Source organism: Melanerpes formicivorus, unplaced genomic scaffold (genome assembly GCF_026170545.1).
Source record: "Melanerpes formicivorus ecotype bairdi unplaced genomic scaffold, bMelFor1.0.p_v2 SCAF_7, whole genome shotgun sequence".
NCBI lineage: Eukaryota > Metazoa > Chordata > Aves > Piciformes > Picidae > Melanerpes > Melanerpes formicivorus.
Genome location: NW_027142359.1, coordinates 24946176 through 25014586, shown reverse-complemented (window position 1 = coordinate 25014586; position 68411 = coordinate 24946176). Strand labels below are relative to the sequence as shown.

General features: G+C 50.6%; 4 protein-coding genes across 4 annotated transcripts in view; 2 read left to right on the top strand and 2 right to left on the bottom strand.

The window, feature by feature from the left end:
- MGST3 (microsomal glutathione S-transferase 3) overlaps positions 1–5925 on the top strand; it is a 7685-nt gene extending 1760 nt beyond the window's left edge. Inside the window, exons 2-6 of the mRNA XM_068141504.1 lie at positions 1137–1260; positions 2384–2457; positions 3747–3804; positions 5233–5305; positions 5656–5925. Coding sequence (XP_067997605.1) covers positions 1144–1260; positions 2384–2457; positions 3747–3804; positions 5233–5305; positions 5656–5780 — 447 coding nt within the window. The 5' untranslated portion in view covers positions 1137–1143 and the 3' untranslated portion in view covers positions 5781–5925. The remainder of the gene's footprint in view (positions 1–1136; positions 1261–2383; positions 2458–3746; positions 3805–5232; positions 5306–5655) is intronic.
- Positions 5926–6101: 176 nt separating this feature from the next.
- On the bottom strand, positions 6102–16873 carry ALDH9A1 (aldehyde dehydrogenase 9 family member A1). Its single transcript, XM_068141503.1, has 11 exons — positions 16568–16873; positions 15490–15635; positions 13917–14046; positions 13473–13607; positions 12816–13012; positions 11873–12013; positions 10974–11162; positions 8207–8294; positions 7717–7858; positions 7093–7205; positions 6102–6992 (listed from the first exon to the last, which is right to left on the bottom strand). Exons 1-11 carry the CDS (start codon positions 16746–16748, stop codon positions 6898–6900), a joined length of 1557 nt encoding a protein of 518 aa, XP_067997604.1. The 5' UTR covers positions 16749–16873; the 3' UTR covers positions 6102–6897.
- A 2456-nt stretch (positions 16874–19329) lies between these two features.
- TMCO1 (transmembrane and coiled-coil domains 1) lies at positions 19330–42850 on the bottom strand. Its single transcript, XM_068141502.1, has 7 exons — positions 42707–42850; positions 41148–41225; positions 37800–37859; positions 31832–31878; positions 31167–31234; positions 27261–27405; positions 19330–19676 (listed from the first exon to the last, which is right to left on the bottom strand). Exons 1-7 carry the CDS (start codon positions 42774–42776, stop codon positions 19578–19580), a joined length of 567 nt encoding a protein of 188 aa, XP_067997603.1. The 5' UTR covers positions 42777–42850; the 3' UTR covers positions 19330–19577.
- A 5145-nt stretch (positions 42851–47995) lies between these two features.
- Positions 47996–67966, top strand: UCK2 (uridine-cytidine kinase 2). Its single transcript, XM_068141501.1, has 7 exons — positions 47996–48338; positions 58520–58679; positions 59602–59698; positions 60553–60695; positions 64536–64633; positions 66626–66674; positions 67518–67966. Exons 1-7 carry the CDS (start codon positions 48240–48242, stop codon positions 67655–67657), a joined length of 786 nt encoding a protein of 261 aa, XP_067997602.1. The 5' UTR covers positions 47996–48239; the 3' UTR covers positions 67658–67966.
- The last annotated feature ends 445 nt before the right edge of the window (positions 67967–68411 follow it).

The window sequence follows — 68411 nt, the reverse complement described above, 5'->3', positions numbered from 1 at the left end:
AAGCTGTGAGCATTGTTCACCTTGCCAACTCCTCTTTGCTAAAAAGGTTTGGTTATTATTGCTCTTGTGGTAGCTTTCATTATAATTATTTTATGTAAGGAGGACCTCAGTGGTATAAACTAACCATTCATGTAGCTCAGCTCCTTTCAGCTCAGGATTTCTGAGCCAGTTCACATTTGGTTGTATTACAAGTCCTACCTTGCCTCTCATTCCCAGAATCTGCCCAGTTTCCCAGGAGCTAATAAAAGCTACCTGCATTGGCAGCATCCCTTGGCAGGGAGTTCCACAGCTGTTTCCTGCTGCATGAAGGAGCACCTCCTTTGGTTTCTCCTGAATCTGTTTCCTTGCTTCATTTGGTGGACTGTAGCTCTGGTCTTGGAGCTCTTGCATTGGAGCTCTTGGTGAAGGAGCAGTTTTTATCCATCTCCCCAGAGTGTCCCTGCAGGCACAGCACTGTGTCAGTGAGGTCGTGGGACTTAGACGCAGCCAAGCTGATGGGACCTACTGTTGTTGGCTGTAGTCCTGCTCTGAGCTGGAGGCTGGACCAGGGCCCTCCAGACACCACCTCCCACCAGCACTGAAATGATTTTAAGTGTTGCTTGACAGGAACTGAGCAGAGAGCCCTTGATTTGTACTGCCCAATGCCCAGCAGGCACCAAGAGGTGAAAATTCCCCAACTCATTGCTTCATAGAATCTTATGTAGAATGATTTGGATTGGAAGGGACCTCCAAAGGTCATCTTGTCCAACCTCCCTGCAGTAAGCAGGAACATCCTCCACAGGATCAGATTGTCCAGAGCCTTGAAAATCTGCAAGGATAGAGCCTCAACTACCTCCCTGAGCAGTTTCACTGCCCTCATGGTAAAGAACTTCCTCCTAACATCCAGCTTAAATCTGCTCTTCTCTAATTTCAAACCACTGCCCCTTGTCCTGTCACTGCAGGCCCTTCTAAACAGTCCCTTTCCAGCCTTCTTGTAGGCTCTCTTCAGGCACTGGAAGGCCTCTTTTCCTTCACCCAGTCCCCATGCTGGCAGGTCTTGGGGTCTGTGCTCAGTAGCTCTTTCACCCATGCCTGTAGTGAGCTGCCACTTCTCCAGTCACACCCTGAGACAGTAATGGGCTCTCTTTGTCCAACAGCAGCAAGATGGTTGTTCTCTCAAAGGAGTATGGCTATGTCATGCTGACAGGAGCTGCCAGCTTTGTCTTGGTCGGGCACCTCGCGGTCAAAGTGGCCAAGGCCCGCAAGAAGTACAACGTGGAGGTGAGTGCTTGGGCTGAGGGATGGGGAGGTTGGAGCTGGGCTGTGAGGGATGGTGCAGCTGACATCTTTTTTGGGGTTTTTTGGAGTGTCTTGCTGACATTTCCTGCCCTGCCACATGGATGCAGGAGGGATGGAGCTGCCATTCTGGCTTTCCAGACTGGAGCAGACAGCATGACAAAGCTCAGAGTTTGGGATATCAGGCACTTGGCATCAGGCCAAGGCAGCTGAGGGTGCCAGGCTTTGAACCTGGGAGCACTGATGTGCAGGAAACCTCCCTGCAAAGAAGGCTGGTGCAGCACTGGGGGAAAAGGGGTTCAAGTGGAACAAAAGTGACAGAGGGGGTTCAGTAGCTCAGAGGGAGCACACAAGCCCTATCACAAGAGTCTTTCAAAGTGACCTTCCCTCATCTGTTGAGCTGCCCATAAACTGGGCAGGGCTGTGTGCTGGGTGGGGGCAAGCCCACATGACTCATGGCAAGTCCATGAGTCAGGGCAGTGGCAGGCAGTGCTTGCTGTACCATTTGGCTCCAAGCACAAATGCTCCTTTGCTCTTTCCTCGTGTCACTTGGGGAAGTGACAAGCAGGGGTGGGTGCAAGGTGCCACAGGCCCTAGGTGCTTGTTGGGGTGGCTCCAGTCCTGCATGGTGCAGCAAAAATGCCCAGTGTGGTGCACAGGACACTGTATTTCAGGGTTGGGGAAGCCTCTACAGCCAGGCTGCAACCCTGTGCTGAGGAAGACAGCATCCTCCCAGCCTGCTCCTGGGTGATGGGCTGCTGACAGTTCTCCACGGGACACATTGGGGCATGTTCTCTGTAACCCTGCTTCTCTCCCTCCCAGAAAGATGTGATTTGATAGGGAGGTCTCCTTGTGCCTGGCTATCTTCTCTTCGAAGAAGGGCCAGCTCCAGGGAGTAGCCAGGCCCTTAGGGATTTCAGGAAGTGGCCTGAAGCAAGAGCCGTTTCAACTAAGCATTTGTGGAGCACAGGCAGGAAACACTGACTACATTTTAAATCTGGGCTCCCTGGGGAGGGGTGCTGCAGGCCACACTCCTCACTGCAGAACAGGCTCTCCAGCCCAGAGTGCAGTTGCTGACAGGCTGCTGGTGGTTTGTGTTTTCTGGCAGTATCCAACCATGTACAGCACAGACCCCGAGCATGGGCGAGTGTTCAACTGCATCCAGCGCGCACACCAGAACACGTAAGTACCGGCCTGAGTGTGGGCTGAGAGCACACCAGGCTCTGGAGCAGGCCTACAGCTAGAGACTCACTGCTGCCAGCTGCTTGGCTTCAGGCTCAAAGCTTGAGGACAACACATGGCCATGCAGTGCTTAGCAGAAGGCCCTGCTGGCCCCTTACCATGCCTTAAACCATGAGATGGGGCTGTGAAGCAGCCTCCTCCTCCCCAGTGCCTGGCCCTTTGCCTTAAGGCACTAGAAATCTTGTTTCCAAAGGAACCTGTCTGGGGGCTGCTGATCTGCTGTATTATAGTATCATAGTATCAGCCAGGGTTGGAAGGGACCACAAGGATCATCTAGTTCCATCCCCCCTGCCATGGGCAGGGACACCCCACACTAGATCAGGCTGGTCAGAGCCTCATCCAGCCTGGGCTTAAACACCTCCAGGGATGGGGCCTCAACCACCTCCCTGGACAACCCATTCCAGGGCTTCACCACTCTCATGGTGAAGAACTTCCTCCTCACATCCAGCCTGAATCTCCCCACCTCCAGCTTCATTCCATTCCCCCTAGTCCTATCACTACCTGAGATCCTGAGAAGTCCCTCCCCAGCCTTCTTGTAGGCTCCCTTCAGATACTGGAAGGCCACAATTAGGTCACCTTGGAGCCTTCTCTTCTGTAGACTGAACAGCCCCAACTCCTTCAGTCTGTCCTCATAGGAGAGGTGCTCCAGCCCTCTGATCATCCTCATGGCCCTCCTCTGGACACGTTCCAGCACATCCATATCCCTCTTGTAATAGGGGCTCCAGAACTGGACACAGTACTCCAGGTGGGGTCTCACCAGAGCTGAGTAGAGGGGGAGAATCACCTCCCTGGACCTGCTGGCCACACTTCTCCTGATGCAGCCCAGGATCTGATTGGCTTTCCAGGCTGTTGTGCTGCCCAGGTCTCCCTGGGAAGAGGCCTGAATCCACTCAGCTACTGTGGACCTGGTCAGAGGAGTGCTGGGAGGAACCACTCCTGGGCTAGCTGATGGTAAGGAGGGTTTAGCAGTGGCTTGGGGCACAAAATGGAAAAGCTGAGTGGATAGCTTTGAATAGAGTTAGGGACGTGGGGAGAAGTCCTTAAAGTCTGGCATGCTCAGATTCCCTCTTTCCTCCTTCTGTGGCCAACAGTACTGAGTATGGAACTTGTAATAGCCAGGCCCAACAGAGACCTTGGCAGGTAACGCTCACAGCTGTCTGTGTTTCTGGAGTTTCCTCTTTGTAAGCAGCATGGGCACAAACACAGCCTCTCTTGGCTTTTCTTTTCAGACTGGAAGTCTACCCTGCCTTCCTGTTCTTTTTAGCCACTGGTGGACTCTACCACCCGGTAAGTGACGCTGCGGTGCAGGTCTGCATGACTGAACTCTGCTCTTGCTCCCTGACTTGGGGAGGGTGGAGAGCAGGAGGCCAAGCTTGCCCTTCTGGAGGCAGCAGGTTCCTTCACTAGCTTCAAGGCTGTGTCCCTTCTGAAAAGTGCAGCTGCAGAAGATCTTGTGCAGGGGAATCACAAGTATTCAGTAACCTCATCACTGCTGCCACAGCTATTAATTAGATGCCTTTCCTTTCCCTCAGGCTGCTTTGTTGGACAAACAGAAGCATTCACAGCCTCCAGTCCATGAGTGGGAAGGGCTGGTTGTGTGAACAGAAACCTCTTCCCCCCCACTTCTAAAGATCTAACTCTATTTTGATGAGGAGTTTCTGATGAGAATAGACAGGGTACATGGTGATCTTCCCACTCACTTCTGCTACCAAAGGAGGTGCACAAAGGAGCAGAAAAAGCCTGGATTATTTCATCTGAGAGATGTAGACAGCTCCTAAGGAGGCAGGTGTGGGAGAGGCCAAAACCAGTAGCTGTTTCTTTGCCACCAATAGACAAATCAGGTCCTCCTTGAGTACTCTTTTTGAGAGACAGAAGGAAGCAGCAGAGACAAATGTGGTCAACTGGAGCCACCTTGCAGCAAGCTCCAAATTAAGAGGCAAGGTGGAAGTTTGTAATACCTGTAACAGGAAAACCCTTGTAACTGCTGGAGACTGCAGACTAGGGCTGGGGGCAACAGCTGCCCCCAGGATCCCGGTGTTTGGTCTAGCTCACTGACTGGGCAGGTGAGATTTGACACCTGCTGCCTGTGTGACAACCACTACTTGCTTGGGAAGAACTGTGCTGCATAAGAGCAAGGTTCTGCAGCACATCACATCCTCTCTCCCCATAAGTGTAATGAAAAGAGTAGCTCTTGCACAAAACCCACCCCAGCACCCTGCACATCAGTCACCTGCTTCCCCAGTGCTGACCCCCAGGTGTCCTAGCAAGGTCAGGACCAGGCTGTAGTTGGTGATCACTTTTAGCAGGTCTTATGAGGAGCAGCTGAGGGAACTGGGGTTCCTCAAGAACCCAGCCTCAAGAAAAGGAGGCTGAGGGGAGACCTCATTGCTTTCTACAACTGCCTGCAAGGAGGTTGGAGCAAGGTGGGGGGGTCAGTCTCTTCTCCCCAGTAATAAATGATAGGAGGAGAGGAAATGGCTTCAAGTTGCACCAGGGGAGGTTTAGGCTGGCTATTCCTGGAGGTGTTTAGAGGAGGCAGAGATGTGGTGCTGAGGGGCATGGGTTAGCACCAGGCTTGGTAGAGTTAGATAATGGCTGGACTCAATGATCAACTGAAACAGTTCTATGGTTCTTTGAAGCAGAGCTGCTCTAACAGCTCAGAACACAACAGCAACAAGTCTCCAAAACCTTTTAATGCTTCTCCTTTCTCTCTAGCGGGTTGCCACAGGGCTTGGCATGACCTGGATCCTTGGGAGAATCCTCTATGCCTATGGCTACTACACAGGAGGTAAGGGCTTTACCCTGCAGCACACAGCAGGGCCTTGGAAACTCAGTTCTCCTCCAGTGGCTTCAGGGCTCTTTGCTCCAGCTCACATCAAGGAGGCAGCATAGAGCTTCCAGTGAGGGTGCAGAGAAAAGGGGGCAGGTCCTCAGGCTGCTGACCCTGCATCACACTTTGCTGCTGGTGGGAAGGGCTCTCCTCTAATGGCAGCATAGATGGAGGGTGGGTACACGGCCTGAGCTGGGGCCTGCCATAAGATTGAGCTTTGCTCCCTGCTCCCTCTTTAACTTTCCGGGTGGGTGAGCCTGTCAGTGGTAGGCTGCAGAACTGACTAAACATGCCTGTCTTGTTTCCAGACCCCAAAAATCGAAGGAGAGGGGCCATTGGTTCACTTGCACTCCTTGGGCTGGTGGGCACAGGCATCTTCTCAGCCTGCCAGCACCTTGGCTGGATCGCCCAGGGTCGCTGCAGATCTTTATGATGCAGATCACTGTGAGGACCAGCCTGATGCCTGCTTGGGAAACTGAAGGGATTTGTGTTTGGTTTCTTCTAGAACATTTCATTTCCTGGTTGGTTTGTTTGGTTTCTTTCTTCTCATTCAATAAAATGAAGTTGTCAGTTCTGTATTTCCATTCTAAAGTTGGAGGGCTTTTGCAGAGGGCTAGAATGACTCTGGGTTTTGTGGGTCTACAGAAGTCTGCCTGCCAGGCAGAGGTGTTCTGAGGGAAAAAGCCATCTTGCAACCTGTTCAACCCATACAACAGCATTTCTGGATGCTTCAGTTCACATCACTGCAGTGAGATGTTGCAAACAGAGGTAAAGTTTATTTGACTACTGAAAAACCAAAAAAGACATTTAAAGTTGTTGCTTCATCCTGGTTAGAAAGAAGAGTAGGCCTATAGGAAGGAAGCCAAATAGCTTTCACTTAAGAGCAGCAGCACTCTGTGCTGTGCTGGAGCTTGCTACTGCTCTGCTTGTCTTCCTTACTGTGTATGGACATGATCCTTAGGGTCATGCCTGTCATGCATCAGCCAACCTTCCCCACAGTATCTTGTCCCACCTTGGAAGTGAGGCACAGATAGGAAAAACAAAAGTTGTGTTTACAAGGGGGCTAGAAGGAATCAACAATCCTACCTTCAAGGCTTGTGTGTAGTCAGAGCTTATGGCTACATGATATCCATGTACTAAGAGCTCCTATGTGCACTGAGTAGGCTCATACATGCTAAGAGGTCATGATCCAAGCTGACTGAAGGTGGAAGGCAGTGGGGTTCAAGGCAGGCAGCAGGATGGACCAGGCCTCTGCCACTAACAAGCCCCTATTAAGACCTACATAGCTGTTTAAGCTGCTGCTGAAAGCCATGCTGCTGCCTCTGACACTAAGGTTTCCACTTTCTTCCAGACAGGACAGAGCAGGCCCACAGCCCAAGCCCTTTGTGCACATTTCCCTTGGCAGGAGCAGGGTGGCTAAATGCTGCTCCAGCACCGTTTCCCCCCAGGCACTTACAATTTTAGAGCACTTTACTGCTGTGTAAATGATCCACACCTCTGGCTGACAGGCAGGGACTGGCTGATGCTCCCTTGAGTGAGACCCAGAGCCACTAAAACACAGACTCCACATTGCCCATCTCCACGCAGACAGTCTTCAGCTGTGTGTAGTGCTCCATGGCTGCCCGCCCGTTCTCTCTGCCAAACCCTGCAGGGATGAGCCAGAAATGAGGACACAGCTCCAAGCACCACTCACACTCCCCTCCACTGGCATGTTCTCATACCAGGGAAGGTCAGACAGAGCTCACCTGATTGCTTGTATCCTCCAAAAGGCAGCTCCACAGGGCTGACGTTGTAGTTGTTAATGAAGCACATCCCAGCCTTGAGAGCAGCCACTACCCTGTGAGCCTTCTGGATATCCCTGCAGGAAAAGGGCAATTCAGCTGGATCCCTTCCCACTCCCTGCCAGATAACAACCCATAGAGAAAGACCAGCAGGTCACAGTGGATTTTGGAGCCCAACCTGCCCTACTGGGCCTGCTCAGAGGATGTAGCCCCTATTCCCAAGGACACTCAACAGTGCATTTGATTTGAGAGGGCAGGACAAGGACACCAGCAGAGCAGACTACGGCAAGCAGCCAACAGCCATCTTTGTGAGCTTGCAGCAGCATGGCAGGCTCCTGGTGATGCAGGCAGAGAGGCAGCAGGCCAAGCAGAGGCTGGAAGGAACTTGAAGGACAGCTGGGCCCACCTAACCCTTCAGGAAAAACTGGGAGAAGTGCAGTTCCCTTTTGGCAGTCCCTTGCTCCAGCTTTTCTGGGAGAGGACATCTATGCCTGTGCCAGGCACCACAGGAAGAGCAGCAAGTTGCTGCAGTATTTCCCTTCTCCTCCCCTTGCTAGACTGCTTCCACACCGTGCTACCCAGTCATACCTGGTGAAGACACCACCTGCCAGGCCAAATTTGGTGTTGTTGGCTCTCTCCAGGACCTCCTCCTCAGTGTCAAATGGCAGAATGGACATGACAGGCCCAAAGATCTCTTCCTTCACGCATGTCATGTCATCCTTGCATTTCCCTGGAAGCAAGGCAGAGCACAGGTGCTTCAGGAGGAAGAGCTAGAGGCACAGCCTGTGCATTCAGCAGTCCACAGCCTTGGAGACAGCACTCAGCACTGCACAGCACCCCCAGACCTGGCTAGCAGAGGAGCAAGTCCCATCCAGCTTCCTAAGGCAGCAAGGGCACTATCTGTGCCCTGCCAAACCTTCCAACAGCAGACACTTCTCTGGACACAGTTCTTGGGGGCCTGAGCTCTCTAGCCAGTCCACACCACAGACATTCACACAGACAGGTTGTGCTGTGCATGGCTTCCTCCAGAAGAAGCTCCCTAGCATCCCCCCAGAACACCACAGTACCATGATCATACCTAGCACGCAGGGTCGCATGTAGTAGCCATTCTTCAGCTTTGGGTCATCTGGCACATACAGGTCCCCACCACACAGTACCTCTGCTCCCTGAAAAAGAGCCAAGCAGAAGGTAAGGCAGGCACATCCAGGAGCATCTCACCCAGCTGCTGCAGCTCTGGCAGGTCAATACTCCCTGCTGGGTTTACAGTCCTATCAGACAAACAGTGCCCGTGCTCCCCTGGTGTTTTTCCAAGCCATGAATGCTGACACAGCATCACTGATGGATCAGGGTCCAGGGTGAGACCTAAAGTCCAAACAGCACTAGTTTGGGGGTGCAAGCACCACTAGAGCCAGTGTAGGCTGGAGGGAAGCAATTAAAACTCGAAGCAGATTCTCAGCTGGCATTGCATTAATCTCCACATCTTCCCCCAGTGTGGATCAGGGAGTGCAGTGATAGGACGAGGGGTAACAGTTTTAAACTGAAAGAGGGCAGATTTAGACTGGATGGTAGAAAGAGACTCTTTACTGTGAGGTTGGCAAGACACTGGCACAGGATGCCCATAGACACTGTAGATGCCACCTCCCTGGAGGTGTTCAAGGCCAGGTTGGATGGGGCTTTGAGCAACCTTGTCTAGTGGATGGTGTTCCTGCCCATGGCAGGGGGGTGGAACTAGATGAGCTATGAGGTCCCTTCAAACTCAAACCATTCAATGAATCTAAGAATTCCCTTGTCAGCAAGTCAAGCAGCCCCTTCACACTCCACCTGGCAAGAAACACCTACCTCCATCAAATGCCCTGCTTCAGAGATGGGGACTTCCCCTCTCATTCCCCACATCCCTCTTCCTGTTGCCAAATCAGTCTAGCCCTCCTGGCTTTCACTCATAGTTCCCCTTCTCCAGCCCATCCTTACATTACCTACCCCCAACCACACACCTCGTGCTGACATTTCAAACATCTCTACACCTTCCACTAAAACCTGGAGAAAAGCCAAAAGGGCCTGGGTAGATGATCTTACTGCTCTTACGGAGATTGTTTCCAGCAGGTGGTCAGTTTGGCTTTCTGAACCTTAGGAAACTCTTCGGCCAACCAACAAAACTGGAACCCAAGTGAGGTGACATCCAAGCATGCAAAATGTCACCACAACTTAGGAACAGCCCAAACATGAAGGATTGTTCCATTTTATACACTTCCATGCTGGGCATCTCACAACCTCTAAAACTTGGCAGTATCAGGATATGAAAAGCTCTGTCACCTTCAGGGCTCGTTCAGAGACGTGCACTGGGGGACTCTTGATAGAATCATAGAATCAATAAGGTTGGAAAAGACCTCAAAGATCATCAAGTCCAACCTGTCACCCAAGACCTCATGACTAATGTGCCACTCTTGCAGAGGAGTAGGTCACCACACTGGTGCTCTGCTTGGAAGCTTCCACCAGGTACTGTTCACAGGGTGATGAAAGGCTGACCCCAACAGTTTTACTGAGGTCAGTCTTCAGGATGTGTCTATCTGTCTCTCCAGGCACCAGCAATGGCCACTTCAAGGGGAGAAGACCTTGCTCCTCTAGAACAGTCAACATATTTTTCAGTGTTTGCTTTTCAGCCTTGACTTTAAGCTCACAGAACACAAGCACTACTCCTTCCTGACATCATCAGACAACAGGGTCTGCAGATAAAACTGGCCAGCTTTTCGTCACAAGTACAAAGAACACATTACAAGTTCCCTTCATATTTCAATTTTTCATGGGGAGAGGTGCAGAAAAAGAGACACACCAAAAAAGTCTTGAAATGAATGAGGATAAGCTGCTAGGAAAGGAAAAGGAGAGGAACAATAGAATAATAAACCAAGTTGGAAGAGACCTTCAAGATCATCGTGTCCAACCCATCAACAAATCCAACCCACCCAAACAACTAAACCATGGCACCAAGCACCCCAGCAAGTCTCCTCCTAAACACCTCCAATGATGGTGACTCCACCACCTCCCCAGGCAGCCCATTCCAATGGGCAATCACTCTCTCTGTATAGAACTTCTTCCTAACATCCAACCTAAACCTCCCCTGGCACAGCCTGAGACTGTGTCCTCTTGTTCTGGTGCTGGCTGCCTGGGAGAAGAGACCAACATCCACCTGTCTACAACTTCCCTTCAGGTAGTTGTAGAGAGCAATAAGGTCACCCCTGAGTCCTCTCCAGGCTGAGCAACCCCAGCTCCCTCAGCCTCTCCTCATAGGGCTTGTGATCCAAACCCTAAGAGTACTCCAAACTGCACTGCTTAAATCCAAGGGAAAAAAAAACCCCAATCATCTAATTCTCCTTTCTGATAGCCTAATATTGTTTTCTGACTAATTCTCTGTATGTAAATGAAGTCACTAAAATCCCCTGTTCTTTGACATTAGCCTTTTTCTAATAAGCCAAGCCTTGGAAAGGGGGAAGTATAAGAGAAGATTGATATCATAGTATCATTCAGGGTTGGAAGGGACCACAAGGATCATCTAGTTCCAACCCCCCTGCCATGGGCAGGGACACCCCACACTAGATCAGGCTGGCCAGAGCCTCATCCAGCCTGGTCTTAAACACCTCCAGGGCTGGGGCCTCGACCACCTCCCTGGACAACCCATTCCAGGGCTTCACCACTCTCATGGTGAAGAACCTCCTCCTATCAACTAACTCAAGCACAACAGAAAAAGCAGCTTCACTGGGAAGGCAGGAAAGGGGCAGGAAAGCAGCTGCTGGCCTGTTTGTCTGGCAAGGCAGAACTTGCAGGGCAGCCACCAGGCAGCATCACCAGCTCACCTGCTCCTTCGCCTGCTTGATAAAGCCCTGGACCCGGTCCAGGTGGGGCCGGTTGATGAGGGCTCCCATCCGTGTGTCTTCCAGAAGAGGGTCTCCAATTTTAATCTTCTGAGTGCGTTTCACCACCTCCTTTGTGAAGGCATCCAGGATCTTCCTCTCCACAAACACCCTCGTGCCATTGCAGCACACCTGGGATACAGGACAGGATGATCAGGACAGGACGCTCAGGACAGGACACACGGCGCTCCACAGCCCTTCCCTGCTTGGGCCCTTCCTCAGAGGCTCTCAGAAAAGCCTCCCCACGGCTGCTAAAACATCCAGCTTGTCCTTGGGGACAAAGAGGACTGGATTACTTTGTTGCTAATGACTGCACCCCACAGGCCATGCTGGGCCTGATGCCACCAGGTGGCAAAAAAACGTCTCCGGCAGAAGTGAACTTGAGTTGACCTTCCAGTTCCCAGGGATGACCCTGGAAAGCCAATTTGCCAGCAGAAAAACCTGCAGCACGTGTGGAGATCCCAAATTCAGGATGGACAGGGCTGCAGCTGAGCAAACCTGACTGGATCCTGCTCCAGAGGACATCAGCACAGCTTCTGATCTCTGTGTGCCAGACTGGAGCCCAGGGCACAGAAGCAGCTGCTCTGAGCTGGGTAGTGGATGTCAGGCTTCGCTTTTAAGAGCAGGGCATCAGTCATTGCACACTCTGCTATGGTGCTCTACACAGGCTACTGCCAGGGCATCCCTTCCTGATCCCTTGTCACACTGCACAGGGAAATGTGTGACAGGATGGGAACTTCAGGGAACCCCTCACTACCGAAGGCCACAGGCTGGCTCTGCTGCCCCATCTCAAACCATCCCAACTCACTGGGGAGGGCCCCTCCTGCTCCACAGACACACACCTCGCCCTGTGTAAGGAAGTTGGCCATGAGGGCTCCATTTATGGCATTCTCCATGTCACAGTCTGAAAAGATGATCAGGGGGGATTTGCCCCCCAGCTCCAGGGTGACTGGTTTGATCCCTTTGGCTGCCATCTCCATGATCTGAGGGAAGCAAGGATAGAAGAGACAAGTGACCCACTGGCAAAGGGAGGCTAGTGGAGGCAGGCCAAGAGTCACCCAAAGGGAGAGTTCCTGCAGGGCCCTTCACCAGCAACAGAGGCAGCATGAAGGGCAAGCTGTGTTTCCCAGGAGAATTTAGTTCAGACTAGGGATAGTCTCAGGGGGTTTGGGGTTTGTTTTGATGAAAACAAAAGCAACAAATCCTGAGGAGTCACTTGCAGGAAGTCCCATGGTCAATATAAGCTGAGGGTGGCTGCATTTGTGGCACTGCACCCCACAGGTACACATGTTGGGAGTGTTCAAAGGGCAACACTTCAAATCAGAATTTATTTCTAAAAGTCTTTTCAGGGACTCTTAATTTTCTGAAGAATAAATTGAGGGTAAGAAGTTGACAGCAAGTAACCTCTTGCTTTAAGCCAGTAGGCTGTATGCAGCTAAACTGAACTGTTGCTGCTGGAAAAGCTCAGAGGCTTTCCTGGTGCTGCTCTGGTTTACACACCCTCCTCTCCACACAGAGATACTTGCTTTAGCAGCTCAGAGACTTCACTGCAACCAGGGGATAAACAAGTGGAGGTGACAAAGGGACTCCTCTGGAAAGTCAGAGTGCCCAAGCCCAAGCAGGCACACTGGAGCCTCAGTGTAACCCTGTACATGCAAGCTCCTTGGCTCAGGCCCCAAAATGCCAACTTGCACACCATCTTTACAAGCCTCATACATGAAAGCTCAAGGAAGCACCAGAAGGGCTATAGACCTCTCATGTTCCCCAGCATGAAGGTGCCTTTACCTTGCTGCCAGTTGGCACACTGCCAGTGAAAGAGATTTTGGCCACATCTGGGTGATGACAGAGCAACTGGCCTGTGGCTGCTCCACCCTGCACCACATTGAAGAGCCCCTTGGGCACACCAGCCTCTGTGAAGATCTCTGCCAACCTCACCACTGTAAGAGGCGTGAAGGGAGAAGGCTTGAAGACCATGGCATTGCCTAGAGGAATGCAGAGGCAAGGTGGGGTTAGGGAAAAGAACAAACAAACAAGACCCCACCCCACAAAATGAGTTTGTCTCAACAGATGCCAGAAGATTCCCCCAAGAGAAGAGGAAAGTTGCAGCTGAACACTACAACCAGAGAAAGGGAAGAACTGCACCTTGCTGCTGAGAATGGCTAGAGGGGACCCATGGGGCTGCTGGTCCCGCACTGAAGGCCTCTCCAGAGACCTCCCTTGGTAAAGGCCAGGCAATCAGCTTTTCCCTGATGCACTCCCACCCTCTTGGCATCTGCTGTGCTCTCACTTCCATTTCCTTCCCCTTCCTGCCAGGGTAACAGCCTGAAGGTTCTGATAATCCTTCAACACCTCCTCCCAGGTAATCCTAGACTTCATTGCCCAAATCACTCTCCCTCACAGGCTCTGAGGAAGAGAAGCTTGTGTGGGCAGAGACTCCCTTACCGCAAGCCAAGGCCGGGGCACACTTCCAGCAGGCAGTCTGGAAAGGGTAATTCCAGGCTCCTATCCCAGCACACACCCCAAGAGGCTCTCTCCGAGTATACCCAAAGGATCCCCCAGGAAGCTGGATGTGTTCACCTGCAAAGAGAAACAGCCAGAAGGTAGAGGAGAGCAGAGCCTCTTCCTGTCTCATCAGAGCCTCGGGGGCCAGAACTGGCTTTGACTGGTAACAAGAGACACGTGGCTCTTGTTGAGCCCACCAAGCTCCCCGAAGGTGCATAAGCACCCATAGAGCATGGCAGTATTGGGCAGAGAGCTCTGAAAATCCTTCCAAGCTCTTCAGCAAAAGCAGTAGTCCATCTCTTAGAGAAATCAGGAGCAATGGAATTTACCAAGGAATGCAAGTGGCAGGACAGAGTAAAGGGCAAGCTCCAGTGCCATTCTCACCAGCCAGAGATCCTGCCAGCCCTGCGTAGTACTCCAGGCACTGCCAGGATATGTCAATGTCCACTCTGGCTTCAAAGATGGATTTCCCATTGTTGATGGTTTCCAAGGTGGCAATTTCATCTCTCTGCTCCTGTAAGAGGCAAGGGACAGTGACAATGTGTTATAGAAGCCTGCAGTAGAACTCCACAAGGAGAAATCTGCTTCTCAAGTGCTAAACAAGGCTCTGCCCCAACAAACTGACATCTCTGAAGGGCAGAGTCCCAACTGCCAATTATCAGTTCCCCAGCACAGGGGAACATCAAAGAGGCAGCTGCTGGGGTTCAGTGCTAGTCCCACCTTGTTTGACATCCCTGCTTATCTAAAAGATGAGCAAACTTGAACCGAGAAGGCGGCAGGCAAACAGAGATTAAATTCACAGAACTAAGCTGGGAGGAAAAGCAAACAGTGAGAGCAGAATGGAAGCAGAACACTCAGTGAAGGACAGACAAAGCAATGCAACTGGGAAGCATCCCTTAACAGACCATCTTCCAGGCAGGACTATTGCCCTGCTGCACGAGTCTGGCAGAAAAGGAAAAAAAAAGTCAGAATAGAATTAACCAGGTTGGAAAAGACCTTTGAGATCATCAAGTCCAACCTATCAACCAACACTATCTAGTCAACTAAACCATGGCACCAAGTGCCCCATCCAGTCTCTTCCTAAACACCTCCAGGGATGGTGACTCCACCACCTCTCTGGGCAGCCCATTCCAATGGCCAATCACACTTTCTGTGAAGAACTTCTTCCTAACCTCCAGCCTAAACCTCCTCTGGCACAGCTTGAGACTGTGTCCTCTTGTTCTGGTGCTGGTTGCCTGGAAGAAGAGACCAACCCCCACCTGGCTACAACCTCCCTTCAGGGAGTTGTAGACAGCAATAAGGTCTCCTCTGAGCCTCCTCTTCTCCAGGCTAAGCAACCCCAGCTCCCTCAGCCTCTCCTCATAGGGCCTGTGCTCCAGAAGGTTTGGCTTCTTACAGATCTGTGCCTCCATGGGGATTAACTTTCATGTCCAAGAACACACTATCTCACAGAGCAGTCTGGGATAGAGCAGCTTGTTTGTATCCTCTGCTGTGTATATTATCTGGTGTCTTTTTCCTTTTTTTATGGCTCAAACAAGATACATCCCAGGCATATTGGCAACAGTGTCCAAAGAGCTGCGAGTTCAACAATGTGCCAGTTATGCAACTTCAGCTTTGAAACTGCCTGCAGGGGAAATGCAAACTTTGGACTTGGGAAAAGAAGAACAGGACCCACAAGATCTGGACTGGATAGCTTCAGGTTTATGTCTTCTAACAAAATCAAGCAGAGACAGCACACAGTGGCCTTGAATGGAGTGATAAGATCGAAGCCCTGCCCAAGACAACCTACTGTCTCTTCAGGTCAAAGGTGGGGATTTAACTCCTGATGCCTGCCTGCCTGCCTTCTTCCAGGAGGCCTCAAAGTTCTGCTGGAAGCCCCCAGCCGCTACATTAACCCTCAGGGAAGTTCAGAGATTGAACGAGCCCTCTCCAAAAGAGGCAAGCTCCTGCAACATACCCGGATGATCCTGGCAGCCTCCAGCAGCACCCTGCTGCGCTCCATGCCAGACATCTGGCTCCATATTTTAAAGGCAGCCTTTGCACTCTGCACAGCCAGGTCCACCTCCTTCTCCCCAGAGCTGAGCAGCTTGCAGATCACACGACCTGGGCACATTTTAAACAGGAAACCTCAGAAAAGGGGCACAGAATGTGGCTTATCTTGCACCACAACCCAAAGATTGCAGTCCACCCTCCTACACCAAGCTACAGAACTTGGTGCTGTGTTTCCCAGCAACTTATCATTGGCTATAGAAGAGGTGCTGCAACTCAGCTGGTGTGACTTACAAAGATCTGCCATTCTCCACAGCCATGATCTAGTTACTAATTAGCTCCAATTGTTACAAAATTCCTCCATTTCCCATTGGAGTTTGTTATATTTCTACCACCCGCTTCAGGTCTCTGTTACACATTCCTCAGCACAGTTAAACAGTCTTTCTTAAAGTCATTCTGCTGAAACCTAGGTGTCTCCAGTTAAAAAAATGTCAGTAATTGTAGGAATGTTTCAAGCATGGCCTTTGCCAAGCTCAGGCACCACTCTTGCTTGCTTTCTTTCCTTTTCCATGGAATAGCAGGTTGGAAAGGACCTCCAGGACCACCTGGTCCACTCTTTCTTGGCAAAACCACGGTCCAGAGAAGATGGCCCAGCACTCTGTCCAGCTCAACATTAAAAGTGGCCAACGCTGGGGACTCCATCGCTTCCCTGGGGAGATGATTCCAATGAGCGTTCTCACTGGGGAAAATGTGCCTCTTGTGCCTAAGTGGAACCGCCCCAGGAGCATCCGCTACCCCTTTATCTTCTCCATGTAAACCCTCGTTAAAACGGAATCAGAGCTGACCGCGTGCCAGAGCGGCTTTCTGCTAAGGAGTCTGGCGATGGGGCTGCACCGCAGGAGGCAAAACGCAGCCTCCAAACACCTGCGGGCAGCCAGCTGAAGCCGAGCCCGGAGGGTGCTGCAGGGAGGCAGCTCCCGGGTACCGTCCCCGCGCCTCGGCCCGGCTCTGACCTCCCCAACCCCGCGCTGCCGGCGGGGCAGTACCTGTGGCCGGCTCAAACACCTCCTCGGCCTGGCCGCCGTCCACGGGCTGAACGCGGGCGCCCGCCCGGTAGTTGAGGGGCTGGGCGCTGGTGAAGGTGCCGGTAACGCTGCTCATGGCGAGGCTGGGGCGGAGGGAGCAGAGACGGGGTAGGAGGTTCGGCAGCTGGGATCGAGCCAGCATCGGCTGGGCTGTCGCTGGTGCGCAAATGCCCACGGGAGAGCGCAGCCCGTGGGGACGATGCGAGGCGTCAGCCCGGGGAGAGACGGCCTCCACCGGGCGCCTTTTACCTCCGGGCCGTGGCCCGCCCCGCCCCGCCAGGCACCGGACCCGCGCCCTGCCCAGAGCTCGGACGCCCCCTGGCGGCACGGAGGTACTATGTCCTGCCCAAGGGCGCCGCGGAGTGTCCGTGGTCACGGCTGCTTTTCACTCTCACCTACGAAGATCCTGAGGGCACTGGAGCATCTCTGAGGAGGAAAGGCTGAGAGATCTGGGGCTGGTTTATCTCGAGACGAGCAGCTTGAGAGGGGATCTGATCAATGTTTAAAGAGTAGCGGGCAAGAGGATGGAGCTAAGCTTTTTTCAGTGCTTCCTAGTGACAGGTGAAGGGGCACAAACTGGAACCCAGGAGGTTCCACCTGAACATTAGGAAACACCTTCTTATCAGGGTGCTGGAGCACTGGACCAGGCTCTCCAAAGAGGTTGTGAAGTCTCCTTCTCTGGAGAGATTCAAAACCTACCTAAATGTGACCCTACTTTAGCAGAGAGGATGGACTTGATGTCCAGTAGTCCCTTCCCACTCCCACCATTCTAGGATTCTTGTAATTCAGTCCCCTCGCTGTCTGAGCTTCAGAAAGCTGTTCTCAGGTCTTTATGATGACTAACAACCCCCAGGGAACTACTGTATCAAAGAAATGACAGCAGAAAGCAACCAGAATGTAGCAACAGATCAGTAATTTTCAGGTAACCTTTAGAGGTACAAATACTTCTCTCCCCAGGTGCCAAAGCCTGGTGTGATGTAACCACACTGGCAGAGGGCAGAATTTCTGACAGCAGGAGGGAAGATTACTGAAGCACACATCACATCTGAAGACATTAAGGTGCAGCTTGCTGTTAAGCTTGATCAGATGTGGCTGTCTTGGAGAATCACAGAATTGTTTTGGTTGGAAGAGACCTCCACCCCTGAGTCCAACTACCTGCTTAACACCACTCTGCCCATTAAACTCTATCACAAAGGCCCACATCCACTCATTTCTTGAACACCTCCAGGGACAGTGACTCCACAACCTCCCTGGGCAGCCTGTTCCAATGCCTGACTACTCTGACTACTACATAGAAAGAATTCCTATGCCTAATATTCAACCTAAAGCTCCCCTGGCACAATTTCAGGCCATTTCTTCTAGTATCAGGTGACAGAGAGAAGAAACTGATCCCCACCCACAACCTCTTTTCAGGTAGTTGTAGAAAACAATGAGGTTCCGCCAGCTGCTCCTCATAAGACTTGTTCTCTAGACCCTTCACCAGCTTTGTCTTGGCTCAATCCTGTTGGACCCAGCAGCCATGTGCAGCAGGACAAACTAGTGCAGAAAGGCTGATCAATGGTGCTGATCCATGCAGGCTAGGGTGTTTCTGGGTTTTCTGTGGGATCAGACCCTTCAGAGGCTACACAGGGAAGCAGGAATTATCCTACAGGGGCTGCTCCCCATGGAAGGTTGTAGCTACAATCAGACACAGCAGTAAGTAAAAAAAAAAATGCATCAGATGCTTTCCTTTACCTGCCAAATACTCATTTCAGAGAGGTGGAGCATTGAAGAGAGGTTCTACACTCCTGATTTATCTTTAAATAAGACCATAAAGGTGCCACATAATTGTTAGTGAGAACTAATCCACCACGGAGTGTTTAATAGGGCACTGCACCTGCTCCATGCTGACATCAGGTGTTTCACATTTATCCCTTTGCCATGCACCTAGTCAAAACGACCACATGATAAACCTCTGGTCACAGAAGGAAGGAATCAATATCCCCTCAGGGTGCTGCCTGCTTCAGGAAGTCTGCCAGCCTCTGTGAGTGGCAGCAGGAGTTATTCACCCCTCCTAAACAAGGCAAGTAGGTTCCAGCCAGCAAGGCTGGTGCAGACAGTTGGTGAAGCAGAAGACAGTGTAAGGAGCTTCCTGGCCCAAGGAGGAAGCTCTTTAAGAGGCATACTGATACTGCCTGCTCAGCAGTAAAGTGAGAAGCATGAACAGAAATGCTGCTGTCACAACCACACAAACAACAGAGGGTTCAGCAGCAGTGAAGGGTACTGAGATAATTTCACAGTTCACTCACATTTGAAAGCCAGGCTTGTTCCTGTAAGTGTGCAGATTCTGCTTAAGCAAGCAACTTTTACAGAAGCTGTATAATGCCATAAAAAAACCTCTGTGGCTTGGTGCTCTGCCAGGAAGCCACAGGCAGACAGTAAGTACACACAGAAACATTTGCCACCTCCTAGGACAGCCTGGCACGGGGGCAGATTCTTGCAGTCACCTGAGGCAACAAAAAAACCTCACCCTCCATGCTGGAAGTTCTGCAAAGGGAGAACTAAGCACACCTACTTGCCTGGCTGCCTGCTTCACAGCATGATTGGTCTGCATTTTCCCAACTGCCTGCTTAGCAGATCTCACACTTGCTCTCCCGAGTTCACCTCTGTGCTGCACACTAAATCAACTGCACTACATCAATGCATTTCTACTTGTCCCACAGCACAATTAAGAGACATCCAAATGAACATGCCCATGCCATTTATTTCTCAGAAACAAGAAAGTCAAGTTATCTTCTGAGACCTTTCTTGGTTTGATGAGCAAACGACTGCTGCTAGAATGCTTCATACGGAAGATGTCTCCAGGACCGCGGCCAACACTGCATCGGCTGGTTTGGGACGTGCAGAGCCTGGTGCAGAATCTCATCTTGTTACCTCCCAAAGGCAGTCTTGTGCACTGGTCAGATCTTTCAAAGAAGGCTGTAATTGTGCTTTAGGAGAACTTCCCTGCCTGAGGAGGTGGTCCGAGGAAGCCCCCTGCTTGCTTGGTGGCAGCCCGGGAAGGAGCAAGACCAAGCATCTTCTGGATGTTCTGCAAAAACAAGAACAGAAAGGTAGGGTAGTGTCAGACTGTGACAAAGGAGACAAAGAACAAGTACAAGTACAACCTCCCCTCTCATTGCAACAGATTCTCACCTACATAGCCTTACCTGCTATACACCAGACCTCTGTCCCTATTCATACCTTTAGCACAGAGCCAGGCCACCCTCCATAATGGCTACAGTTCAAGCTGGGCCACTCATATCCTCAACAAGTGCCTTATGATCATTAAATCCACATTTTGGTTGAAGGTTCTTCACCTCTGGCTATACACCACAGTCAGCTGGCAGGTACCTCAACATCTCTCCACACAACAGCTCCCTTTGCATTTTCACTGCAGAGCACAGTCAGGAGTAGGTTCTTGACATATGCTCATGGGCAGCACCAAAGCAGCCCTGGGGGTTCACAAGTTCCAGAAACCACTGTTGGTGGTGGCCATCAGAGCCTGAGGGTCTGCAAGCTGGCAAGGAAGGCTCTCTCCTAATGCAGCTGGAATTTGGGTCAGCAAGATGGCAAGCAGAGCGTGTGCCAAGTTCAAGCCAGGAGCTTAGGCACAGAATGAACATGAAAGCTGGTGATGCAGACAGAACAATGCTTCGGTGGAGAAATGCACTCTAACAGGACACATGCAGCAAAAGCCCCAAACTGACTGTTGGGATGACCTCATCTGCATCTGAGCAGGGTGTTTCAGTGGAAAACAACAAACAAGGAAAGAAGTAAGCAGCAGAGCCAGGCACTAGCCAAGAATCACAGAATCACCAAGGCTGGAAGAGACCTCAAAGATCGAGTTCAACCTGTCACCACAGACCTCATGACTAAACCATGGCACCAAGTGCCACGTCCCAGCCCCACTTTAACACCTCCAGGGATGGTGACTCCACCACCTCCCTGGGCAGCCCATTCCAATGGCTAACAACTCTCTCAGTGAGAACTTTCTCCTTACCTCCAGCCTAAACCTCCCCTGGCACAGCTTGAGACTGTGTCCTCTTGTTCTGGTGCTGGTTGCCTGGGAGAAGAGACCAACCCCCTCTTGGCTTCAACCTCCCTTCAGGTAGTTGTAGACAGCAAGAAGGTCTCACAGTGGAATTTTTATATTTGATGCTTTTCATGATTTTTGTGTGAAATTCCTTTTAATTTCTGCAACAGTGCAACTACAAAGAGACAGCAGCTCTTCCAGCTTCATCCTTCACTGCAAGCAACTACAGCTCAAGATGCTGCTCCTGCTGTGCTAGCAAAACAGAGACAACTGATGCAGAGGAAAGAAAAAAACCCAAAACACCAAAAAAAACCCCACCCCACCCCTGTGTCCTCCTCATGTCACCAGCTGTGTCCTGGCTATTGAGACAACAAAAAGAGGAAGGAGAATTCTCTTAAATCTGAGTGTCCTCTCCAGAATAACGGTCAGGATAGATCAGACAACAAGGTCATAATGATCTTAACTTTTAGATCATGGAAGGAAGACAAACTGAAGGGGGAAAGCCAAAAAGGCAGGCAGAGCTTCAGAATTCCACAAGAGCTAAATTTAAAAGAAATGGGAATCATACCAGGTGGAGACTATGGAAAGCTGTGTGGTGCAGCAGACACGCTGGAGGGAAGGGAGGCCATCCAGCGGGACCTTGACAGGCTGGAGAGGTGGGCACAGGCCAACCTCATGAAGTTCAATAAGAGCAAGTGCAGGGTCCTGCATCTGGGTCGAGGCAATCCCAGGCACAAATACAGGCTGGGCAGTGACTGGCTGGAGGGTAGCCCTGAGGAGAGAGACTTGGGGGTGCTGGTGGACAAAAAGCTCAACATGAGCTCTCAGTGTGCACTTGCAGCCCGCAAAGCCAATCAGATCCTGGGCTGCATCAGGAGAAGTGTGGCTAGCAGGTCGAGGGAGGTGATCCTCCCCCTCTACTCAGCCCTGGTGAGACCCCACCTGGAGTACTGTGTCCAGTTCTGGAGCCCCTATTACAAGAGGGATCTGGAGGTGCTGGAACGTGTCCAGAGAAGGGCCACGAGGATGATCAGAGGGCTGGAGCACCTCTCCTATGAGGACAGACTGAAGGAGTTGGGGCTGTTCAGTCTGCAGAAGAGAAGGCTCCGAGGAGACCTAATTGTCGCCTTCCAGTATCTGAAGGGGGCCTACAGGAAGGCTGGGGAAGGACTTCTCAGGATCTCAGGTAGTGATAGGACTAGGGGGAATGGAATGAAGCTGGAGGTGGGGAGATTCAGGCTGGATGTGAGGAGGAGGTTCTTCACCATGAGAGTGGTGAAGCCCTGGAATGGGTTGTCCAGGGAGGTGGTCGAGGCCCCGTCCCTGGGGGTGTTTAAGAGCAGGCTGGATGAGGCTCTGTCCAGCCTGATCTAGTGTGGGGTGTCCCTGCCCATGGCAGGGGGGTTGGAACTAGATGATCCTTGTGGTCCCTTCCAACCCTGAATGAAACTATGAAACTATGAAAGAGCAAGTTTCAATCCACACACAAACATGAAAGTAGAGCAGGGGAACACTTCAAAAGGAACTGCATCAGATTTAGTCCATGGTCCACATAAATTAGCCACTGGTTGACAGCAACTAAATAAGAGCATTTCAGTGTGGGATACTCCTTTGAGTGGTTCCTCTTCTCAGAGCATCCTCAGTTGAAATAGAGAAACAAGAGAAGCAGCTAAGGAACAAAGTCAGCAACACCAGAGGGTGCTGCAGAGTCAGCAGCAAGCAGGACCAGGATCCTACCAGCGTTGTGCTGGTTCACTCCTGTTCGAGATCCTAGCACAGCATCCATGGATGCAAGGAAGAATGCACTGCCTCCTGCCTGGTCCTTTAAGTATTAAGAAAGCAGAGAACTGTGGTGCTGAAGTCTCCACCTGCCTGATCAGTCCCAAGAGGAAGACAGAAGGCAGCTTCTCTGTTTGTGGATTCAAGACTTCAGTCACTTTTAGCATTATCATCATAGAATCATTTAGGGTGGAGAAGAACTTAAGATCATGGAGTCCAGCTTCCCACAGCAGCTCCCTCCCTGCTATGGAAGGCAGGCAGCCTCCTGCACTAGCTGTAAAATATGTTATGCTGGACAGCAATCCTGAAGTCTACATAGTTGGGAACACCAGGCATGGGCAAGGTCCAGAAGAAATCTCTCCTGTCCGCTGTGGGCTGCACTGCACAAGGAAGCTTGTAGAGTCTACCTCCAACACAAACAGGATAACCACCTTCAGGAGCAGGAAGGGAAGCGACTAAGGATCCAAATTTCTCATCTGAGGTGTCCTGAGTTTTCCTTAAATGTCTGCAGGAAGGACAGGAGCTGCTTCTGCTTTTGTCTTCAAACCCAAAAAGGGCAACATGCATACAAGGCAACGAGTGGCTCCAAGCCCAGGCTGCGTGGGAAAGTGCACTCCTGGAAGCAGGGATAATTGTTGGCTCCCCTTCCCACTGGGAAGACATTCCAGAGAGGAGCAGCCTAATCTACAGCTCAGACGTGTGAAAGGGAAGTGAAGATCAGCACAGATTCCTCTTCACAAACAGCACAGGTGAAGGCTGGGAGCTCCGAGACAGGAGCAGGGACAAAGGATGTAACCCTGACATTATGCCTCCCACCCAGCCCAGCAGCAGACTTTCCCAGCTGAAACCCAGCATCTCAAGGACCCTTGGAAGGCCTCTCCCAGCAACCCTCCTCCCTCCAAACAGGAAGGCAGGAGGAACTAGGAGACAGGATTTACGTGCCAGGGAGAGCTGGGAACAGCGCAAAGGAAGTTACTCACGGCGAGCTGACTATTTTGGGAGATGCTGGCCAGGTCACAGGCAGCAAGCTTCCCAGTCACTGTTTGAAGAGTTTATCACCCTCACATGCCTGAGGACCACATGAAGAGACTGCCTGATGCTGCTGTTACCCATCCCGCTAATGTCAGTTTAATCACCATCCAGTCAGTCTCCCCCACCCTCACACACTCCCCTGCATTTCCCTCCAGGTCACTCTTTTCACACACAGGAGTTCCTCTACAGGGACATCTCTCTTCCCTGCCTTTGATCCCTTTGCAGGCAGCTCTGGGATTTAAGGGAAGGCTGATGCATATATGGTCATCTTAGCCTGTTTGCAACCTGTTCCCTGACTTTTGATACATCTCCACTCTTTCTCCTCTTGTGTCAGCAGCAGCAAACCAGACACCAGCTCCCACATCAGCTCTCCTGCTTTGGGCTCACAGCTGTTTTGAAGCTGACTTGGTGAGATTTCCCCTTGTGCACACATAAAACACCAAGGGTCAGGAAGCTTTCACCTCCTCACTGAAAGCACCAAAAGCAAGTCTTTGGCACCATTTTTAAGCCCTTAATTACTTTCTTCCCCTCTCCCAGCAGGCCTCTCACAGCCCTTCAGAGTCCTCTCTCCCATGCTGTTATCACCCAAGTTCTTTCAAACAGTAACAAAGGCAAGAGGCAGGATGCCAGCTATCACAATTTCAGCTCCCAGTTTTCCAAACACTAATGTGGATGGTCTCTACCCTTCCCTTCATGCAGCAAGGAGGAAGAAACTGAGCTGCCTAACAGCTGGAGATCAGCAGGTACACTTAATCACATAGATAAGGCAGCACTATGAAGACTGCAACCTGACACTTCAGAGCAAATCCACCCTTCCCCAAAGCAATAAGGTCATTTCTGCCTCTGCAGGGCCATGAGCATGATCTCTCAAGCACAAGGGCAATCCATTGTTCCCCAGAATTTCTCTTGAAAGCCCAACTCACTACAAGCAGCTCAGCATTTCTGCCCAGAACCAGCCTGGACCATCACTCAGTTCATCCTGTCTACTTATTTCACAACAGGAACCATCAGGAAATGCCCACAAGTAGAACTAACCACAGGAATTCTATTTTGGGACAAAAACAAATGAATCTAGGGGGGGATTTTTCAGCAAGGGAGTTCCCCCAGCAAGCCAATGGCTGCAAAAAAATCCTGCTGACAGTGCTTTCTAGTTACTAGAAAGAAGGGACTTTTCATCTAACAGGTGAGTAACACAGAGCAGAGCCAGGTAAAGTTGCCTGAAGGAACAGCATCAGACCACAGTACCCCAGGAATTCAGGAAGATGATCCTAAGAGCTAGAAGAGTCTCACCTACAAGTGTTTCAATATCAGGCTGGATTGAGGCTTTATGTAACCTGGTCCAGTGGGAGGTCCCTGCCCACAGAAGGGGAATTGGAACCAGATGATCTTTAAGGTCCCTTCCAACCTCAACCATTTTGTGATTCCTTTAAGGTGCTAAACACCGCTTCAGTTACTGAGAAGTGAAACAAGAATTGTCTTGCAGCAAAGAGAATAAGGAAGCCCCTGATCTTTGGTACTCTGAACCTAGCCCTGCCTGGAGTGAACAGTGGGCCAAATGACCTCCAGGTGACCCTTTCAACATGACATTCTACAATTCATGATCTGCTTTCACACAGATCAGACACAGATCCATTTCAATGCAAGGACCCAATACAGAAGGCTATAGAGAATTTGATTCACTAGGTGTGGACTCTGTGACTAAAGGAATGCTCTAACATTAAGCTGCTGCCATCAGCTCATCCAAACTTCTGACAGCAGCTGGCACAACACACCACTTCCCTTTGCTGATCTACTTTAAGCTTTTCTATGTCCCTCAGCACCCCTGAGGAAAAGCAAAAAGCCAGTCAAGGAGAAAAGCATCAAGAATCCAGGAAGTGAATCAAAGAAAAAGGGAATGTAAACGCAGATAAGTTGCAGCTAGTTGCACCAGCACTCAGCCAACCCCCAGAGTCTATTAACTTATCCCCAGCACCCTCTGGGGAAATTTGGCAAAGTAGACTTCTGGTTGCACTGAGAAGGTCCACTTGTCTTCACTAGCCATTCTGCCACTTAAGCTGCTAGTGATTCTCTCTGAACAGGCACTTCTTTCCCTATCCTCACTGGTTCTGCTCTCATCCAAAAGATGTGACCAACCAGCTTTGCTGGGGAGCTACTCTTGACATCATAGCAGATCCCCATTTTATGTCAATCCCTCACACTGGAAGAGACTCAACACTAAAGGTGAAGTTCTTCAGACTGACAAAAATCAGGCAGTCAGTAAAACCAGGAAGGGCAAAGTCAAAAGAACAGGTTTAACCCTTTCCTCATTTTCTTGCAGAACTTCAAGCCACTGAGGAAGCTTCCCCTGAAAATGCTATACTTCCTTCTCCTATTACTGCAAAAGTCACAATTACTAAGAGGCAAGACTGAGCCCAGAGAGTGGTGGTGAATGGTGCCACATCCAGCTGGCGGCCAGTCACCAGTGGTGTGCCCCAAGGATCAGTGCTGGGCCCTGTGCTCTTTAACATCTTTATTGATGATCTGGATGAGGGCATTGAGTCCATCATCAGTAAGTGTGCAGATGACACCAAGCTGGGCGCAAGAGTTGATCTGCTTGAGGGTAGAGAGGCTTTGCAGAGAGACCTCGACAGGCTGGACAGATGGGCAGAACCCAACGGCATGAGATTGAACACATCCAAGTGCTGGGTTCTGCACATTGGCCACAACAACCCCATGCAGTGCTACAGGCTGGGGTCAGAGTGGCTGGAGAGCAGCCAGGCAGAGAGGGACCTGGGGGTACTGGTCGATGGTAGGCTTAACATGAGCCTGCAGTGTGCTCAGGCAGCCAAGAGGGCCAGTGGCATCCTGGCCTGCATCAGGAACAGTGTGGCCAGCAGGAGCAGGGAGGTCATTCTGCCCCTGTACACTGCACTGGTTAGGCCACACCTCGAGTACTGTGTCCAGTTCTGGGCCCCTCAGTTTAGGAAGGATGTTGACTTGCTGGAACGAGTCCAGAGAAGAGCAACAAAGTTGGTGAGGGGTTTGGAACACAAGCCCTGTGAGGAGAGGCTGAGGGAGCTGGGGTTGCTCAGCCTGGAGGAGACTCAGGGGTGACCTTATCACTCTCTACAACTACCTGAAGGGAGGTTGTAGACAGGCTGATGATGGTCTCTTCTCCCAGGCAGCCAGTACCAGAACAAGAGGACACAGTCTCAGGCTGCGCCAGGGGAGGTTCAGGTCGGATGTTAGGAAGAAGATCTATACAGAGAGAGTGATTGCCCATTGGAATGGGCTGCCCGGGGAGGTGGTGGAGTCGCCGTCATTGAAGGTGTTCAGAAGGAGACTTGCTGGGGTGCTTGGTGCCATGGGTTAGCTGTTTGGGTGGGTTGGATTGGTTGATGGGTTGGACACGATCTTGAAGGTCTCTTCCAACCTGGTTTGGTTTATTCTAATAAAGGTTTATTCTAATAAAGACTTAGAAACTGGCTTCTGATAGAGGCAGTCTCTTGGTATGGCAATCCACAAGGCTATCAGACATGCACACCTAAAGAATGAGCCCTCTTCTGCTAATTCTGTCCAAGCACCCTGGTGCAAGTCTCTGGTCAAAGTCTTCCACACTGGTTCAGGCCAGTGGCTGCTTCTATGATCCCCATCTAGAGCTGCTTTGAATCTGAAGCACAGGAGTGAAGGCAAACACAGAAACCACAAACAGACAAAGTTTGTATGCAAGAAACTGGACAGCTGTAATAGGCTCTTCTTGGAGATGTGCTTTCCCTGCTGGAGGCACGCAAGACACAGCAAGGTACTCACCTGTCTGATAGACATGGTGCAGAGAATGTAGAGGAAGATGAAGGAGCAGTCAGTGTAATCCTCACCCAGAAGGTTGCGGTGGGAGATACCTTGGATGTATGAGAGGGGGATAAATGGAAGCTTTGCTACCACTCGGCCATCAAATCTGGAAGAGAGCAGAAAGAGAGATCACAACTTGGGACAGTAAGAGTGTTTGGCTACAGAAAGAACAAGTGAGCATCTTCAACAGGCCACTGGAGCAGACAAGATCACACACAAGCCTAAAAAGCTATGCTGCCTTCTCCAGCCCACCTGAATATATATTAAGCCTCCCTCCTCTCACAAAACCCTCCATCCAGTCATCCACAGGGTATGTGGCTGCCCTCAGTATCAGGTTTAGCATAGTCAGAGACAGTGTTTCATGGTGTTTGAACTGAACACCCAGACAAGCTGTCAGTTCATAAAAATCTTGGTGTTTTGCAGTTTACTGAAAAGTCAAATTTTGCAGATCACTTCCCAGAACACAGTCAGCACACGAACAAAAGATGGATGACTACTGCCCTGCTGGACTGCACTAACTGCAAGCAGATGGGCTCTGCTTTAAACAAAAGAGCATTTTTACTTTAAGCAGAACATGAATCTTTTCTGGAGCAGCAATACTTTTCAGCACAAGAAGGATGCACAAGAGAGCCATCCACAGAATGGCCTTTGACAGCCTTCTCTGCCTTAGCTCTGAAGACAAAGGCAGCGCAGGGGCGGGATGAGACCGCATATTCCAAATGAGCTATTCTGCTTCTGGAACTCCTCCAGGTTCACATTCCAGGGCATCAAGCAGAGTGTGAATTCTGGACAGTTTGCAAAGATTTCTCCCAAGCCAGACAGTTGACCTGATCTTTTGAAGTGAGCGTGTACGACGCCTCATCAGCATGTGCATATCTGGATGTTATTTTCTCTGCGTGTGCTGATTTTCTAGCAGGTGTTTCTTGTTTCAAGAGCTCCTCAACGAGCGTCCTTTCCTGTGGAGATGCATTCACACAGCCACAGCTCAAACACACGCCAACTTTGTTTACATCTCACAGGCAGTTTGGCAAAAGAGCTAGGAACGGATGTTTATCCCCCTGTAACATCCCCCAGCGGCTTAAAATGCTGCGTTATTCCTGCTGTGACAATGACAAGTACTTCAGCAGTAGGACCCCGAGGTAGCTGCTTTTAACTCCAGCAGGTTTTTGTAGCTGTCATGAGGAGGCACTGAAATGCATGGCTCTGAGCAAGGCTGAGAATTCACTGTGTTAATAAGTTCATGACAAGAGACAAACTGAGACACACAGAAGCTTGATTTCTCCCCCAGGAGAAATCCCATCTGCTTGGAGGCCACCGCCGCTACGCCTCTCACCGCCCTAAGTTTACCTTCTGAGACACAACAGTCATTCAGCTGCTCATCTTCAGCACAGCATTTTGCAAGGATGGTTAAGAACCAGCCTTCTTGACACATGTCGTTCCAGCATGATCCACCCTGCTGCCCCATTACCGCTGACGGCGCGAGAGCGTGCCGGTCAACACAGGAATTTCCATTTTGGCTAAGCTGGCACTTGGCAGAGGTGCCCAGCCACAAAGCAGCTGTGTATGCATAGTTACTTGTCCAAAGGTCAGCACATCATGCTACTTCCATGCAATTCCTGCTCCTTTTGACCTCCAGAGCAATGAACTCATTCAAGAACAGGAAAGGCGAGCAAATGAGGCTACAGCCACTGCAGGTGTGAGCCACCCTTTTCCTCCCACACCCACATGGAAGCCCTGCCAGTAGCAGCTTCCCGGAGAGAGCCTAAGAGCCTCCTGAATTCACAACTGTAGAATAGAATAGGAATAGAATAGGAATAGAATACCAGACCTTCAAGATCATTGCATCCAACCTATCATCCAATACCACCTAATCAACTAAACCATGGCACCAAGCACCCTATCAAGTCTCCTCCTAAACACCTCCAATGATGGTGACTCCACCACCTCCCCAGGCAGCCCATTCCAATGGGAAATCACTCTCTCTCTGTAGAATTTCTTCCTAACCTCCAGCCTAAACCTCTCCTGGCACAGCATGAGACTGTGTCCTCTTGTTCTGGTGCTGATTGCCTGGGAGAAGAGACCAATCTCCACCTGAAACAAGCAGCTGCTCTTTATGCCATGGCAAAAGAATGACAGTATGTAAGTGAGAACTACATCAAATCCAGCAGCTTCAGGCAGTGCAGGTTCAACCCACCAAGCTGCTGTCCATATATAAGTGCACCTGTTACCTTCTACTGAGACCAGGAGCAAAAAATTAACTATCTAGCCCCAAAGGGCAGACAAGCAAATCTATAGATTTTAATTCAGTAGCTGCAGCTATTAGCAAGAAAGCAATTTCCTTTAGAATTCTCATTGAGCTCTCTGGATACTCCTGCTGTTCATATTCCCTCTAGGGAAAGGGGCAGTTAAAGGAAAGATATGCCCAAAAGCTTCCTGTCAACTCTGTCTAGTAGTGGGGCCTCTGTGGGCAGGAACCCTCAACACAGGAACAAGACAAGTAAACTTGGTGGCCTTAGAGAAGAAGAAACCAATAAACTGGGGTTTTTTTAGGTTAATATCTATGGAAGGAAGAGCCACATAGGATTATACCAAAATCAATTCCTTCCTAAAAGCTCTTAACGAACTTACAGTCCTGTAAAACCTATGAGTCACAGCCTACTCTGAACTGCCTTTTCTCATGCCAGGAAAGCGGGCAGAGAAAGGTGGGATTTTTCTGGGGGCTGAGTTTTTATAAGGGGCAGGGTTCTTTGTTGTGGTTTTGGCTTTTGTTTTTCTAGTCTGATTGAGGGGCAGAGGTGGTGGTGTTTGTATTGCACCCAAACAGCTAGGCAAGCACTTCAAGGCCTCAGGTGCAGCACTATAAATCATCCACAGACACCGTGTGGCTGGGCACATGACTCATGATTGCACTTCATCCCTGCTCAGGGCTGCAGTGACAGGAGACATTAGTGACTCAAGATTGCACCCAAATTTGAAAGTTCTTCAGCACTGTGCTCCTCTGCTCAGTGTCACAGCATTCCAGAGAATGCTAGATGCTGAAGTCTGACTAAGCTGAATGAATAGTCCACACAGTGGCACTTCTGTTATTCGCAATTTATCCGCCCACAAATCTGCAGTAAAATAACAACTGACAGTATCCTAGGGACTGCCAGCACACAGGCCAGAGGTTTTGGTGCTCAAGAATGCAAATTCCTGTTTGCAGGACAAATACATTGCCCAGATACAAAGCAGTCCCCCAAAGATTACACCAAGCCATACTCCAGGAAGCTCACATTTGAAAGACTGAGTCAAGTGTTGAAAGTCAAGCAGAGCCTTGCAGTTTTGCTATCTGTAACCATGCAAACCAGCTGGCTTTATTTTGTCTCTTTAAAACTGAACCTATCCCAGATGTGGGTTTTTTTAAAGCAAAGGAATATTAGAGTCCATGCCTGGCCCTGTTAGTATCTACCTTAAGTAGAACAACAACAAATTCTGCAGTCATAGCTCATTTCTACGGGCAAAAGAGCTGACCCAGTTTTGCTTGCAGGAGCATTCTTTGGCCACGCTATTATAGCCCAGCCAAAAAAAGCTGAAGAATGTTGCTGCTTGCCTGACATCTACCAAACTTGCCCTAATAAAGATGTTCCCAAGAAGAAAGGGTAGTAGAGATTAAATGAAAATGGTTTAATTGGACTGCATTCAGCATGCAGCATTCCCCCATGAGCAGAACAAGTGTGTGGTCACCAAACAACAATTATCTTTGTATGAAATACTGATCTGTTTTATACAGGTTAGTGATGGTTCTTGGAAGGACTCTGTCACTGTAACACTTCAGGAGAATATATTCACAATGAAAATTTATGCAAGATGCAGGAAGTTGATACTTACATGGAGTTAAACATTCCCATCAAGGCGGTGAAGCAGAAACCAATGGCAAGCATGGATTTCATCCGAACCTGCAAGTAGAAAGACCAGAGACAATCAAGACAACAGGCCTGCTCTGAAGCATTATGAGATCACACCTTTAAGAGCAGGCTTTATACAGCATCACTGGAGAAGGAAAGAAAGATACCCAAAAGGCCCAAGGAGTTGGAAAAGTGACTGGAGAAGTCCCCCCAAAGAGGAAGTTAATCAACAGCTGGGTACAAAGACTGCCAGAGTGGACCACTGATGTGAAGAGCTGCTTCAAGGCAAAGAAAAAGTGCTCAAGAATTGTCCTGTTACCTCCCACAGGTTGTTTTTCACTTTAAACCTATGCAACCCATCAGCAGGAGATCGCTAGGAAGACATAATTTAGCAGGGGAAGTCAGGCAAATTAACTCTACTTTGAAAACATCATGGAAGACCAAAAGATGAAAATAGCTACGGCTGGGCATGAGACGAGGCAGTGACTGATGGAGAACTCTGTGGCTCATTCTGAAGTCTGTAGCTGCTACAGACAATTCTGAAAGGCTTATCAGTAGAAAAGCTGCTACATCTGCCAACTGAACAGTCTTTCTGCTGGAAAGCTGAGTGAAATCTTCAGCAGTCAGGACTGCCTTTAATTTTCTCACCATTGACAAGTCTCTGTTGTTATTCTTCAGTTTCTCTTCTTGCCTCTCTGTAAATACCAAAACAAGAACAGTTATAATCAGTTATTACCAACCTAGAAATCAGAGTGTTTTCATTTCCAGGAAGGCTTAACCTCCTTGGCTCTCCACACAAACAACACTTCCAAAACCAACTCCAGCTTTCTCTGCCAGACAGTACAAAGTGAAAAAGTGTACACAGTCAACGACTTCTCCATCACAGCAACATGCAGCAAAGCAGACACAAAAGAGGAGGAGGCTAGAACCACACAATCAGCACTTTGGAAAGAAACATACAGAATGCCAAATCTGCTGACTCAACCAACTGACACAGTGCCACAGCCACACTGCCACAAAACAATGGCAGTGCCTCTATCCCACCCCTCTGAAAGACAGCAGTCCCAATTTGCTGCACACCAGGCTCATCATTAGAAATACATTCTATCAGGATTTCACCTGGGAGGTGGCAGAAGGGACTCCAAAACACAGAGCTGAGAGCTGTAACTCAGCCAGGTTAACATCCTGCTGGTCTTGGTAATAAATCTGGGACCCTTGTCACACCTCAAACATTCTCCAAAGAGGAAAGATGGTTTCTACATCAGCAATGTGTTACTATGCTGTGGATATAATACTTTAAAGATACTACCTTGGAAATGTGATCTGTTCAAGTCACCACAAACTTCCAGTTTTCTGAGAGTGCATTTTCCATGCCCCTCACTACAGGGCTACTCTAGTGTGATCTTATCTCATTAGCTGAAGGTCAGCTGAGCACAGAAAGAGACACAGCCGTCCAGGCGGACTGAAACAGACTGACACACAAACTCAACTAAAGTTGCATTCCCACTGATCTACCAATAAAATTCGTTTAGAACCATCTTTTCTTTCCCTTTTCACACCAAAACATTCAGCCAGAGTGTTTCACTAACTGTCCCTTTCTTAAAGGTGTAGCCTAAAACGGTCACATCTGGTCTCAAGTGTTATCCACCACCTGCCACCGTTCCTGTCCCATGTCCCCATTATCCCTTGGACACTGTACTGCTCTCAGACTGAGAATCCAGAGGGGCAGCCACTGCTTGGAATCAACACCTAGCTGAGGTAAGGATGTGAACAATGAAGCAATGTAAAAACAGTGCAGGGTCCTGCATCTGGGTCGAGGCAATCCCAGGCACAAATACAGGCTGGGCAGTTACTGGCTGGAAAGCAGCCCTGAGGAGAGAGACTTGGGGCTGCTGGTGGAGAAAAAGCTCAACATGAGCTCTCAGTGTGCACTTGCAGCTCGCAAAGCCAATCAGATCCCGGGCTGCATCAGGAGAAGTGTGGCCAGCAGGTCGAGGGAGGTGATCCTCCCCCTCTACTCAGCTCTGGTGAGACCCCACCTGGAGTACTGTATCCAGTTCTGGAGCCCCTATTACACATGTCTAGAGAAGGGCCACAAGGATGATCAGAGGGCTGGAGCACCTCTCCTATGAGGACAGACTGAAGGAGTTGGGGCTGTTCAGTCTGCAGAAGAGAAGGCTCCGAGGTGACCTCATTGTGGCCTTCCAGTATCTGAAGGGAGCCTACAGGAAGGCTGGGGAAGGACTTCTCAGGATCTCAGGTAGTGATAGGACTAGGGGAAATGGAATGAAGCTGGAGGTGGGGAGATTCAGGCTGGATGTGAGGAGGAGGTTCTTCACCATGAGAGTGGTGAAACCCTGGAATGGGTTGTCCAGGGAGGTGGTCGAGGCCCCGTCCCTGGGGGTGTTTAAGCCCAGGCTGGACGAGGCTCTGGCCAGCCTGATCTAGTGTGGGGTGTCCCTGCCCATCGCAGGGGGGTTGGAACTAGATGATCCTTGTGGTCCCTTCCAACCCTGAATGAAACTATGATACAACAGTGTGAGTGAAGAGAGGGGTGATGCAGAAGGACTACCAAGGGCTATCCACCATGTGAGTTGCCCAGTGGGTCCCTGCTGAAGTTTAAGTACAGGCGGCCCACAGCACAGAAGCTGAACAGTTATCTTTCAAGGCCCTGCTAAATACAGGAACTTGTGGTGTTATGAAAAGCAAGAGCAACATCCCAAACCAGTTTCTGAAGAGCCCTCATTGCTATTTACAGTTGCTTCTAACTACAAACCACCCCCCAGCAGGAACTTTCCACACACCTGCTTCCTGACCCAGGTGAAGAGTTTTGTTCTGGGAAATTTCATTAGCCACAGGCCAGCTCTTTAGGAATCCCATTTGGCACAAATAGTTGTTTTTTCCCCTCTGCTGCATACCTAACCATCTATTTAGATGGGTAAAGGTCACACTGGGATAAAGAATACAGCCCTGATCCCCTGATACACCTGACCTCCTTCTCACCCATTTCTACAAATTCAAAACAAAGGGGCTCTGGTTGTCCTCTCACCTTACATAAGTGCTGTGCTCCTGCTCAAGTCAGACATAAGCAGCATTTAGGTACTTTGCTATACAGCTAGGTAGAGGCACAGAGGACAAGCACCACCCTGGAGTCCAAAATCATCATCATCATCTGCTCATGGGAACACAAACCACAAGGACACAGCAATGATATCTGCCAGCACTGGGTTTGGTTGGTTGGGGTTTTTTTGTGTGATTTTGGTTTGCTGCCTACCTAGCACTCATGTGGACTCCAGGGAATGCCACTGTCTCTCCTTCTAGGAGCACACAGATGCAGAAAGCAGTAGCAAAGTTTCATCCAACAGTCACATTCCTTAAGCTGAAATGCCACAAGGGTGCACCGTGATGTTGGAGGTGTTCTACTTCAACAGTGTGGAAGGCGATTTAGAATCTCTATGAATGAAGCTGATTCACTTCACACTTAAAAGTTTGATAAGCAGTCAACAGCAAATTAAGCTTTCCCAGGCAACTTTCACCCTACCTTCTTGTGCATGTGCATAAGGGAAGTCATTGTGCCCCTGTACTCTGCATTGGTTAGGCCGCACCTTGAGTCCTGTGTCCAGTTCTGGGCCCCTCAGTTTAGGAAGGACATCGAAATACTTGAACGTGTGCAGAGAAGGGCAACAAGGCTGGGGAGAGGCCTTGAGCACAAGCCCTGTGAGGAGAGGCTGAGGGAGCTAGGATTGTTTAGCCTGGAGAAGAGGAGGCTCAGGGGTGACCTCATTGCTCTCTACAACTACCTGAAAGGTGGTTGTAGCCAGGAAGGGTTTCTTGTCTTCCCCCAGACAACCAGCACCAGAACAAGGGGACACAGTCTCAAGCTGCACCAGGGGAAGTTTAGGCTCGAGGTGAGGAGAAAGTTCTTCACAGAGAGAGTTGTTAGCCATTGGAATGTGCTGCCCAGGGAGGTGGTTGAGTCATCGTCCCTGGAGGGGTTCAAGAGGGGATTGGACGTGGCACTTGGTGCCATGGTCTAGTCATGAGGTCTTGGGTGACAGGTTGGACTCGATGATCTTTGAGGTCTCTTCCAACCTTGGTGATACTGTGATAAATCACTCCCTAACACAACCAAGTAATGTCATGCACACAGCCCTTGCCTTATTCTTTGCACAAAACAGATGGAAACTGAGGCAGGTCTGTACCACAGCTGTGACTTATCTTTAAAGCCTCAGTTCACTCTAATTTGGTTTTCTTTTAACAGAATGGCAAGACTTAAAGGAAACCCATCTCAAACAAATTGGCTGTTACCACAATGCTACATCTTGCAGAATGATTCAACATCCAGCAAATTACTGGAATCAGAGATTTCAAAAGCACTTAACAGCTGTAAGTCATTTTTCTGGGGGTCCAGCTTGACATTTAGGGACTGATTTTTCACCACTAAGAATTCAGCTTTGCCTGAAAACAAATGAGATACTGAAAATATGCAGCATTTGCAAGAAAAAAGAAAACACAACCAAACCAAACCCTCAACAGCAACAAAAAAAAAAGAAACCCCACTCTCAGTATCTTACTCTTGGCCAGCAAGCACCAGAGCAAACAAAATCAGTGGTCATTTCCTTCGTTCTGTTCTTAGTCCCTTTGTGCTTTGTTGATTCATTTGCAAAACAAGATTATTTCAGTGTGTAAAAAACACCCTGGTGGAGCATCTGAATTCCTCAGATTCTACTGTTTATTAGTTTAGTCCAAACACAAGTAAAATATTCCCTGCTAGGGGACACAGCTTGGGTGATGCCCTGCAAAAAAAACCCAAGTCACTGCCACGCTCTTAAGAGTGGACCGTGTGTGACAGCAACAGGCAACATTAAAATGCAGCCTTATTCCTCCCCCTTCCCCAAGCAGCATTTATCCTGTGCAGGGATTGTTCAAGATTAGGAACTGAAAATGCAGAGGAGGAAGAATTTTGGCTCCTGTCCTCTCAGAAGTCTAGCGACAACAGGTTTCATACCTAGGAAGAGTTGTTTGAAGAGCTGTTTATACTTATCCCCAAGCTTTGTACAGATCAAATGACTAATCCAGCTACCTGGTGTTACAGAGGAATTAGGAAACCAACTCCCAGGAGCTCTCAAAAGTGTTCCTGCCACAATTTCTGTAATAATTTAACAGAGCTGTGCTGCACGTTTGACTTTAGAGTCCTGCAGATAACAGAACTCTCTAAAGGGCCACGAGGAGGATCAGAGGGCTGGAGCACCTCTCCTGTTAGGGCAGACTGAAGGAGTTGGGGCTATTCAGTCTGGAGAAGAAAAGCCTCTGAGGAGACCTTATTGGGGCCTTCCAGTGTCTGAAGGGGGACTACAAGAAAGCTGGGGAGGGAGTTTTTAGGGTGTCAGGTAATGATAGGACCAGGGGGAATGGAACAAAAATAGAAATGGGTAGATTCAGATTGGATGTTAGGAAGAAGCTCTTCACCATGAGGGTGGTGAGACACTGGGACATGTTGCCTAGGCAGGTGGTGGAAGCCTCACCCCTGGAGGTTTTTAAGGCCAGGCTGGATGTGGCTCTGAGCAACCTGATCTAGTGTGAGGGGTCCCTGCCCATGGCAGGGGGGGTTGGAACTAGATGATCCTTGAGGCCCCTTCCAACCCTAACAATTCTATGATTCTAAAGCTCATATCCATTAAACACCCACCACGTTGCTGTAGCATAACTCTACTTTAAAAAGTTGCCTTTACCCAGACTGACAATGAAAAAAACACAGAAAAAGAAATCACTACCTAAAACTGAGCAAAACTCATTTATCAAACTCTAAATAAACCCAAGCACAGTTAATGAGCAAACATCTTCAGCTCTGAAACAAGAAGAATAGGATAGGATAGGATAGGATAGGATAGGATAGGATAGGATAGGATAGGATAGGATAGGATAGGATAGGATAGGATAGGATAGGATAGGATAGGATAGGATAGGATAGGATAGGATAGGATAGGATAGGATAGGATAGGATAGGATAGGATAGGATAGGATAGGATAGGATAGGATAGGATAGGATAGGATAGGATAGGATAGGATAGGATAGGATAGGATAGGATAGGATAGGACTGGAAGAGACCTTCAAGATCATTGAGTCCAACCCATCATCCAACACCACCTAATCAACTAACCCATGCAACCAAGCACCCTATCAAGTCTCCTCCTGAACACCTCCAGTGATGGTGACCCCACCACCTCCTCGGGCATCTGCAGAAGTCACAACCATGCAGTCACACAGCTACTGCAATCTGACAGTGCACTGCAGCAAAGAGCTTTGACAACAGGTCACAACAGTCATGGATATAAAGATTTAAACCAGAGAAACAGGCAACCAGTGCAGAAAGAAGTGCTGCTCCTCTCTGTGATGCTGCCTTTCTCTGTGTCTGACCAAAACCAGCCAGAGACTAGATGTCTCATGTCTTAGAGGAGTAAGGCAAACATGTTCATACCCCAGTCATAAGGCCAAGAATCAGCTCTAGCGCCAATTTAAATATGCAGGTTTGAAAGGAAGGAAGGGCTATTCACTTCCACAAGTGGCTCAACTTTCCCCCCTGCTTGGGGCACCATGCTCCTCTTCCAGTCTTACCTATTTTCTTTTTCTGCTGTCGGCCTGCTGATTCAGTTATTGTTTCCTTCTTCTTTTCCACTGAAAAGAAAGATACTCCATTTTTGCATGGGCACATAACTGCTCCTTTCCCACATAAAATATTTCACTCCTTTAGAAAGCAGGGGCACAAAAAGAAGGTAAGAATGGTAAAGAACATATTCAGCATCGAGTTATAAACTATCCAAGCTGACTCCACAAAGCACTTGGAAATAACAACAAAAGCATTCAAACCCTAGGATGAGATATCAGAATATTTAAAGGGTTAATTTAACACACTGTCAAGAGCCCACTACATTGTTAACTGAGAAATCTGGGGGCAATTCTGGCTCAAATGCTGATTTGTCATTAGTACTAGGCAGCACTTTTGATGAGTGTAATGAAAAGTGCTTTGTGGCAAGCTCTGCTCCTGACGATCTGCAGTGGGAAGCAGAATAAAGAGAAGCCTGTGTTCTCCTACATCCCTTCCTCACAGGCAGGCATTCTCAGGGGAAGTGCTGCCCAAGCAGTAGGCCACAGCCTCTCCATTCTTCATTTAATTAGCACTGAAGCATTTCCAATGTTTTTAAGTAGAAGCCTAAGCTCCAAATTACTAAACTCCCAAATCAGACACTCACCGAGCGTCTGCAACCAACCACCACTGCAGCAAAAAAGGCTAACACAAAGCCAGCAGAGTGATCCCAGTAACTGGGCTGCTCTCCTGCTGATAGCAAGAGCAGCTTTTCCAGGAAGGAAGATGTGAATTGAAGAACAAGAGTACTGCAAGAAGTGAGGATGACAAAGCATGGCTAAGGTCTAACAACAGCTAAGAGCCCTTCTTAACTCTAAGCTCTAGGTATCTGTACTAATCAATAGACTTGTCTCCTTATCACTTTAGAGACCTGAGCATTAGAGCTTTTCTCCCACATGAAGTACAGTCTCAGCACTGACCTAGCCTCGATTTCAAAGCCCAGCTGAAATGAAGGCAGCTAGACTCACAAGTCACACCAGGATTTGTAGTGCTACCTTCTGAAATGCCTGTGGTATGTGAGTAAGTCACAGCTGCTGAGAAAACCACAGCGACTCAGACAAGATACCTAAACACCATCTCCTGTGGTAACACAGTAGGACACTTGTTTTTTTTTTTCAAAGAACAGGCATATCTCTGGTGGGCAGGCAAGCACAAGGGGAAAAAACAGGGAAGTCTGCTCAGAGGGAATGCTGGAGAGAGGTGCCAGAACACCCAGCACACTTAGTCCACACAGAACGCTTCCTCCATAACCTTAAGACAAATCCAGCTAGGGGATCCTGATCAGTCCATCCCAACCACAGTACATATAATTTCATGGCCCCCAACTCTAAATCCAACTGGAGAACATTCTGACTATCTAAAAGTCTATCTATTGCTTCCAGCCCAAACAAGAGGGCTCCTCCAGACCTCAGCTTCACTCCAGACACTACCAGTGAGAACAAAAAATAACTGTCAGGCAGTCTCCCAAACCTGTCCCTGGGAACACAGGACACAACACAGCAGCAGTTCCAGAGCTAGCTTTCAGCCTTGCAAATTCACCGCTATATGTATCCCACACCACTTTCTGTAATCTCTGCAGCAGTCTGGGACCTGTGCCTCTCAGACTAAGGACTGTGAGTAACAAAGCCTGCTCAAGCGCACCACTTGGCCCGTTTGTTTCTGCCAACGGTCCTAAGGATTGCTACGACTCTCATGGGAGAGCTTAAAGGTCTCGAATGTGTTTTTTCCTGTTTCAGATGTGTTAGATAACAGTTGAGAGGTGTGGCTCAAGTGGTCCACTTTGCAAGTTGTCAGTTAGCCATCAGGTTACCCAGCTGTCCTTCTTAGCACAGGAGGGGAAAACAAACAAACAACAAAAATCAAAGCTGAATTTGTAGCAACCCCTTATTGTTTTACTTTTCTGTTGCTGTTGGGAGGCGAGGAAACAAACACTGAGGTTAAAAGCTAACTGAGATACACGAACCTTAGACCTTTCCCTTCACGGATAGCCTAGATATCAGGAACGCTACAAAAACAAACAGCATTAAACTCTTAGAGCAATCATCAAGCCCCAGAGATTAAACCCTAGTAAGTGCTTTTGGAGCTCCACACAGCACACGCATACTTAGGACACTAAGTTTTCTGCTGGGTTTCAACTACTTCTCTAACTACTACTTCTGGGGCTAATTCTACTCTACTCGCTTTTGCCAGCCAAGTGGGATTAAAGTGAGGCAGGCAGAGATGCAATCCCCATCTGATACCACCGTGATGACAAAAGCTCATCTCTTAAAAGCTCTGACACAAGCATGACTAACTTCAGATCATCAGTTTATTTTGCCCAGGGGAAGGCTGGACTAAGATAGACTGGAAAGAGCACCCAGTGACAACAATGTTCTCTCACACACTCAGAGAGTGCTGACATCATGGTGAAATATTTTTAAGGTAAAACCATCTCATGTTTGACCCCAGTCATTGTGTGCTCTCTTACGGCTGCAGCTTATGTAGGGTACATACAAGGAGTTTGAAAGGTTAGATGAATTTCTCCTCTGCTTCTTGGCTTCTGATACAGGCAGGTCTTTGCTCAAGCCCTCCCATCATTCCTCTTAACATTTGATGCCTATCTTCTACCTGCTCATTGTCTGCTCCCTGTTTCCTTCCTCCCTCCCCCATCCCTCATTCATCCCCTCCCAGACCTCTCATATCTCCTCTGTATGGAAGTAACCTGGGGCATTATTTCCTAATGATTTATATTTGTTTCCATTTTACACAAGCATAATTTGTTTTTCTATTGCCTAATAACTCAGACCTTTCTACCATGACTTTGCCCTTACTCATCCTCCACCACTAATCAACACTTTTACTCTGCATAAAAGGCTTTCCTCTCATTCATCATTCAATGCTATTTTTTTTTCTTGCTACAGATCTCAAATTCTCCACAGCCCTTGAAAAGAAGAAACTACATCTCTGAACTTGTTTTAGGCATCTAAAGGAATCTAAAGACACTGGCTGCTCATCTTCAGAAAAAAAAGGATGTCAGCACTGACCTCTTACTTCCCCCCTACCCCACATTAAGAAGGGAGGCAAGTCACACAACACCATATGTTTTTGCACTAACTTTCCCTCCAGGAAGACACAAATGAAGAACAAAAGTCAACCCTCTCAGTACAGATTTGTGTAAGTTTTAACATCAGGCTCCTTATAAATCCAATCTGAAGAAGGATCTCTCCTTCAGCAGAGAAGGCAGCAGGAATTTCTCCAGACTCCATTCAATTTGACACCTGCTAAAGCACAATCTAACAAGAGCAGCAAGACACATTCTCTAATGGCTGAAGACTACTTACATTTCTTGCTCTGTTTTTCCACTTCAGCCTTTAATCTCTTGTATTTGTCTGTTCGGTATACCAGCACCCAAGTGATACCTGAAACAAACACTCAGCAAGTAAGTAGGTAAACAAAGACCTCCCACAAAAATAGGGACACAAGTTAGCAAATACATATGCACAATACACAGCATGCCTACAAACACACATCATAATATAGAAAAAGTGCCAAAAATCACCAGAAAGCTGCAGTGCCACTTTCCTTCCAATCCCCTTTTCAAGTTCCATGTGGCAATGGTGTCTATAACACAAATGCCTCTAGCAGTTATCAGCTGTCTGCTGGATATTGCTGTTTGGGGGGACTTGTTTCCTTCCTTTATGCTAATATTTACTGGCTGTTGCTCACCTTAAAACCAGAAGTTGATGAAGGCAACAAAAACTTGTGTGTGTTTTGCATTTTTATAGCACCTCATTAAGGCTTGAGGAGTAATTCTTGCTCCTGCCAGGGCCTGTCCCTTACTAGTAGCACATTTTGAAAAGGCAAATAGAGGTATTAGGCTAGAAGAGAATCAAGAGAATCTCCCCTCTAACTCTCTGCATTCAAACATGATCAAAACAAGTTGTGCCCCAATCACAGAACCAGTAGCTTGTGACCAGCTTAATCTGAGCTCCCACCCAAAGCTTTCCCCCCCCCCCCCCCACTTTATTTGGCTTTGATTTGACAGCAAGGCTGTACTGCTGAGCCCAAAAGGTAAACATCTGCAGAGATGGGAATGCTGCAGATATGTCTGAGGTCAACACAGCTTCGTGCTGTGAAAGGCAATGGGCATGTACACCATCTAACCCCAAATGCAATGCTTTAGGGCTCCCAAAAAGAAGTATCCTATCATGCCTGGGATTCTCCCTGCCTTTGAATGCCTACAAACAGTGTCTTGTCGATTTGAAGATAGAGCTCAGTGCCACAGAAAGGATGCAGGCTTTGACTGTAATTACCCCAAATGGTGTCTATACAGCCTGTCCTTAAAAAGCAGCACCTAGTTCAACTCCTTATCATTTCAAAACCTTTTTTTGAGGAGCACCGGTCATCATCGTTGGGAGTTCAGGTGCTTTGTCACACATCCTTTCCACTGCTACAGAAAGTCACCTGTGTCCTCTCTCAGGCACATTTAAAACTGCTCTCCATCTTCCCACTGCCTTCCTCCTTCTAGACTAAACAAACCCAGCTTTGCATCACTGAGCAGTTCTGTTCAAGAGTCCTCCGAAGTGCTCATACCTGCCGCAGCTGGCCCCGAATAACTGAACTTCGTTTCCCGCCCTCTCCTTCCAACATCCACTCTCCCTTCCTTTCTGCCCATCATTCTGAACAACCCCAAACCCCTTAACCCCCTAGCGCTCAGGGCCGACGCGGCACAGGCGAGAAGCGGCCTCCTGCCAGCCTCCTTCCAACCGCATCCGAGCCGCTCCAGGCCTTCCCGCGGACCGGGCAACCGGGCCAGGGCCGGCTCCAAGGTCTCCCCGCTCGGCCACAGCCCAACAGGAACAGGCCTCACGGGGCGGCGCCGCCGCAGCCCGACACTCACCCTCGGCGAGCAGCGCGGTGCACACGGAGATGAAGACGATGAGAAGGGTGTCAGCGAACATGGTGCTCATGGTGGTGCCAACACCCCCCTAGCCCGGTAACGCCGCCGCGCTCCCGGAAGCAGACTCCCACCACCCGGAAGCTACAGGAGCCACGTCGCCTAGCAACAGCCGGAAGCCAGGACAGACACTTCCTGGAGCTGACGGCTGCCAATCCCCGCGGCGCTGGTAGAGAAGCCGCGGGAAATGCGAGGGGCGGGGCAACGACGAGCAGACGCTGCTCTGATTGGGCGAGGCGGTTGCCAATGCTGGCGGCGGGGCGCCGCCCCTCCCGCTGGGCCGGAGGGTCGAGACCTGACAAGACACTTGGCGAGCGGGGCCGAGAAGGGATGTTTTCCTTCCTGCGGCTGGAGAAGCCGTCCTCCCGTCCCAACACTCCCTAGATCCCACACACCTGGGTCTGGTGGTGTGCAGGGCCCGCCCTGCTACCTTGCCAGGCCGCGGTTCCCCGCACGGCTCCCTCTGAGCCACTCCGAGGCCCTTTCCAGGGGAGCATCCACAGGGAGTTTGCTTTTGTTGAACATAATCCTCGCAGTCAAGAAAGGATTGGCTTGGAGCAGCCTTTCAGGTTTCTAAAACCGTGCCCAGGATCAATTTGCCGATGGCTTGCATATCTTGTTAGTGCAGAGCGGTGGGAGGCATTTTTGGGGATCAAATATTTACCAGAACTGTTACCTGCCCTTCATCAGGATTCGTTGGTGGCCCAGACAGCCAGAAGCAGAGCACTGCATTCAGTGATTCAGAGGGTTGGAAGTCTCTGGGAGAGGGAGGTAAATCTTCCAAGTTGCTCCATGTGTATTAAACATTCGTGGGTGGGACAACACTAAGGACACTAAGGAGGACAAAGAAATAATGGCAAGGATTTAGCAGGGAGAGTAATTGATTTTTATTGAGGCTCCGGTGATTACACCTGGAGCAACAGAACTAGACCAAACCACAAGTTCTAATGGAGTAAGGAGACCTAGAAAGCAGAAATACAGAAAAAGAAACAGGGCAGGCAGGGAAGGGCAGGTTTGTTCCAGTCCTTGCGTAACAGAGGAGTTTGCCATCAGCAAAGAGTGATGCACTGTGGGATTACATGTGCAGAGCTGGGTGAGAAATAAGGCAAGCAAAGAGCCCTGGCAATGCCCTTAAACACTGTTCAGAAAGACGCAGTTCAGAGAAGGCAGCACAAGTAATAAGTGAGGGTGTGAGGTTAGACAGCAAACAACTGAACAGAGCCTGATGACATTTTCATACACGGAAACACAAAAGCTACATGTGTGCACAGTGAGTCAGGCGTCACTGAAGGCTGCAGCTAAGCACCCTCTGTGCCCCAAGGGAGATCCCAGTGATGTGTTCAGGCACAACAAGCTTTCTGCAACACTGAGGGAGAACTCGGAGCAGAGCCTGGCGGTGAGCAACAGGAGTTCAGTGGGAGTGAGAGCCATGGAGGAGACAGGGATGAAATGAAGGACCAATGGATATTTCAGTTTAGGGTGAGCAGCAGGAAGATACAGCTGATGATGTGGCAGGACCCATGACAGTATTTTGTGCCCTGCTGTGTGCACCTCATGCACTTGGTTGTATGCCATCCTCTGCCCTCTCTCCTTTCTTTAGAGCTCCCTAGCATTCCTGGCTGTAAGGTGTATCAGTATCAGTCAAGGCAGTGTTTGGAAATGGTTTATCTTATACCACTATGGGAAATTATTCACACCCTCCCTATTGGTTATTGATACTCGGCATGGTCGTTCAGATACAGAACACTTGGGTGGCAGAAGGTAGGCCAGGAGGAGATGGTCAGTGACATGAACCTCTAGGGTGTACACACCTTGAACTGCTGGTCGAGGTGTCATAGGGTCTTTGTAATTTCATCCTGTCACATTGAGTCACACCAGGATCTTTATCAGCAGGTTTGGGTTTTTTCAGACAACAGAAGGCATATCTATCTCTGTGGCATTTCCTTTCTAAAACAGTATTCTGTGCTTTGATCAGCATGTAAAGGACAGATGAAGAGTTCAGTGCAGTTTGAGTCAACCTAACAAGCCTGGACAAGGAGAAAAAGGAAAACATTGTACATAGCTCTGGACTGGCCTGAGTTAGGAGTCAGTGCAGTTGTCAAACATTCTAGATACTGCAGAGGTAATTTATGGGGGAATTTATGGAAGCAACCTCAAACCCAGATTAGAGGAGAGACATGTCCAAACATTTCACATAGTGAAGTCTCCAGGCTTGAAGTAAACAAAAAAAAGTATGTTAGTGACTGGCAGCTAGGAAGAAGAATGTGTAAAATTTTCAGATAAATTTTGAGGAAAACATCTAAAACTTAACTGGGACTTGAATTTGATTCACTTGCCGTTGACAGCTCTGGCCTGCTTTTGAGAGAGCTATTAATCTGATCTTTGCAAGTTCTCCTTGTGTTCTGTATAAATAAGCCTTGAATATCCTTAGCTCATACTCCTTGAGGGCCCATCAAGAGGGAATTACTTACCCTTCCCTCTACAAGAGTGTCTGCTCCTGCCACATGTCAAACGTCTGGCTTAGAAGGGGAAACAGACAAAATGCCACCATGGGCATCCTGCAGCAATGCTCACCTCTGAGTCAAATGGACAGCACAGCCTGAAACAGCTTGAGCACAGCAGAGGTTTTTATCTGTCCCCAAGCAGGGCAGCAGAGAGGCTGGCAGCAGTGAGTGCTGGCATGGGGAGAGCCAAGTAACCTGGAGGTCACAACATGCTGAAGGGGGTTTGCCGTTCAAATATGGGTGTGTTGGTGTGGGGGCAAGAAAGAAGAGCTGTGTCTCTTGGGACCTGTCAGTGCATGCAGGAGCCATGCCCAGGGTCAGCCCTTGGAAACTGGCATGGAGCTGTGGGAATCCACTGGAATTCATCCCTGCAGGAAGTTCTTATCTGTATATAGCAATTCCTCCCTTGGCACTGGCCATGTGTGGTGCCATGCTCCCATGCTGCAAGCTGCAGCCCTGGGGCCACAGATGGAATTGGGAGTGGTAGGCAGAGAGGGGCCACTCCTTCCTAGGAGATCCTCTCTCACATCCTGTGTGATGAGGGCTAGGATGTGTGATCTGCTTGGCAAACAGTTCCACACCTGTTTCACTGTACTGCTGTGGGAAGCTAAAAACCTCACTGAAACTTAGAATCCTGTGAAGAGAGCAGGGGAGGGACTCCAGGGCATCTCTTAGGTCTTCCACTGCCCCAACACACAATCAGCTCTTCTAAAAGGCTTCTATACAGGAGCTTGCCTAGCTTACTTTTTTAAAGCCTCAGCAGTGGACAGTTCCAGAACTTAATCATAACCTAGTCTAGTTGGCAATGTCCCTGCTCTTGCAGGGGAGTTGGACCAGATGACCATTGAAGGTCCAGTCTGACCCAAACCAGACTGTGATTCTCACCCCTAAAAATGCCCCTGAGCACACATCCTGAATTGCAGTTTGATCTGGCAACATTTTGTTACAATCCCTGTGGCTCAGAGACACCTATTCCCTTCCTGTTTGATGGAATCAGAGAATGGTTTGGGTTGGAAGGAACCCTAAAGATCATCCAGTTCCAACTGCCACGTACACACACACCATAAGTAGGGACACCTTCCACTAGATGAGGTTCCTCAAGGCCTCATCCAGCCTGGCCTTGAACACCTCCAGAGAGGGGCCATCCATAACCTTCCTGTTCCAGTGTCTCACCACCCTTACTGTAAAGAATTTATTCTGAATCTCCAGTCTTAATTTGCTCTCTTCAAGCCTCAATCCATTCCCTCTCCACTCATCGCTACAAACTCCTGTGAAAATTCCCTGCCCTGCTTTCTTGTAGGCCACTTCATGTACTGGAAGGAAGCAATAAGGTCTCTCTGGAGCCTTCTTTTCTCCAGGCTGACAGCCCCAACTCTAGCAGCCTGTCCCTATAGGGGAGGTGCTCCAGCCCTCTGATCATCTTCGTGGCCCTCCTCTGGTTCTGCTCCAACAGTTTGATGTCCTTCTTGTGCTGTGGGCACAAGGACTGGACACAGTACTCTCACAAGAGCAGGGTAGAGGGGGAGAACACTTTATTTTGTCCTGCTGGTTTGTGGCAGCCTTTTGTGTATTTGGAAATGGTCCACATGTCTGTCATCTTTTCCTCAGACTAATCCTGCAGGATTCCTGCAGTCCTGGGGTCCTGCACAGCCAGACCCCAGGCTGTTCTCCAGAGCCCACTGGAGTCTCTCGATCAGGCCTCACTTTCCGTGCAGCACGGTGCGTAGTGGGGTTGGTACTCAGCAGAGGGTACCCACCTACCACATCCTGCCTACCTTTAAGTGTCCCGGTGGGGTGTTTTGTTTTTTTCACAGCAGCAGAGCCTTGACTCTTTGATTCACTCTACTCCCAGATCTTTATCTGCACCAGGGCTGGCCGACCAGCCAGTTCCCATCTTGTATTTTCACGGATGATTACCCCAACCTAAGTATGGTACTTGGCACCTACCCCCATGGACTTTCACCCTACATTTTTGCCCAGCCTTTTTCCATTTTGTCAAAGGGCATTTTGACTCTGGATCCTGGCCTCCAGAGTGCTCAGGGTCCCCTTTGCCAAAGACGTAAGCATCATTTTTGTTCCTGGCTTTGTGTCACCAGTGAAGGCCACAAAAATTATCTGAGGGCTGGCACACCTCTCCTACAAAGAACGGCTGAGAGTTGGGGTTGTTCAGCCTGAAGGAGGGCCCAGGGAGACCTTATTGTGGCCTTTCAGTACTTAAAAGGAGCCTTATATAAAAGCAGAGGACAGACTTTTTAGCAGAGCCTGCTGTGACAGAACAAGGGGTGATGGGTTTAAACTAAGAAATTCAGACTAGATGGAAAGAGGGTGCTGAGACTCCGGCCCAGGTTGTCCAGAGAGGTGGTAAATGCTCCATCCCTGGAAATATTCCAGGTCAGGTTGGAGAGGGCTCTGAGCAACCTGATCTAGTTGAAGATGTCCCTGATCACTGCAAGGGTGTTGGACTAGATGACCTTTAAAGGTCCTTTCCAATCCAAATCAGTCTGCGATTCCTAAGTGCTCACAGGAGCAGGGCCCGGGTGGGGGACATGTAGCGGGGGTCCTACCCTGGTGTAGTGCCAGCGCTTACTGCAGGCGAGTGGTCAGCGGGATTCATGGGAGCCAACCAAGCCGGCGGGAGGAGGGCGCGAGTGCGGGTGCAGCAGGCGGCCGCATCGCCTTTGTCCCCAGAAGCTGGGAGGCGGCGGGGGAAGGGGAGGCGGCGAGGTGCGGGCCTATGTGGCCGCCGTGCCGTGCAGTGCCGTGCCAGGTTGGGCTGGAGCATGTGCAGCTGCAGCAGGCACCTGGCAGGGAGCCGCAGCGCCGGGGATGTGAACTAGGAGGGGAGGAAGGCCCTTGACTCATCAGATAAATCCAGCCCCGCACGGAGAGCGAAGGCGGAGGAGGAGGCGGCGAGGCGGTGGTGGTGCTGCTGCTGCTGCGGCTGCTGCGAGCAGGGGAGGAGGAGGAGGAGGATGGCGGGGGACAGCGAGCAGCGGCTGGAGGAGCACGGGCAGCCCAGCGGCGGCGAGCCCTTTCTCATCGGGGTCAGCGGTGGCACGGCCAGCGGCAAGGTGCGGGGGGCCCGGCGGCACGGGAAGCCCCGGTGGGGTTGGGTGAGGACGGAGAGGGGGGGGTGGCGGCCACATGGCTGCGCGGCGGGGCCGAGCGGCCGCTACGCCACGTGCGCTGCCCCGCCGGGCCGAGCCGGGCAGACCCGGGCCGAGCCGTGCCTTGCCGAGCCGAACCGAACCGAACCGAGCCGGGCTATGCAGCGGCGGGGCCAGGCGGGATCGCTTTCTCCCTGCCCCGGGCGGTGCACGCTGCGGCCCGGGCAAGGACGAGCCGATGGAGAGAGCGTGGCCGCGGAGGCCTCTGCCCGGGAGACCCGGGGACACGTGGAGGGGGGTGTGGGGTGGGTGCAGGTTTTACTCCTTCTGCTTTTAACGGGACCCTGCTCCCCTCAGCCTCGCCGGGGTGGAGGGGTGCCGGAGGACAGCGACTGGGGCTGTGGGCTCTGCGGGGCGTGGGAGCCGACATCCACCACTACCTCCTTTATCCCCGCAAATTCCTCGAGTCGTGTGTCCCCCGCCACCCTCTCGCAGTGTCCCCGCTGGGGCGATGCGGTTATTTAATGGCTTTTTTTAATGGTAGCGATAGTGCGGTCGGGGGGTGGGGGTGGGGGGGAAGGGGGGAGGGTGGCTGTGCTCTTTTATGCCTAACTTTGGGGGGCCAAGAGTGGAGATCCCGCAGCAAATGCTGACTCACAACGGCACAACGACCTCCCTGCTGCGCCCGGGAGGGGATGGCCCTTGGCAGCGGCGAGGCTGGGGGCAGGGGGTGGCTGGGGACCAGCAGCCCCGGCCCCGGGGTTAATGCGGGTTTTCATCGGAGGATTGCTACACCCAAACCGCAGCGCAGGGCAGCTCCAGCGACAGCGCGGCTTTTCTCTTCAGCTGTTTCACAGAGTGGGATTTGCTTTATTTACTTAACCTAAGCTAGGTTCATGCTTATCCTCATATGACAAAAAAAAAAAAAGGAAGAAAAAAAATTACTTATTTTTCCTTGTGTTATTTAAGAGCAGTAAATCAAATCCAAAGCTCTCCTTTGCAAGGCAGCACAGACATTCTACCTGCCTTTTTAACAGAGCTATGAAATAGGTTTGGAAGTGCAATGGCTTTGAAATATTTCTTGCAAAGGGAACTGGATGTGGGCTGTCACGGGAGGAAAACAGAGCCTCGTATCTGGGTTGGTTCTTGTTTAGAGGGGCACCCTTTTTCTCTTGAAGATGGCCTTACCCAACTACTGTGCCTCAGCCCTGAACTGCTTTAAATATGTTTCTCTAAATGCCCTATTGATTCTTGGACTGCTGTTGCTACTGCAAGGAGGAAGAACCCAGATAGAACAGGAGAGGGATGGTGAGAGAGGATGCAGTCTCCTCCATTGGGAACCAAAGCTGGATTGTTCCTGCAGTACAGCTCCTGGTGACTCAAACATGCTGGGTTTGTCTGCTCCCTGATGCGTGGGTCTGCCTCTCTCTAGCTGTCCCAATAACATCGTGTCTGGCACTGCTGAACTGTTACATCTCTGAATGCAGTGTCTCTGGCCCACAAGGTAAAAGCAGTGATTACAGTACAATGCGCCACAGTTGGTCTCGACTTCAAAGGGAAAATGCTCAAGGAGCAGCAGGCTGCCTTGGGAAAAAGAATTAGGGAAATGGCTCTTTCTAGCAAGGGAGATGTACTAACTGACTTTTCCTGTCTCTCAGCTACAATTTCCTCCCCTCTAGTGATTGCTGGCTGCTAAAAAGCTCTGTGCAGTGCTGCCTGGTGAAGGGTATCAGGCAGAACAGTACAAAGTTTGTAGGGAGAGACTGCAAAGAACATGCTGGCAAAAAATTGCAAACACTCAGAAGTAACAGGAGGAAAGGTCCTAAGGCTTGTGCATACAGACCCTCCAGTTCCTGTTTGATGCTGCTGCGAGGCAGGGATACAGAGGGGCTGTCCTCCATCTGATCAGTGACAGTGCCCTGTGCCAGGTGATGTTGAGTGCTGCAGCCTGCTCAGGGAAAGCAGTGGTGGGGCTGGTGTGGTGTGCTCTGCTAAGGGCTTGCCTGCATCTGAAATCCAGCCCAGAGGCTGCTGTGCTGGCTCTGGGTGAAAACAAAATGCTTCTAGAGGGAAAGTGAGGCAGGCACCTTTCCCACTGGGAAAGTGGCAAATCCATCCAACTGGCCTTCACACCAATTGAGGGTTGTTGTCATAACACACCCCTTTGGCAGAATACCAGTTTGAAGATAACGGAGGGCATTTGCCTTCCAAGGCCCCCCCCAGCTCCTCCCACTGATGCTTTTGAGTCTAAGATGGGAAAAGAGGCCCTGCAGTTGCCTGCCCCCCTCTCCTTCTCGGTGTACCAGCACAGCCAGGCTGTGGAAGGAAGGAATCCTGTTTGTAGCTTGCCACAACTTGTTGTGTGGTGCCTTGGGAAAGCTGGCACCCAAAGCAGCCAACCTTCCCAAAGAGCACTGGGGAGTGTTTGGCTGGTAGTTTTTACAGGCAGAGTGGTGAGAAGTCAAAATCAAAAGCTGACTACTGTTCCCTAGTGAGCAGAAGAGGCTTGAGCAACTTTCAGTGCTCAAACAGGAGGCAGAAACCTGAGCACTTTGCTGGTTTGGCCCTTCAACGACGTCTGGCCTGTGCTGGGAGTAAAACTAGGGAGCTGCAGAGGTCCTGGGCAGCCTGCGATGCTGCAGCTGCTGTAGAGGGCAGTGCCAGCTGCATGGTGGCTGTTTCGGATTGGCCCAGCTGGGGCGGGCTCCTCACAAAAGCTTGCTAGGAGGCAGCATGTCTCCTATTGTCCCCTGAAATCCAAGCACTGTGTATCCTGGGCAAAGCTTGCTGCAGTCTCCTGCTGTGGAGATGACATGGCATTAAGACCCCATCCTGTGCCAAAGCTGGAGAGGACTGCAACTGCCTCACTCCCTCAGAGGGATTTCCAAAGCTTGTTGTAATATTTTCTTTCATCTTTATGCTTTCAAGTGCTCTGCTGAAGTTCTTGCATGCTTCTTATACCCATGATCTTTGTGCTAACAGTTTCTTCCCTTCCTCCCACAAGAAGACTACCAAGGACTGCAGCATGCAAGGCAGGCAGCCAGGCTGCAGGCTGGAGGAAAATTCAGCAAACCAACTACTGAGATGAGCTGGAAAGTGTTGGAATACCTTCTTATGTTCTTCACATGTCCTCGCTTCACCTTAGCTCCTGAGACCTTGTAGCTCTGCTGGCAATGCTGGGTGGCTCACTCCCAAGAGCAGTGGGAGCATCTGGTGCTGGGGTGGTTGCAGGGGTGGGGAGAGCTCTTCGAACTTGGGCTAAAGCATTAACTGGTTGTCCCCACAAGCCACAAAACAAAGTGCTGATTGCCACCTTCCAACAGGAGCTTGTAACACGCGACAGATTTACAAAGGCCTGAACACTTTAGCTGGCTGTCTGGCCTTCAGACTAGTGAGGTCTGAATCTGAGTGCCAACGTGGCCCTGTGGCTGCATCATTTGGATCTTGAGGTGGCACATAAAGTAGGAAATGTGCATTTGAACAAGCAGCTTGAGAGTTTCCAGACTGCAGAGCACTGAAATTGCAGTGTGTGCTCAGCTAGGTGAATTCTTACTGTTAACCAGATGGGCACTTCTGCTTGAAACACTAAAAACACCATCTGAGGATGAGCTGGTTGCCTAGGCTGGAGAAAAATGGTGTCACCCAGCTAGGGTGGGACAGCCAACATGTTGGGCCCCAGGGAAGCAGTGGCTTCAGTTACAGCACATCTCCACATAAGGCAGTTGCCTTTCCACATGGGGCTCAGTCTACATGGACCTCAGTCTCCTACACTAGCAAGGGCTAAGAACTAGTCCTAGCACCCTCTGTGTCACAGCCACCACGTCACTACCTGGGTATCAGGCAGAGAAGCCCAGGGAAGACCCTGCAGTGAGCCAGGAGGGAACTACAGGAGGGTGACTAGCAGAGATTGTGGCAGTCCTGTGTGGGTTTAGCACCATTTCCTGGTGACGCTCATTCCGTGGCTGGCAGAAGCCCTGAATCACAAGGTCTGACTCGTTAAATGCTGGTGTCAACGTGTGCTAGAGACTCATCAAACTTTCTAGTAGAACATTATTCTGTGCCAGCCCCTGATCAAACTGATACACAAGTTGTTTTGATGGGTCAGCTCTTTCTTCTGGTTGACTATGTGCAAGTTCGTTATGGAGTTTACCATAGTCCCATGGGCTCAGCCAGCTCCAGGCTATGGAGTTTGCAGCAGGGGCTCGAGAGAAATACCCTGGGTCTAAAACCAGTGGATTGGGAGGGATTATGTTAGAACACTTGTTTTCCTCCCCACATGTAATCTCTGCTCAGATCCTGGCTGTTGGTGTGTGCTTGTTTATACTCCAGCTCAGGACTGCTGATCACAGGCAGAGCATCCCAGGGTGAGTGAATAGAAACCTGGCTATCCCAGTCCTGGACTGGTTGGCCCATGGCTCATAAAGGGAAGGGCAGGAATGGTGAACCTGCCTGGGAAAGCGCTGGGTGGAGGCCTTGGCTTTTGGTACGAGAATAGCAAGTTTCCAGTCCCAGTGCTGCCACATGAATGTGCTCCATTAGGACTGGAAAGGATGGCATGGGTCATGAACTAGCTCTCTGTAGTTGCAGGCAGATATTTAATAGATGTTTTGGGACCCTTCCCAATCTGATGTGTGTTCTGTGTCACCCCAGTCCACCAAGTACACCATAAGCAACCTTAGAAGGAGAGACCAAAATGCCATAACTAGTGGGCTGCAGGAGATAAGCTGGAGAGAAGAGCAGTATTGCCAGGGCTCCTGATTTCAGGAACCCAATTGAGTTCCCTGTGATCCCTGGAAAGGGAACCATGCTATAAGGGACATGAGAGAAATGCAGCAAGTAATCCCAGTGGTCTCTGATGCTGTGATCTTAGGGAAAAGCCTGCCAGATCCCAAAAGAGACTGCTTTATCCACAAGCATGTGATGAGGACACCCCAGTGAGGTTCCTGCACATGCAAAGCCTGCTCACATCCAGATTCTACAGAAAGGGGGGTATGTTAGTGGTGTTCCCTGACATAAACTTTGGGTTTCTGTCTGGTGGGAGCACAGGCAGGACTGTTTCAATCTGTCCTTGCTGCTGGCTGTAGCAAGGGCATTGCTCTGCTGAGGACTTTCCTCATGATGAGCAGCATTTTGGCTCAGGACAAGCAGCCTGCAGTGATGGCAGGAGTCTGTGCCTCTTCCTTCCACACTGGAGTCCAACAGATATCTCCCCTGGTAAGTTTTGCTCTTGGCACAGCCCTTGTTCCTTTATCTACTTCTGAGGGGACTGGCAGCTTCAGCGTCTGGGCTGGAATTACTTTATCTGGAGTACACCACTTTTGGAAAGTGACTTGTCTGTAACTATAAAGGATGGTAGGTCCTCTCTGCTGCTCTCTTGGGAGCCAAGTGAGCACTTCAGTGTAGACACCCCTCTGCAGCGCCAGGCTCCATGGGAATGGTTGGCCTGCTCTTCAGTGAGAGGTTTTTAGCACACACAACAAGGCTCATGGAGTCCTCTTAGCCCAAGACAGGACTTAATCAGCCAGGGGCAGAAGTGCTCATAACTGCCCCTCTATGCTGCAGCAAACACAGTATCACTCAAAAGTATCACTCACGTTCCTGCCTGATACTTTCAGATGGTAGTTAACTGTAGCACTGTCCATCACCTTTCTCTCTAATACTTATCTGAAGTCCTAATTCACTGGCTGATCAGAGCTACCCAAGAGGGATTGTGTGATAATCTGCAGAATAATATTGAGGAATTACTCAATTCCTGAAGAATATCTGAGCAGCTGTCTCTAGGCCATAGGTGAATGTGAATTAAATATGTAATGTAATTAATAGCTTTCAAATAAATGTCATGGGTAGGGCTCCAAACACCTATCTGATGAGTTTCTCCCCCTTTGCACCAGCTCTCTCCATGTGGGAAAATATGCTGCAGTTCTTGCTCAGGTCCCCCCTGTATCATCTTATCCCATCAGAATAAAGCTGTGTTTTCTTTCCTTAAACAGTGGTTATTTGTCTGCTTGGTTCAGAGGAGAAATCCTACAAGGGAAGCTGCAGCTGCTTCTGTTTAGGAATAACATCTCTGAGCTTGCTTCTTGCTCTGTGTTGTGCAGATAGCTCCTTCTCAACAGTCTGTGTGTGGTTGTGGGTTGGTTTGCAGAGCTTTCCCAGGGAGCAGCTGCAGTGCAAAGTCTGGGGGAGTGCAGCTCAGTAGGTTGCAGCCACTTGCTCAAACCTGGAGCTGAGTTCCCCTTGCTGCCGTGTCTGGAAAGTCATGAACGATAGCGGAGAGGTCAGCCTGCACGTTTGGTAAATCCTGCATTGGTTTCATGTGGTTGACATGGGAAAGGTCTGCCTGGCAACCACGGAGGCTCAGGGGCTGCTGTGTCCTGTCTATATTTAGTTTTAAACAAGTTCTGGAGGAGGGAAAGGCTTTTGCTTGAGAAAGCACCCTGCTGCTGTGGTGCGCTGTGGCTGCATTGCCATCAGTGTTCACCTGAGGTCAAGGTGAGGTGTGCATGGACAATGTAGGTCTGGGGAAAGGCCTGAGTGGAGGCAAGGAGCCTCTCCCTGCAGGTGGGATGTGTCACGTAGGGATGGGGCTCAGATTTCAGGGTTTATGCACTGGGATTCATCTATAGCATGCCATCTTCTTCATCATCCTCTTTGCCTCTACACACCCTTCTCAAAGAAGAAACCATTGCTGCCTTTTCCCCTTGGAGGAGCAGTTAGGAATTGGCAAAGGAAAGAATCTGAGCCCAGGCTGTCCCTTCAAGTGGGTGCTGAGTACATGTGTCAGCACTTTGTGTCCCCTGGATTACTGTGCATCCAGGCTGGTTGCACTTCAAAGTCATACTTTGGTCTTGGTCTTTCTGGGCACCTGCAGGCCTCCCTAGAACCTCGCTGGCATTTCCATTTACCAGTGGCTTTTCCACACTTCTGGTGAACATCAGTCAGATTATGTATGCAGGGGTGGTTTGGGAGAAGGGGGCTGAAGCGGAGGACATGTGTAACTCGTTTGGAGGGACACTTCCTGAGCCTGGGAGTTTCTGTTCCCACTGCTTAGGGGAATTTGTAACCTCTGTGTTCCTGGTTCTTCTTCCTCCTTAATGTAGGGTATTTATCGACCAAGGGGAAAAATCTGCTTCTGCAGCTCTAGGAGGCATTTGCTCTGGCACCAGGGAATGCCCCTCAGGAACCATTCTTGTTTCCATCACAAATGGTCGTTAGAAAAGGAAGAACCTTCACTTAGACCTGGCTGAGGCTTGCTGCCCCACTAATGCAAGCTGCCTGCAGCCCCTGGGTTAGAGGAATGTGCCGTATCCTCTGTTGTCTTTATGTCCTACTGCACTTAGGTAATTATAAGGTACAAGCAGTGCCCTGGCACTTCTGTGGGACCAAGGTGACATAGGTGTCACCTTGTGGGGAAGAAGAGGAAACAGAGAATGGGCTCTTTCCAGAACCCAGAGATGACATCCCTACCCATCTGGGCAATGCAGTATGCTGACCCTGAGTTTGGTCCTGAGGGCAGGATGTCCTTGTGATCATTTTCCTCCACTACTTCTGTTACTCTCCAAAATCTACCAGAGAAAAAGGAGCAATCTGTAGCATCTTCTTGGATGCTTTGGCAAGAGGCACTTGTCACTGCAGGGCACTGGGTGGTAATAATGCCAGGATATGCTCTGATCCTTTTCTTGGGCCCTAGTGGGAAGACATGTCCTTGTCTTCAGCTGCTGAGAGTGACTTTCTCCTTGGGTTTTTCTCAACATCAAGTGTCTTAAGTTTCATACCATAGGGTATGAAACATGAGGGTGATTTTCAAAGATGATGGGACTCTCTTCTCCACTTTCCATGATCAGTAGACTAGAGATTAGTGTGTGTGTAAGGCAGGAGAAAGTCTGTCAGGAACTGTCTGATGCCCTCAAATGATTATGTGATCCATCCACATGCTGAGGTCCAAGGGGAGAATGTAGTGCAGCTAGCATGTTGCTTTCACTGATGGAAAGGAGCCCTGCTGCCTCCCATGGGCTGGGAGAAGCAGTTTCTGGTGCAGATTTGTGTGGAGCCTGCTGATCTACAGGCTGGAGATCTGGATGGCTGCACTGGAAAGTGCTTTATTACTAATTGAAAGGGCCTGGGAAGTTTGGTGTCCTTGTCAGCAGTGGCCAAAGCTGAATCCTGCTGTGCTGTGTCTCCTCGCTGCCTGGGCAGCATGGCAAGGCAGCAGTGTCCAGGAGAGTGAGAGAGGAGGAAAAGTGGAGGAGAGGCACTGTGCATGCCCTGGTTTTGTGAAACCTACGGGATACAGCTGGAAAAGCCATAGGGCTAAGAAGCTTGTGGGGAAGAAGAAGAAACAGAGAAGGGGCTCTGGCTTTGTGTCTGCTCGAGCTGGAGGGTGAGTGACTTGCACTGACATGCAGTTCTTTGTTCTGGGTGGTAGCAGCTTGCTGCAGGGCAGGGCTGCCCCAGCAACTTGCCAGCTGTGAGAGGGAGGAGAAGGTGGGGTGCTCAGGGAGACCCCATCTCTGACCCAGACCCTGAACTCGTGCCCAGGGCCACAGGGACTGCTGTTGGGCAGCCCGATCCAGTTCACTCTGCAGCAGGGCTGTGTGCGGAGGCTCTCCAGCCAGGCTGGGGCTGACTCACAGCACAGCGGTCACAGCCAAGTCAGGTCAGCCTGGCCTGGAGGGAAAGAGACAGTCTCTGGGGATGGGAATGCCGTCAAATCTTCCAGCTTCTCAGGCAAACAGCTTTGCCCTCTGCCTGCTGGGGTGACCTCCTCTGCCAGGCATGCATTCCCCCTCCCTGTTTCCTCTCACCACTGCTTTCTTCAGCTCTGCATCTGGAGGTTGCCAGCTGGGTATAGAGCAGATGGCTGAGCCAGCAGGGAGATGGGATCATGGAAAGAGCCATGGGCAGGCTGAGGAAGGCAGGCTGGGACAAGCAAACCTCCCTTTGCAAAGCAAGAGCACTCAGTGGGGAGAGTACTTGTGGTAACCGAGTCCAGGAGTGGCTTATCTTGGCATCTGCAGCAAGTGTGATTGAAGCAGGTCAGTTTGGCACCAGGAACATCTGCTTCTCTCTGAGCTGTGGGGCTGATGGGCAGGGCACCTGCAGGCAGCAGAGCACTTCCCCCACCAGCCTGACCTTGGCTCTTGCTGGCCGGGGCAGGCATGCAGGCTGCCAGTTGGTGATGCAGTGAGCACCGCTGTGTTGCACAGCGGCCAAGGACTTGTATGACTAAGGAGAAAAGAAGCTATCTTTGGGATTTGTCCCCCAAGCTGTGCTCTGATTCATGTCGCAATGGCGAGGTCTGGTGTGACCCTTGGCCATCCAGGCAGTACCTGCTGCAGTGCCAGCAGAGAGTGGATGCCAGCCACCGGCACCCAGCCTGCTCCATGCGGTGTGCGAGGTGCTGGTCCCTGTGCCATCAGCGTTCATGGGGATCTTGCATTGGCAGTCAGAGCCACGTGGCTCTTCAGACACTAGCTCCATGGTGCCTGTAGCCTTGCTGTGCCAAGAGGCACCAGAATATGCTCACAGCTACTCCTCTCAGCCCTGGCAGCTGTGGCAGAGATCTCCAATAATGTCCCAGGGCCCTCTTCCTGGTATCTTTTCATCTTGGACTTTGTTGAGGGTATGAAAACAACCTGACAGTCCCTCTCTGAGGACTTTCCCTCCCAGCCCATGCTGTGCTGGACCAGGGCTGGGGGAACCAAGGCACTGAGGTTGCCTCCCAGAGAGGAGACTCGGCCATGGTGTCACATCCAGTTCTGTTCCCTGGGAAACTGCTGGGCAGACTGGAGCTGGCTGTGGAGAAACTGGAAGTGCAGCTGAACCTAGGCAGCAGCCAACTGGTTTCCTGCTTCCATCTGTGCCCAGAATAGGAGTTGTGGGCAGACGATAGGGGGAGAGGAGAGTGAGGTAAGGAGCAAGTTTGGTGATGCTTTCATGCTGAAGGGCCCCATGGTGATGCCTCTGGAACACATTTCTCTCAGTGGCTTTGGGCTTTGCCTTTGAGGGGACCACAAGCTCATGGCTGGAGGTCCAGCAAGCAGTGCCCCACACACCCAGGAATGGCTGTTACCTGGGGACATTCTCCTTGCATGGCTCAAATGCTCCTTGCCACTGACTTGCTTCCTCTGCTTTTCCTTTCCCAGTCCTCAGTATGCTCCAAGATCGTCCAGCTGCTGGGCCAGAATGAGGTGGACTACCGCCAGAAGCAGGTGGTGATTGTGAGCCAAGACAGCTTCTACCGGGTCCTCACCTCAGAGCAGAAATCCAAAGCACTCAAAGGCCAGTTCAATTTTGACCACCCAGGTGAATGGAGAACAGCCCTGGGACTCTGCCATGTGGTGGGGGGCAAGAGCTGGAGCGGGACCCCTCGCTCCACCAGCAAAGAGCCTTGCATGGACATTGGGACTCAGCATCTGTATGGGGCAGGAGTGGGTGGCTTAGTTAAGCTCTTGTAGAGCTGGTTGCATCCCTGACAGGGTGGCTGGTGGCCACTTGTGTGCCCTGCAGTATAACCTCTGTCTCTCTTGGGAAAGAAACTGCCTTTAAGGTGGAGTATTTGGGATGAAAAGGGGCAGGGTGTGAACCTTCAAACTCCTCAAGACACTCCTTTTCTCCCAACAAAACCATCCTCCAGTTTGAAAACCTATCACTGGGTTAGGAACAGGTAGATCTGACCTGACTATCCTCTGGAGCCAGCAACTCTGTGTCCCTCCAAGGAGGGAACCATCTTGGGCAGCTGCTCTGCAAACCTCTCCACTGAGGAGGTCATGCCCTGTTACTACAGCAGGGACTCTTTGAACCTTCTCCAGGCTGGGTGGGGAAATTCCAGAGCCACTGTATCTTCATCCCCATGAGGACAATGGCTAGAGGCAGCAAGCTCTGAGCAAACAGAGCACTGTCTGTCCAGCAACTTGAGACTGAAACACTGCTCCAGTCTCTCTGGGGGCTGGAGCCCTGGAGGAGATGCTTTCCCAAGTTCAGACTGTCAGTGCCACCATACAAGGGCTGTATTGATCTCTGTGGGCCAGATTCCAGACTGGTGCAAAGCAGCAAAGCCCTGGGTGCTCTGGGAGAGCTGGACCTTGCTACAGCCATGGAGATGTGTAGGGACTTCCTCCCAGTTCTGTGCCTCTGTCTGTCCCCAGTGCAGGGTGCCAGCAGCTCAGCTTCTGGTGGGTGGGAGAGGTTGCAAAGCTGCCTCAGGTAACGTTTGCTCTCTCCTCAGATGCCTTTGACAACGAGCTGATCGTGAAAACACTCAAAGAGATCACAGAAGGGAAGACGGTCCAGATTCCTGTCTATGACTTTGTCTCCCACTCCAGGTCTAACAGCTGCTCCTGCTGTGCCTCTGCTAACGCCCCGCAGCGCAGCACGCAGCCCTGCCAGCACAGACTGCCTGCCCCTTTGCTTGTGCCCGCTCTTAGACGCCTAAACGTGCCAACCAACAGTTTCCATCCTGACTACTCCAAACCCCTTGCTCAGAGGATCCAGGGCAGATAGAGGCACAGCCTGGGGGTCTGGAAAGCTGCACAGCCAAGCAGTGGCATCCAGCAACATACAAGCATGAGAGTGGAGGCGGGGTTTACGGTCCCCATTTTCTTCCCTCATCCATGCTTCCCCTCTCCATAAACTCTGTGTTTGCAGCTTTGACAAGTATTCCAGGCTCAAATGCCAGGAAAGGAGGAGAACAACAGTTCCTACTCCTATAGCTCTTACGTTGCATGTGTTAAGCCTAGTTTTGCATGCCTGTGTGGGTCATGGATGTGACCATGCTCCATTTCCCACAAAAGCACCGTGGTGCCAGGGAAGTGCTGCCTGGCTCCTAGGCGAGCAGAGCTGGCCCTTGCAGGTTCACAGGGGTCAAGCCCCATGCGTAGGCTTTCTGGGCTTTACAGCTTGGCACATAGAACACCTGCAAGCAGCAGCTGGTTGAGGCTTGGGGAGAATGGCTAGTCTGCTTCCTGCTCTGCCATTTGTTCTTCTAGGAAGCATACCTATGCCATGGATTCCCTTCACCACAGTAGGGTAGGTCCGCCCTCTTCTTGGTCACCCTTCTGGTGCCACAGGGATGTCCCAGGGTTGGAGCAGTGCCTAGGAGCACCGCTGTTCCCCAGCACCTCCTTTCTTGGCTTGTTTCCTGCCACTAGCATATTTTGACTCTTCTTTCCTCTGCTAGGAAAGAGGAGACGGTGACTGTCTACCCTGCTGACGTGGTGCTCTTTGAAGGCATCCTGGCCTTTTACAGCCAGGAGGTGCGCGATCTGTTCCGCATGAAGCTCTTTGTGGACACGGATGCAGACACCCGGCTGTCCCGCAGAGGTGAGGCCCAAACATGCCTCATGCAGCAGGGACAGAAATATCACTTAATCTGGGCAGCTGGTTGCAGAGGCAGGTGACAGTGGCCAGAGCAGAAATGGAACTGGCACAAAGCTGTGCTGCTGCTAGCAGAGACAGGCAGCTTTTCCTCCCCAGTGCATGTCACACAGGGCAGCTTATGGCAGTGAAGAGCACTTTGCTCTGTGTCTCTCAGGATTCAGTGGGGTTTTGCTGCCTTGTCTGGATTCCTCCTTTGATGCATGCAGCAGTATGACTACTGAGCGTGCTGTGTCCTCACATGGCCCTGCGGCACCAGCCCGGTGCCATCAGCTGAATGGCAGCTAGTGCTGGCCAGCTGGTACCAGCAGGGAAGGGCACAATGAGCAAGGCAAAACATCTTCAGAGTTCAATCAGAAGGTGATGCCTGATGGGTCTGCTCAGGACCTAGAGTATGGGGGTGCTTTGAAGGTAACATTTGGAGGTGAGGGTGTCCATCATGGATGATGCAGATAGGCAGTCCAATTGTACATCTAGGTCTGTGTAAGCACAGCATGGAGCCTCTCTGGTACTTGGCACTGGAGTGATGGCTTTGGGGCAAAGCCCTAGAAACCAGAATATCCCTGCCTAGTACTCCCCGTGTCCAGCTGGCTTGGCTGTTGGTTGCCAGCTGACATAAGAGAGACTCCGACTCTACAGGGTCTTCAAGGCTTGAGGTGCTGTTCACTTCATAGCAGCCTTTAGGAGTAGGGTCACCGATAGAGCACTGGCCTCCTGGATGACTGAGAAAGCATTTGGGGACTTTGGGAGCAAAATTTAGTTCTGTCTGAATTACCCCTACCCCTGCTTAGCTCCAACAGTCTCCACAGGGTATATAGGGATGCAGAAGATGACTTGGAGAAATCCTGTCCACACTTCTGTGCTGTGACGACAGGAGCATGTCTCAAGTGCGTCAGCCTGGGACTGCTTCTGTGCATGGAGCTGTTCCACCCTGCAGTGGAACTGGTCTTGCCTGCCTTCCTGCTGCCAGACAGCTACACAGCCTCCTCTGCTGCTGGGATGTCATCGGTGCTGATTAAAAGCTCTTCTTTACACATCCTTCTTGACCCTGCCCACTGTTCTTGCATGACTCATTCAGGGAGGTGACGGCACAGCCACCACAGGGAGATGCATTAGCAGGTCACAGATAGGCATTTGTGAGATCCTGCAATGTGAGCTTTACTCCTTAAGCAAACTCTGCTGTGCAGGAGCTTGGGTTTACACCCAGACATGGGGTAGCACAGGTTTTTGGCAGTGCCCTGGATCGTGTCTCTGAAGGTAAGGTGCTTCCTCATGCATTTTCAGTGACACATGACTGTGTCCACACCCCAGTCATGCTCTGGAGTGTGTCGTTTGGTCACTTGAGACTTGGTACAGAACTGTGATCTTAGGGCTTGAGAAGTAGTTGAGATCCCATTGACTAAGATTATCCAGCTGCTGACCACAAAACAGAGCTAAAACCCTGTTGTACTGCAGTTGTTTGATAGGGTCCTGAACTACCTGGTCCCTGACCATTCCTGGGCTATTTCTCCTACCCACCATCAGTCTCTAAAAGCCTTGCAAAGGGGCAGCTTGGATGGCTGAGGTGCTGGTCTCTCCTACTTAGGGCAACTCATTGGCCTCCAGATAAGGAATTGACCATTTGGCAGTCTCCTTCCTGGTTTGCCATCAGCAGTTGGCAGGAGCTCTGCAGCAGCAAATCTGTTTACTGTATGTTTCCCTGGAATTTCTGGGAAAGAGCCTCTGTATGAGGTGCTGAAGGGCTATAGTCACATCCCTGGAATATAGCTGGAGGCAGCTTGTAGCAAAAGTCAATATCTTGCATTACAACATGGCCTTGAGTCATCTTGCTCTCCCAGAAGTCCTGAAGAGTTGTAGCAATGGACTTTTCAGCTGGACAGCAGTGGGAGATGAGGTTCCTGGAAATGTAGCTGACAGCTCAGTTAATCAGTACTGCTGGGGTTCATTGTGTGCAACTCACACTGTCCCTGTCTCAGCACCCTTCCCAAGAAAAATGCTGCTACCAGAGTGCAAGGGGCAAGGTCTGTCAAGTGCCTCAAATGGCCTGATCCATGCAAAGCTGATTCTGGCTGAGGTACTTCACTACCCTGTCCTTGAGCATAAAACAAAGACCAAATTGGGTGTCATGTGCATGTTTGGGGCCTGATTTCAGTGATCTCTGCCTGCTGGCTCTGGACAGGTTCCGATTCATCCTTGGGACCTTGGCCTGTCCTGGAACCTCCAGATAGGTTGTGTGGCCTTAGCCTGCTTTGCTGGGACTCCTTGCTGTGGGACCAGGTACCAGGCAGTGGGTGTTTGACTGTTGCTTGTGTAGGTGATTGCCCTGCTGGGGTCTGCCCTGGGAATGGACAGGAGAGCTCTGCCCTGTCAGAACCAGCCCCTGCAGCCTGGGCACTTGCCCTGTGCAGCTGATGGGCCTCCTGCACACCGTGCCAGACTGGCTGTGCTGTAAATGCACCCTCGCTCTGCTCCTTCCCTGCCCCAGAGCTGCCAGCAAACAGGGTGTGGAACCTGAGAAACAGAAGTCTCTCTGGTTTATTTTTCCTTGCCTTTTTTTTTTTTCCTTGCCTTTTTTTTTTTTCCTGTATTGTTTGAGCTGGGGCTTGCTCCTGCTCTCTGGAGAAGGCAAAGAGCAGCCTGAGCTGGGCTGAGCCATTCCTTGAGCAGGCAGGGAGCTGGCACATGTCCTGCTGCCAGCCCTTTTTCTCTTCCATCACCTCCCCTGCACGGGGCTGTTAAAGGGCATGCTGTGTAGCTGCTGGCTGAGGGCAAACAGAGCCATGGGGATGATGCCAAACCAGCACTGGGAGAACAGCACTGTGCTGGCCCTGAAAGCACATGAGCAATGGCTGCTGAGCAGGTCACGCAGGCTGGCAGTGCCATGGCTTGGCTGTGCTTGGCAAGTGGAGAAGGCTCACTCTGAACCCAGTGCCTGGTGCTAGCACACTGGGGAGAAGCCAGCCAGCTACTCGTGGAGAGCCAAGAGCTGTCTGCACAGCCACAGGACTGGTTTGGCTCCTGCTTCAGGATTGAATTCCCGTTGAACTGGGGCACTTGGCCACACTGAAGTGGCTTCAGCCTGGGGATGGCAGTGGCCCAAATACCACGTGCAAACAGCGTGTAAGGCCCAAAGAGCAGAACAAGCAGGAGGCCAGCTTGATTTCCTGCCTCCCGGCTTCCCGCTTGAGCTGATCTCCTCCAAGAACCCCCTCAGCCCCTGGTTGTGAGGTCCTGCTCCATCTTCCCTTTCCACTCAGCTGGGGACAGCACAGGGAGCTTGGCAGAGTTGGCCACCTCCACCTCCCTGGTAGGTTTTACTCTCCTCACCCCTGCAGACTGAGTTAAACTGTACCTTGATGTGTGTATGGTGAACCCCACTGCTTTTCTATTCTTTGGGTGCCTCTGCACAGGGATTACTGAGAGAATGATGCATCCTTAGGCCAAGAGCAGGGAAATGTGACAGAAGTGATGCATGGGCTGAGGCTGGGAACATTCAAGACTGGGGTGACACTGATTACAGCTGGAATGGGCTTGCAGAGATGGGAAGGGAAAGGGCCAAGAAAAGCCCTTGGTCGGGTCAGCCAGCCCTTGGCTCCCAGGAAGGCTTGGAAGCAGGTTAAAAGTGTGTAGCTGGGCTAGGGTGTGCTTGGAAATGAGGGCAGCAGCTTCCAGGAACAGAGTCCTCAGACCAAACACCTGGGTGGCTGGCCAAGGGCTGTGCTGAAGGGAAGGGGGAAGAGCAATTCCTATGTCGGCTCCCAATTGTGCCTTACATCTTCCCTGCAGTGCTACGAGACATCAGTGAGCGAGGCAGGGACCTCGAGCAGATCTTGTCTCAGTACATCACCTTCGTCAAGCCTGCCTTCGAGGAGTTCTGTTTGCCAGTAAGTAAGGCGAGCAACACCAGTAGGAGACTGTCAGAAGTGCCAGCTCCTCAGACAAGTATTTTGTTCCCCAGAGCTCACTCAGCCTGTCCCACCTTGCTCCCTGTCTGAAGGCTCTGGCATAAATGTAGGGGTGGGGGCGTCAATGCTGGCCAGGGCAGGGTGAGATGAAGACTATTTATACAGCCCCTGCCATTCTGGTGAGATCACCATCCCCTTCTGGAAGGTTGATATGGCAAGAGAAACCCCTCCCTGCACAGGGTCTGACAAACCAACATCAGGCAGCTCAGCAGATGCCAGTCTGGGAGGGAAGATCTTTGGTTGCATCTAGCTAGAGAAGGGGAGATCCTTGCCCCCAGGCAGTGTCCACTGTGTCTGCCTTCTCTTTTGGGCTGTCCTGCAGTGCTGCTGGCTTCTTGCTATCTGGATGCTTGAGAGGACTCTATGCTGCAGGAGCTTGCTGTGACCTTGCAGCTTGCATTTCCTGGCTGTTGAGAGGCCAGGGTGTAAAGCAGACACCTTGCTCAGGGACAGGCCTGCAAGATCTGCCTGGAGAAAGGAAGCTACTTGGGGAGATGATGATGCTAGGTTTCCTAGCAGACAGTGACTTTGCACACAGGAAAGCACTGCACTCTTGCAGAACTTGCAGTTGGAACAGTGTGTCTGCAGGAGCAGCCATTACACACCTCTCCTGGCTGTCGTGGGGAGGAGCCTGTGCCTTGGTTCTCAGGCTTTTCAAACATGTGGCAGTTACATGAGGAATTCCTTCTTATTCTGGAGGAACTGATCCAACAAGAGTCCTGCAGCCTGGGAACTGCTAGCCAGCACCTTAGGCAGGAATTGAACCTGTGCCTGCAGTCTCAGGAACATCTCTGTGCCTATGTGGCCAGCTCTGTCATTTCCCATAAGAGGGGCTGATGCTTTCTTTGCTGCAAGATCTTTCCATGGCGCCTAGGCAAGCACCTTTTCTCTGCCTCACTCAGTTGTGGTTCTGGGCACCAGGGCCCAATGTCAGAAAAGCTTTTCCTGGGAGGCAGGTCCAGCTCAGTGGCTTCCCTCCTTGCAAGACCCCAGCAAGGGAAATCCACAGGTTCGCAAAGCAGCACGTGCTGCATCAGTCTCTTCTGTTGAAGAGTCTGTAGGTGGGTGAAATGCAAAACAAGGAGGGTAGAAAATAACTTCTTTGCCCCTACCCACCAGCTTTGCTGTGGCCTGGTCCTAGTTCCAACCTGGTGGTAGGCTCAGCTGGAGAGCAATTGAATGGAGCAGGTTCAGCACAGTCGCTGTTACTTGACTCCTAAACTAGTTCTTGCCAGGTGGTCCAGCACTGAAATGGTCCAGCATATCCAGGTGGTTTTTGATATGGCTGGAAGCACCTGAGGTGTTAGATGACACCCTTCACTCAGCTGCCTGGCTTGTTTACTAGAGGTAAAGCTTGGCTGTCAGGAACCTGATTATCTGTAAAAGCTGACACAAACAGGGCAGGAAACTGCGACTGGCACCTGCAGGTGAAAATAGGTCAGGACTGGTGTCCCAAATCTGACCTTTTTGGCAAGCAGTGCTGGTAGAAAATTCTCTTCCCATCCCAGGCAGATCATATGGCTGTGCCCTGCATGTCCACAGAGCCCAGGCATGCCAACTCTTCCACTTGTGGCAAGTCTGACTAGATTCAGGGGCGAGATTGTTCCCAAAAGCATCAGCTGCTGGAGCCTTGTGATTATGAAACTTTTAATTTCAGGTTTTGGTAGGGTACCTCTTACTGGAATCTGTATGACCTCATGGCAGAGGAGTCAAGGCACACAGCATGGCCCTCAAAACACAATGCAGAAGGCAAATAAGAGCATTCAAAACATATTATCAGCAACGACATACCTCCAAGTGGGTTTGGGTTTGGCAAGGGGAGGGAAAGGATCTGCCCCAACAAGCAGGGACAGTACCCCAGCCTGGTGGCTCTCCACTTTCCCCATAACACAGTGCTCTCTCTCCTCCCAGACCAAGAAGTATGCTGATGTGATCATTCCCAGAGGAGCAGATAATGAAGGTGAGTGGACCCAGACCCTGTCATTACCTCCTCACAGCCATCTGTCATCTGTTGCTATTACGGCAAGGTAGGAGGTATCAGGACCTGACACCAAGATGACTTGGGCCACTGCCACCCAAGATAGTGCTATTACTGCACAGGTGCTCAGATGTTACAGGACAAGGGGTAACGTCTTCAAACTGGAAGAAGCTCAATTTTGATTAAGGATAAATTCTTCCCCATTAGGGTTGTGAGGCACTGGAACAGGTTGCCCAGAGAAGCTGTTAAGGCTCCAAGCCTCGAAGTGTTCCAGGCCAGGTTGGATGGGATCTTGAGACAGCCTGTTCTAGTGCGAGGTGTCCCTGCCCATGGCAGAGGGTTTGGAACTAGATGATCTTTTAAGGTCCCTTCAACCTAAACCCTTCTATGTTTCTATGAGCCTCTCCCTTTTGCTCTTTTCTGGAGTGACTGGAAGTTTGTGCTCCTCTGATCAAGCCTAGGAAACCTTCTATGGGCAATGCCTCCCAGTAACTCCTGGTTCATCCCACACAAAAGGAAATGTGCTTCTGCAAGGCCAGAAAGGCAAACGTGCTTCTGCGAGCCCAGAGGTGCAACTGGGAGAGCCAGATCTGCACCCAGTTGGTGTCACCTTGATCATACCTGAGTGCTGGGCTCAGCTGAGTATTGGGATGAAGTCCTACTGGTGCAGCTTCCCCCTGGAAGGTTGCGGTTCCCCACCACATGATAGAAGGGATTGGGAGCAGGGGAGAGAGCAGAGTGATCCTCTCTGGCTTGCCTCTGTGTCATTTGCAGTGATGCTAACGTGATCTCTCCCCTGTGTCTTTCCCCGCTTTTTGCTCGCAGTGGCCATAAACCTGATAGTGCAGCACATCCAGGACATTCTCAACGGAGGACTCAGCAAACGCCAGAGCAACGGCTACCTGAATGGCTACACTCCCCCCCGCCAGCGGCAGCCCTCAGAGTCCAGCAGCCGGCCTCACTGACCCCGGGCGGCAGGCGCGAGGCTGGGGGCGGCGGGCGCTCGGGCCCTGCCCCTGCCCCTCTGTACATACTGTCCGTTCATTCCCCCTTATCTATTTAAGAAACCAAGACGGAGACGAATGCCTTTAATTTTGTATGTTGGAAATGCCAAATGAGAAGCAGCCGGCTGCTTGGGAGCCTGGACCGCCCACGGCTCCCGGCCTCGCTCAGTAACTCCTCCAGCACAGAACCGGCTATAAATCTCTATAAATATAGAATTGCTCTATTTTTGTGTACATGCAGAACAACGTAAAATTAATTGCCATAAGGTACTTGCCAGGCTCGGTGTTGCTGGGAGGGGGCTGGGAAGAGGGTCCTGGGAATTGTTGGTGTCAGGAGCCTCACCTCCTCACATCCTGAAGAGCACCCAACAGCTGCTTTAGTATCACAGCGATCTCTATCCTGGGGAAGGGATGGGTTGTGGTGGAGGCAGCACCTTGAATGTGACATGGATTTTGTGACTGTGGTGAGGTTGCCTCCTTCTGCTGCTGCTGTTCAGGTGTGAGCAGCCTGGTTTTGGCTGGCATATGCCACTGGGAGTTGGGACAATGATGTGTAACACCTCCCCTGTCTCTGTACCTCCAGATCTCAGTCCTACATGCCCAGTCCTCAGCATCCCCTTCTGTGTCTGACACCCCACCACAGGTGTGGGTCCGCTGTCACCCTCCAGCAAAGTCCCTGGTAGGTAATGTTGGGTATGTCTCACTGCCTGGCTTG

What these genes read in the sequence shown, in the direction of transcription:
- UCK2 (XM_068141501.1), top strand. Translation starts at nt 48,240, where the DNA reads ATGGCGGGGGACAGCGAGCAGCGGCTGGAGGAGCACGGGCAGCCCAGC. An exon ending in GTTCAATTTTGACCACCCAG is followed by an intron (nt 58,680 to 59,601) that starts GTGAATGGAGAA and finishes CTCTCTCCTCAG; the next exon opens with ATGCCTTTGACAACGAGCTG. An exon ending in CACCCGGCTGTCCCGCAGAG is followed by an intron (nt 60,696 to 64,535) that starts GTGAGGCCCAAA and finishes TCTTCCCTGCAG; the next exon opens with TGCTACGAGACATCAGTGAG.
- ALDH9A1 (XM_068141503.1), bottom strand. Translation starts at nt 16,748, where the DNA reads ATGCTGGCTCGATCCCAGCTGCCGAACCTCCTACCCCGTCTCTGCTCC. An exon ending in CATGCGACCCTGCGTGCTAG is followed by an intron (nt 7,859 to 8,206) that starts GTATGATCATGG and finishes CCTTGCTTCCAG; the next exon opens with GGAAATGCAAGGATGACATG. An exon ending in TGGAGGATACAAGCAATCAG is followed by an intron (nt 6,993 to 7,092) that starts GTGAGCTCTGTC and finishes TCATCCCTGCAG; the next exon opens with GGTTTGGCAGAGAGAACGGG.
- TMCO1 (XM_068141502.1), bottom strand. Translation starts at nt 42,776, where the DNA reads ATGAGCACCATGTTCGCTGACACCCTTCTCATCGTCTTCATCTCCGTG. An exon ending in ACAGCAGAAAAAGAAAATAG is followed by an intron (nt 31,879 to 37,799) that starts GTAAGACTGGAA and finishes TGGTATTTACAG; the next exon opens with AGAGGCAAGAAGAGAAACTG. An exon ending in ATGGGAATGTTTAACTCCAT is followed by an intron (nt 27,406 to 31,166) that starts GTAAGTATCAAC and finishes GCTCTCTTCCAG; the next exon opens with ATTTGATGGCCGAGTGGTAG.